At 34.1% G+C, this 60948-nt stretch overlaps 1 protein-coding gene and 1 pseudogene across 1 annotated transcript; both read left to right on the forward strand.

The window, feature by feature from the left end:
* The first annotated feature begins 38321 nt into the window (after window positions 1-38321).
* Window positions 38322-39307, forward strand: LOC149217914 (F-box protein At5g46170 pseudogene; annotated as a pseudogene).
* Window positions 39308-39772: 465 nt separating this feature from the next.
* On the forward strand, window positions 39773-40477 carry LOC149217915 (F-box protein At5g46170-like). Its single transcript, XM_089390406.1, has 2 exons — window positions 39773-40177; window positions 40268-40477. The coding sequence occupies exons 1-2, from the start codon at window positions 39773-39775 to the stop codon at window positions 40475-40477; spliced, it is 615 nt and encodes a 204-aa protein (XP_089246532.1).
* The last annotated feature ends 20471 nt before the right edge of the window (window positions 40478-60948 follow it).

Consider the following 60948-nt stretch of genomic DNA (forward strand, 5'->3'; position numbering starts at 1 on the left):
GCGACTTTGATACTACCAGTCTGTCCTTCGATATGTTTTTCACCTCCACACACTCTGATCTGCTCTGGATTTCGGCTCTCTTGAATGCCATAGTAATGGCGGGTGCAATTCGAGGCAGGGGAGAGGGTAATAAATCTAGCCTCCACCGTGAGATCGTTCTGGAGCCTCTTATGTTGTGTTGGTCGGGTTATGGCCTGGTAAATGCTGGCTCAAGCGGTTTGATAGGAGCGACAAAGCTGGGTTCCTGCTCTGGTAGACCTGCGGAGCTACCTCAGTCAGTTCCCTAGATTCTCTCTAAGGCTTTGGGCTCCCGTCTGGTTGTACGCTTGATCGGCCCGTGTTCTGCTTCTGTGGTTGCTCGGTCTTGTTCCCACAAAGTCGCTGCTGCTTTCGTTATGCCCCGTCTTCGCCATAGGATGAGATGCTGAAGAGGCACCCCTCGGCGGGTGTCCTCTAGCCCGTCCTCCCTCTCCAACAATTTCATCTCTGACCATTACCCTCGCACTCATAATAGGAGAGGGAGTTTTATTTTGCCTAGCCATTACCCTAAGCCCCGTCCTCCAGACTCCTCATCCTCTCCCTCTTTCGGCTCTGCGATTTTCACTTTCAATTGCACCCTGAATCGTCCCAGGATTACTGCTCATGTTTCGGTGCTCTTTCTCGAGGAAGCCCAGGAGGTGGGAGAGTCCAGCTCTCAGCATTAAGGCCTTGGCTTAGTCTCTGTGTCAAATGCTTGCTCTTCGCGGGCTCCGAAGGTTTCTGCGAGCAATGCTATTAACATGGTGATGGAGAGCCAGCGACCCCAGGTTCGTCTGTGAACAATGTTACTCATGCTCAGGATCCATCTGATGTGTGCTAGTGTAGAATCGTGGAAGAGCCTCCAGATGCTTAGCTCATTCTCTGCTGCTTTGTCTCAGGTTATGCGGCCCATAATAGAGGGCATTTTTTTGTTACTGCTGATAATTTTTGTTAATGCTGATAAGCCAGGGTTCAAAATGCTAGTTTTTTGGAATCTCTGTAAGCTCTGTAAGGTCAAGAAGGTTAACACTGGTTCCCCTGCGTGGGATTGCATTACAGGGTCTCGTCTAAATTCTCTGTCTTGGACAATTTTTCTGTTTCTATCTGCCTCTCCTTCTGGGCAGTTGCCTTAGACTTCGGTCATGATGTAATTGTACACCTTTAATGTGAATAGAGTAGTTTTATTTAGAAAAAAAAAAATAATAATATCAGGGTTTATAATATTAATCCTAGGGTTTATATCCTTTGGGCTTATAATATTAATTGGAGGGTTTAATATTATTCCCTTAGCTTTATAACCTCTTGGGTTTATATTATTAATATTAGGGTTTAATATTAATCCATGGGTTTATAATATTAATAGTATCTTTGGTTTATTAATCCCTTGGGTTTATAATATCAACAGTCTCTTTGGTTTATTAATCCTAAGGGTTTATAATATTAATCTTTTGGATTTATAATATTAACAATCCATTCGATTTTCTAATCCCTTGAGTTAATATTGATCCCTTGGGTTTACAATATTAATAATCCCTTTAGTTTATAATATGAATCCATTCCATTTATAATGTTAATTATCCCTTCGATCTGTTGATCCCTTAGGTTTATAATATTAATCCCGAGGGTTTATAATATTAATCCCCTCAGTTTATAATCCCTTGTGTTTATGATATTAATCCCCTAGGTTTATTAATCTCGTAGGTTTATAATATTGATAATCCCTTGGGTTTATATTATCAATATTAGGGTTTATATTCCTAGAGTTTAATATTAATGCTATGGTTTATAATATTAATTTTAAGGTTTAAAATTAATCTCTTGGGTTTATTAATCCCTTGGGTCTATAATATTAATGATATATTTGGCATATAATATTAATCCCTTGGGTTGATAATATTAATAATCTTTTGGTTTATCAAACCCTTATACTTATAATATTAACCCATAACATGTGTAATAATATATTAGGGTTTATAATCCCTTGGACTTATAATATTAATTGTATGGTCTAATATTAATCCTTAGGTTATAATCTCTTAGGCTTATGTTATTAACCTTAGCATTTATATTCCTTCGGTTTAATATTTATCTCTTGGTTTTATAATCCATTGGGTTTATAATATTAATAATCCCTTGGGTTTATTATATTACTAAAAATATCAATAATATTATCATATTATTAAAATATTATAATAATTATTATAAATTATTATTATAATTATTATCATATATATAATATAATTATTATTATTATAGTATTATTATTATAATTATATATTTGTTAATATCAATATTAATGATGATGATGCTTAACGTCCATTAAGACCAATCTAGTCTATCAGACCTTAAGAAAATAAATATCTAATTTTGATTATTCACTATCTTATTTCTACAATAAAAAAGAAGGCAAAGAAGCGCTCTAATATCACTACAGTTGGGTTGACTTAACATGTCAAGAAGATTGGAGGTGTGGAAAATGTTAGGAAAATGAGAGCAAGTGTGAGTAAGGTTCAGACAATCAAAGAGGAAGTGTTTTTCATCTTCCACCCTCTTAGTATCACAAATATGGAAGATTTTTTTGTCTCGTGGAGTTTTGAGAGTAGTCCACCACCCGGCTTCACTTCGAAGCTCATGAGAATTAGTTCTTATCCTAATGATGTTGATTTTTTTCTTAGTGTTGGTCAAAACAGAGAGATAATTATGGTTAGAAAGGGTGGGGTTGATCACCTACATATAGTATCTTAGCTTCCTTTTTCACTCCATCTCCTTTTCAACCCACAATTTATCCTTGAATTTGGAGGTAATAGTATTTTTGACACTATCCTTGTTTCCCATGATGATCACTTCCTTTATCCCCCAATGGTTTAGCCAAGACTAGGCATCCTTATGCCACCCACTTGAGGTAGAGGTGGGGGTTTTGACTTAAGTTAGAAGACATTTTTGGAGAACTCTTGGATTCTATTGACAGGTCTAGAAATCCGTCAACCAAGGGGGACTCCCCAATGTGAAATACCAATCAGACCTCAAACCTTTTGGAATAGGTGTCCCATCTAGAGTATCAGCTTGGCTGCTATGTATTGTTATAGATTTTCCTTGGCTACAAAGTTCAGTAAAAGAGAGTAATGCACAGGTACTTTCATATCATCAAGTGGGTATGCCTTATGAAATGTTCAACTTTGGAAAGTATCAAGGTCCTTCTACCAAAAGGGAAGAGAAAAATGAGCCCTTTAAAGACAAGTAATAGTACTAATCTAGAAGAGGCACACAAGAATATACATATGAGTGAATCGTTGATCAACTAGTGAAAGAGTTCACAAGGAAGAAATGGTTGTTAAAACAAATACAACACACCATTAACAAGATAAGTACCAAAGCCACTGAAATAGTTCAATTTCCTTAGTACAAATGAAAACAACATACATCTCAAACATTTAAAGAATAGTCTTGCAGTATTCATGACATATTCATGAAAGCGTGCTAGCTCAATGAGCTTCTAAAGTAAGTAAAATTTCCAAGATACATAAAGACAGTGAACAAAACGAGCCCTAACAGTGGAGCATTAGAGCAATCACTTGCTCCTCTAAAACAACTATGTTCCTCTCCAATGCTTGGTAGGAGGAGCCAAGGTGAAAATTCCTTTGTTTGTACAATGAGGATGTATATATAACAAATGGAGTGATCATTCACCTCCCTTGTGACTCTTGGACTACCCTCATGGCCATTTGACTTCTCTATGACTTTTCAACTTTTACATGACTCTTCACATTCTGGACATGATTCTTGGACTTCCAATTTACAATACATTTTCCAATATTTAATTTACATCATCCACAAAATGATGTGGCACATGATGACTTGTGACATGACATGACATGAAACTGCTGACATGGACTGCATGATGACATGGCAATGTAAAACCACTCTTTGTTGTTTGTTTCTTTGATAAAATATGTATCCAATACTTCATCTTTGTAAAAAATATACTTTTCTCTTTATATCCACCCTTCAGCTGGTTGTGAATCAATACGGAGTCTTCATGTGATTCTGATCTTTGATCCTCTATTATATTCTTATGTTCCTTCATCTTCTTTCCTGATGATCATCCGGTCTCTTTAGCTCCATAGGTGTCTTCTAGCATGGTATCCTTCTCCCTTTCTTCCATCATCATCCTATTATGATAATATAGAGTACTTGTAGCTAAAAATCATTCATGACAACATGAAATTAGTCTAGAAACCCCTAATATAACATGTTTCAAGAAATAACTTGTTAGGGCTAGAACTGGTGTCTGGTTGAGTGACTAACTCAAGGATTGCACATTTCCATCGGCCATGGTCTAGGACTAGGGCTTGAGACAGTGCAATTCATAGTTCAGGATGTTTAGGGTCAAATTATTGTGCAATTCATGGGTTCAAGAGCTTAAGGTTGGGGCTTGAGGATTGTGGTTTCACAATGCACAGTTCTTGGAGGAGAACAAGTTGGGAGATTGCATATTTGGGGAACTCAAGAGGTCAGACTGAGGGCTTGAGCACTGATATTTCCCACAAGGAAGTTCTGGGAACAAGAGACCAATGATTGTGAAGTTGTGTAGTTCAGGAGTTCAAGGATGATGCTTGAGGACTCAGACTACATAATGTACAGTAGAGGACTAGCTGGAGAGGCAAACTACACAATTTTGGAGCACAGGGGTTGGGCTTGAGCATTAAGATTGCGCAATGTGTAGTTATGGGAGGAATAGACTATGAATTATGTAGTTCCAGGAGGCAAGGTTGTTACTTGAGGGCTGAGAATGCACAATTTGCTGTTCAAGAGGGTTGGATGAGGCTAAGTGGCCTAGTCAAAGATTTTTCCTAGTTTTGACTAAGTGTGGGATCACTAAGATGAAGTTGAACAAGAAAAATAATTGAGCATGATAACACACTTATATCACTTAAATACACAACACAAGACACCCATAACACAAGAAAAACATACTTTCCTCAATGCGACAACATTGCGACAACTCACTCCAACTGTGACACTAAAGATACACTTTTCGACGATAGTGATGACACTTGTGCAATAGTGTTTGAAACTATGGAAATGAGTTTAAAACATGTCTACATGACTTGAAGGATTCATAAACACCAGAATTACCCTTTGAAACAAGCCAAAACGCCACTTTACACAATAGGTGACACTTCCCATGCCAAAAGACGAAATTTTCTATATGAGATAAAATGTATGAATGACACTTATGATATGCAAACGACGGTGAAAGAGACACATTCCATAGTGAATATGACATGAAAATGACACTAATTAAAGTGAAATAAATAAAAAGATATAGTCGAAAACATGAAAATGACACTCATGGAAGCAAATGTGTGCAAAAGCAAAAGTTTGGAAAACTCACCAAAATAGAAGTAAAAATGTAGCCAAAAGTGAGATATTTTCAATGAATATGTGCACTAAATATTGACATGGGTTGAATATCACACAATAACTATCATAATAGATTGTGCTAGGCTTGTTTAGGTTTTCATGAATGAATACGGTGATGAATTCATTATGAATTGAGCATGTGTGAGTAGGTTACTTTGACACTTACAATCCAAGAATGGAGCTCAATGAGTTAAAAAAATATCAACCAACCAGGAATTGGCTATGGAATGACAAATCATAGGATCCATAGTATGCTCCAAAATTCAAGTATAGGCAAAATTTTGGAGGGCGTTTTTCACAGCGAAAACACTTAATGACACACTAGTAGAACTCAAGCTTCTCTACCTTGGTAACATATTTACTACAGGGTCTAGTTCTTCAGGTAGTATTGATTCATCATGCAGATCACGTTGGTTTTCCCACTTAATCTGTGCATAAACATAGTCCCCTTTATCATTTCTCAGTTGAAAGCAAACATAGAGTTGGCCATATCGCAATGTTTCGAATCAGGAGAAGGGTAATGAAGTTCTCATGCTAGAGATATTTAGAGTATAATTTTTCACCTCTACTGTTGCTCCACTTCTAGCAAGCCTAGACAGTACCCTGTTGGAGTCACTTTAGGAACACAAACATCACTCTACTGCCAACAAGCTTGGATAGTACCCCGTAAAAGTTGCTTGCTTCACCTCCTTGCATAGAAATCCTTTCTCTTCTTTAACCGTTTATTTATTTATTTTATATAGGACTCTGCATTACAACTTTTTCATTTCATGGAAGAAGAGGGGTCCCCACTTATTAAGATCAGAAGAGGTTGTCTCTTCAGAGAAGCATATGTAAGACCTCTAATATTGTTTTTCTCATTTTATTTTCCCCTTTTCCTCCTCTATTTGATTGGATAATCATGGATAAAACTAAAACATAAAGAATTGAGTGTAGGCATGAGTTTTCCAAAGTAGACACAGATATCATGGTTTGACATAGATATTTCCTCACGCAAGGATCGTATTTTCCATCATAACATCATCGACCAAAGGATAACCAAGACAAGGGACAAGGATTGATGGTTAGCCAAATTTTGCAGTGTCACAAATCCCTTTTTCTATTTAGACACATTGTCTTCGAGCCAAAGGGAACATCCTTCACACGTTGTCTAATTGAAACAATCACAAAATAAGAGACAAGGCACAACAAGAAAATCAAAAACTAAAGAACAAAATAGCTAGAAGCTAAACTAAAAACAGAATGTGAGAAAAAAGTTAGGAAACAAACGAAATACTAAGGAAAGCGAGTGTAGGATGCATGTGCAAGGGAAACTAATATGCAGCTAGACCTACTCCTAACCTAACTAGTTAGAAGGTTAGGGTCACGTATATTGAAATTTCCAATGTAACCATCGTAGTTGCTCCCGACTTGCATACAAAAATATGTGATCGATTAAAACTTATATAAACCAATGTGCAACAAAATAGATAAGAACTTGAGGAAGTTTCACAACAAATAGAAGGTCTTTCCTTTCGATAGAAATATGTGTCATAAACACTACTTCTAACCAGTTCACATTCTTAACTTTTTCATGAAGACTATTGTTAAACAAACCTCATAATCTTCTTGTGAACATATCTTCATTTGTATTATACTTCCTAGATAGCTTGAGGAAAGATTGAAAATTATTATTTACGATGGAGCGTTCCAAGTACAATTTCTCCAGTCATTCAACAATTGGATCATAAAATTCGAAATAGTCCTCTTGAGAAACCTATAATCTTTGAAAAGATGAATTTTCAATTAAAAGAGCGGGATCTGGATGAGAATCTTGTAATGGAAAATGAATTAGATCATATTCAAAGGGCTTGTTAAGATATTCAGGTCCTAAAGTAACCATCAGCTGAGGCTGAAGTGTCTCAGTTGCTTGACAAGTATCTAAATAGTGAGATAAACCATAAACATTATTTGATGTGAAACAATTGTCATCTGATGTGTCAATGAGAAAATGGTAAGTTGAATGACAGTTATCAGAGCCAAAATCATGATTAGATGGGATGATTAAAGCGTCATATTCCCAATTAGTAGTTAACAAAGATAAATCAATTTGAATAGCTCTATGAATGCTTTGAAGAATAGAACCAACTTCCTCGCATGTAGAATGAGATAAACTATTTTCCTGTAATCGATGACAAATTGTACAAGCATCATAGTCATCGAAACAATTGAAAAGAAATGACAACACCTAAAATATATGAAACCAAATAGGATTTAATGGATGAAAAGGATGAACTTGATTCAAAAATAAGTCAAGCTCTTGCTAACACTCAAGAGGATTTTTGGTTTCATTAATACATTCACAAAAGAGACTAGGAGCTGATTATTGACCATAACACTTAACAAATATGGATTCTTCAGCCAAAATTAATCTTCAAATTGATCATCTTTGCAATTTTGTGCATTCAAAAAAGGTATACACTCCAAACCAAAATTCGATACAAGATATTTTCATGAGGAAGAATTCACTACAACAGTATGATCAGAAACCCAATCTCGAGAAAGACGAAAATTGTAATGAGTAATCCCAAAATCTATCAAGAATGAGTTTTCATCTAGTGAAACAATATGAATGAAATAATTGTGTGAGAAAATCTAGATCCGACATGGTTTATGAATTTTACCAGGATCGCGAGAACCTGACGTAACCATCAGAGAGAGTTGAAGTGCCTCGACTTCCTGACAAGTTTCAGAACTTTGAAAAGACAAACAAGAACATTTTATAAACTTAGTCAGATCACAAATTACATATGGACAGTTGTTATCGATTAAGTTAATAAGATCATTTTTATTTGGATGGTAACTATCTACATCACTGATTTGATCATATTTTTCAACTTCAACAAACAAAGTACTCAAATCATAATATTCCTCTGATCGCAAGTCTGAGGATGTATGAATCGCAAAAATCTTGTGACCACACTGATTCAAAGAGTTTCCCCCATAAAAAACAAGATATTATAAGGGATGTAATGGATCCTCTATAATTTCATTGCTTTCTTCTTCATCCTCAAGAATATCACTATCATGTGTCATTTAAAGATTCAACTCATTAGATAACAAACTTGAACAACATGAAGAATTTCCATCGCAATTTGATGTATTAAATAGTAAATCACAGAGGATAGGGGATGAAGAGGAAGAAGTGTTCATAAGACAATCTTCTTTGACCAAAACAGATTTGAGATATAAATCTTTCAAAACATAATCTTCTTGAGAAACTGAAAGATTAGATGGTGCGCTTGGGCATTCATAATGATATATATCAACAAAATCATCCTCATCAGAATGATTTTTTCCCAACACTTCAGATTGATTAGGAGAATTGATTAAATCTAATTAACGCCCAAGATTACCATATTTATTATCAGCCAAGAATGAAGAAATGCCATCTTCACGCGGAGGACTTTGAAAAACACAATAAGGATTGAAAAAAATTCACCTTCTTGCTCCTGTACTTGTGAAATTTGACTACCTTGAACCTATTCACTGCTTGAGTTTGGAAGAGATTGATTAGGAATATTGAGGGATAAGGGGTCATGAGAAAGAGATGGTAGAGGATGATAGGTATCCAAATCAGGTTCAATACTTAAATTATGAGTAACAATATCATCTTGAGAATGGAGAAATTAGTCTTCACCATAGGCTTCATGAATCATTCTGGGGTTTCCTCCATGGGATCTGACTCATGAAAAGTAGGAGGATGAGAAGATGCATTAGGAATTTGATTTTCATATTTGCCATATTTATTATCATCACAAGGAGGCACCCACAATGGAAATAAAAAAGGAGGAGGACAAGGAAGAAACGAAATAGCAAGTTCCTGCTCTGAAATTAGGGGTGTCTCATGGCTTACAAGAGTTGGGGAAGTAGAAACATCAAGTGGTTTGGGTTCACCATGCAAAGAGATATGAACCATACACTCAAACTTTTGTTTAAAGAAATACCAATTTGTGTCTTCTTCAGGATATTCATAACAGAGGTGAAGGAATCGATTAGAGAAATCCTTAATTGATTCATTAGGCTTTATCGCTAGTTGATTAATCCTATTATAAACATACTGGTAATCATACCAATCAAATTCTAAATGAATATTCTTGACGAGGTGTTCAAGAGAATGAATGGAAGTAGGTGGTAGATTGTGACACCATCGGCTAACTCGACCTTCAAGGGTGAGGTAGAAGAGAATAAAATCCACATATTCACAATCAACTTTTTTTTACTCCAAATACAAATATCAACCAATTAACAATTGTTTCCAAGCTCATAATAATCTTTCCAACCTCCAATAATCCTTTTCCTATAGCTATAGTTCCATTTGAGCTAATGATGAATGTCAACACCTAAATATTTATAAGAAGAAACCTGCTCTAAGTAATTGTTATCATAGATGAAAATACCATGGTTTATATTTTTAGATTTAATGATAACGACCTTAGTCTTATCAGTATTAATTGTTATACCCATCTTCAAGTAGTAATCATGAAGAGTCTTAAGCTACTTGTCTAGTTCATCATTCCTTCTAGCAAGAAGAACGATATCATTGGCATAAAGGATAAGAGTAATGATTACACCAACAAGCTTGGTGCCATTGTACCCTACAGAATCCAAACATTCCTCTATCTTATTAGATTAAATTCCAAAAAGGGTAGGGGATAGGGGACATCCTTACTTAACCTCGATATTGCATTTAATATCTTTAGACCAGCCTTCGTTGGTCTTAGGCTTGGCAACAACATTCTCATAAAGATGAATCATAACAATCCTTAGGTAAAGAGGATCCATTATCTCTTCAAGTCTTTTCCAAATATTATCCTGAGGAATAGTGTTGAAATATTTCCTAAAGTCAACAAAGAAAAAAAATGGATCAATTTTACTATTGCGACATTCCCCAACAATGATCCTAAGAGTGACAAGATGGTCGATAATCGAGTGATGCCTCTTGAAACTAGCTTACCCTTTAGCTCTTTTTCCATGGCTTTCAAGCCAAAGGCCGATCTTCTTTTCCAAAATGAGCCCATATATTTTGGCTAAGATGTGGCTAATCATAATGGTTATGTAGTTAGAGGGAATGTTTTGGTCCCCACTTTTAAAAATAGGCACAATAATGCTTTGCATCCAAGGCTTAGGGAAGCCATGCTTTACCGCTAAATTGAGAAGCTTATGGAGCTGAGGGATGTCGATATACCTTCCCATTTTAAAGTTTTCAACTTGGTATCCTTCAATATCTTTATCTTTCCCATTAGCAAGCTTTTTAATCTCAAACTCTATGTCTTCTAGAGAAAATATACCCTCCTTAATATGAGTGTTTAAGATGATGCCCATGGGGTCAGGGGATTCATACAACTTCTTAAGGTAGATGTCCCAATTCTCTAAGGGGATCAAATTATTATTTTTTGTTGTACAAACAAGTACATTCTGCCAAAACTTTTTGGGCACAACTTTAGAAAGGTGAAGAAGGTGTTCTTGTCTTATAGGATATCTTCTTCCTTTTGGTAATAACTTTGTATATACTTATATTTTATAGCCTTATAGTTTTGTTAGGAGCATCTCTAATTTCTTTCCTGGCTATTTTACTGCCTTTATCATACAAAGGTTGGAAGTTCTGTTATTCTTTTTATGCAATACCTTGGTATATAATTTTTTAATGGTAGTGGAAAGGGTGGTAGTGAAATAGTAATAAATTTGATCAATGTTATTATTACAAGTCTACAATCCTAAATCCCTTTTTAAACCCTTTAAGAATAGGTCTACGTTACTTCTATCAAATCCTTTAAGAATAGGTCTACATTACTTCTATCAAATCCTTTAAGAATAGGTCTACATTACTTCTATTAAAATGAGTGTGTCTTTGACTATCATTGGTCTTCTGCATGTCGCTGGTATGCATAACAAGATTTAGGGTTAAGGACAAAATCCTATGGTCATATTTGGGCTTGTAATAGTTAAGAATCTCAAAGTTACCAATACAATTGAGAACATGGGTGTTAGAAATCACGTAATCCACAACACTACTGCCTAGCCCATGGATACAAGTCATCTGACCGAAGGTAAGCCACTTGTTAATCCCATACAAATAATTAGGTCTTTGGAGCTACAAAGTTTGAGAAGCTTGGTTTCGAATAAGTTCTCAGTTATGTCTTCAAAGTTTCTTTTGAATTTATTAGCTAAGTCACCATGTTCATCAAATCATAAAGGATCAGGGTTAGAGTTGTTACTTAACATAATAGCTTGGTTAGTACTACTTATATCATTGATGTCCCCAAGCTAAATGATATTACCTTCATTCCTTAGGTTGTGGATGTATTTCTATAAGGTATTAAAAGGAAAATTCTTATCTAAGTTGTTTGTATTATAGGAAGTAGAGTTGATAGGAGCGAAATAACATATTGTGAGAAAAATCCTATTGGTGGTAAAATTAGAGATCTCAATCCAAATGTATTGATTGAAGGGGTAGATTTTATAAATTCATATGTGGGAAGAAACAATGTCTTTTATATAATAGGCTATACCACCAAAACCCTTACGAGAGGATTTCTTATTCCAAGTTGACCAAAGAATGAATTTGTCAAGGTGAGGGACCCTAGATTCATCATGCTCCCAAGTTTCAACTAAAAAATAATATCAATAACACTCAGGATCCAACTTCACATAGGATCTTTACACCATGGAAAACAAAGAAAATTATAGAAGAGGTTCTGGAGTGATCGTAGTCCCTATATATCACTCTTATTTTGGACTCTATCTCTAATAATATCTTTGTTATTGCTAATGACCTTTTGGACTTCTTTCCTAAGTTCATCTTGGTCTTCCATAATAAGATCTTCATTTAAGATGCTTGTTCCTTCTAGGGTTGGGGATTTCCTAAGTATATATAATTTATGGTCATTACAACTTACCTTAACACATAATAGTATGTGTTTATGCTCAAGTATCTTTCCCACTCTTATTGCTTATGTGAGATAAGTTGTTTGAATTTGGGATTTTATTTTTAATTGTTCTTTTACTATTTCTAATGTGTCCTCATTGTTTTCCTCTTCTATACCAATGATTATAAGGTTTAAGTATCATTTATGGCACTCATGGTCGAGTTCAATTAGTTTGTTAATTTCCTCTTTTAAGGGTTTGATATCTAATTTATTCTCTGTGCTATTTACGGTTGAGTTACTATTTAGTTGTTCTTTTATATTTTTAATATCGTTTCTTAGGGTGTCATTTTCTTTGACCATTGATTGATTTTTATGTTCTATTACTTGAATCCTATCTTTCATTCCTTAGAGTTCAGTCTCAAGCATTATTGTTTTATTTTCTAACAATTTGTGGTTGTTTTCAAGCATTGTAGATAATTCTAGTTTAAATTAGTTTTCTCTATCTTCTCTTCATTTTTCTAAAGATTCAATGTACTCATAAAAGCTCTCTAGGGTAATTTTACTTTGTCTCCTTTTGCTAGAGGGGGGTCTAGAAATATGAGGAGGAGTACTCATAGTTTAAATCAACAAAACAAAATTTAACAAGAAGAGGGAAAGACCGAACGTATGCACCTGTCAAAGTTGTATTGAGTGTAGCTGAGATTGCAGACTTCGCTAAGACCACAGAAGTGTTATTGCGGACCCAAGAGAAAACAGTGACAGATCCACAGATCCAAATTCAGAAAAAAGTCATAGAATTTACATGCAAGACCGTCATAGTATTTACATTGCATATGTGAGACTTCACCACAGATCTCCTAGAGGTATGAATGATAAATGTTGCATCACAAAGCTATATATATATATATATATATATATATATAAGCGGGTGTAGGCGAGATCACCGCAGAGATGTTTTTATGTCCTTAGCTACAGAGAAAGCCTAATGTTCATAATTGTGAAGCTGAGAGAGAATGAGACACATAAATATACCCATGATTAAATATTATGAGATGCAAAGATCAAATGTACCACAGGGATTAAAAGCTATCATTCATGTGAGCCTCAGAGAAAATGTTCATTCAAGCAATATAGAAATAGATTGATGTGAGCCTTATATATATCTATATATATATATATATATATATATATATATATATATATATATATATATATATATATATATATATATATATATATATATATTCATTTGAGTCTCATTCATGCAAGATGTAAAGAAAATGTTATGTATATTGCTCCCACAAATGTCGCACAAATGTCTTTTTGCCATGAGTGGTAGAGAAAACCTATTGTTCATAATTGTGTTGTCGAGAGAAAATGAGACACATAAATATACCCACGATTAAATATTATGAGTTGCAGAGGTCAAACATATTGCGAGGATCAAAAGTTATAATTCATGTGATCCTCAAAGGAAATTCATGTAGCTCACAGAGAAATAGATTGATGTGAGCTTCAGCAAAAAAAACATGTCTATTGACGTTTATTAACCACATTTATTAGTGTAGTTGTGCTAGTATAAAAGAGATCAAACTTATAAAGTTAAATATATTTTAATTATATAAAATAAATTTATATTAATTATAATTTATTTTAATTTATAAAAAAAATGTTATTATTATTATTAAAATATTTATATTTATATTATAATCATATTTTATTGTACTAGAGAAAGATGTTGTAGTGTCCATAAATAAGTGTAAACATTTAAATATTGATTTAATATAAAGAAATGTTTTAATGTTTGTAATTAAAAAATATAATAATAAAATATAATATGATTTAATTAAAAAAATAATAATAAGACATAAACCATAACAATGTTTATTTTTATTAATAAAATTATAAACAAATTTTCCTTCAAAAATTATAATATAGATATCACATTAAAATAAATTTAAATAATATGTTTCATATTCCTAACCATGATATTTTAAAACATATAATAGTAAACATATAGAAACTTAATAAATCTAATTAATAAATATATAATTAACAATAAAAATATTTATAAATACAAAAATATGAAATATATATAATATAAATAGTAGCTATAAATTATGAACTATATAAATTAAAATAATTATTCATATTTGAAAACTTTATATTTAAACTTAGTTAATAAGTATACAAAAAAGTATTATTTATAGTAAAAAAAAAAATCTAAGATTTATATATGTTTATCTAACTAGCATAGATCCATCTTAATTTGGGATCTATCAAGCATGAAGATGAATCAAATTTCTATAGGTTTAAACATTTATTAAGTTTTACACTCCAAAAAAGGTTTACATATTAAGAGATTTGATCCCTATTTAGGCTAATACTAGTATATAAACATCTCATTTATAATATTATTATTACAAATAAATATAAATCTTTTTTTATTAGCAGTGTGTATAAAATCTATTTTATTTTTATATATAAATATTTCTAGTAATATTCATATTTGTTAAGTTAAAAAATAATTTCTATAATTTAGAATAAAAGAAATGTGTAATTATTTTTCACTCAACATGGAGTTGACACAACCTTTGAATACAAATGAGCCATTGTCACTCCTATGCATCCACTTTGAGGGTGCAATCTAATGATGGTATATGATATCTCATGAAGCATTAGCATTAATGGCTATGTAAACTTGGAAAATAACAATATGTTAATCTGCAAGGATAATTAGATCTGCTTACTCAATGAATTTGAAAATGGTGTAAAAATATGAAATATAGGAAAATGAGTATATATATATATATATATATATATATATATATATATATATATATATATATATATATATATATATATATATAGTGTATGTGTGTGTGTAACTATGTGAATTTAGAGTTTTCCTAACATTGTTATGCTAGGATTTATGCAAAATATAATGCATATGTTATTGTTAGTGCAACCTTTAAGTATCTAAATAATGGAATCTTGCTACAAACAATGGTAGAATTGTAGAGAACATATTGTTCTTGTGCACAACTACTTTTCCAAAAATTACAATATTAATTTTATATTATTTTAAAATTATGAAATTCATTATATCCTTATAATTACAAAAGTGCAACCTAAAAGAGTCTTACCATTATCTGACATTAATCTTTTAGATTGTAGGTCTTAATATAATTTATTGCATCTTATAATTTTTTTTCCAAATAGTTAAGGCCCTAAAAAATTATAGCAAAACTAGACGAGGGGTGTATTATAATTTATTGCATCATATAATTTTTTTTCCAAATAGTTAAGGCCCTAAAAAATTATAGAAAAACTAGACGAAGGGTGTATTTTAAGATTTTGATATATGTCAAGAAAAAATTGTATTAAATTTAGTGTATATATAATATGTAGAGTCAACAATATATGGGTATGTAGTTTTATGTACAACAGATTTGTCTAGCTTATAGAAAAATAATGTCAAAGATAATGATATAAGTATGACATGTGTTTTTTCAAAAATTGATGTTTTCATATATTTGCAACACAAACCACTAGATTTATAATCCTGAAACTATATCCAAAGCAACCAAATCACCAGGCATGTAACATCCTACCTGAAAATTTTAAAATTAAAAAGAAATGATTATTAATTATTTCATATAGAATAGACAAATTCATTTCTTTAATATATTTCATAGTTAACCATTTAAGATGATTCTATTCTCCTGGCTTCTTTTCTCAAATAGAAATCTTTCTTGGGAGGTCTTGCAAAGGAAAGGCTGGCAGGGGCCGAGCCAATGTCAGATGTGCCACAACAGTGCTGAATCCAACATTCATATGTTCTTCCAATGTGGCGCTTCCTCCTCAATCTGGTATGTGCTGTCCTTAATCTATGGTTTTTCTCACAGAGTTTTCCCTTCTGTTCAGGATGCCTTCGACTGGTGGAGTGCGCAACGTCCCTCTTGGCGCTCTCTTTTCATCATTACCTGCTGGTTCCTTTGGAAGTGGAGGAACGAACACATTTTCCAGAATTCCAGTCTGCCTCTTGACTTCATTTTGACAAAAATCTTGGGATATTTGCCTTCTGAGGATTAACTTCGGTCTTGGCATTTTTGTCTTTCTCATTAGGGGCATTTTTGGTTGAATTCAGAATTTTAAAATCCTGGTTTAGATGGTTCCTTCTTTCTGAAGTCTCTGTAGCGCCACGCTCTCATAATTTTTGTTTATCTCTAAGATCTATGCATTGCTGATTCTGGACAGTAACAGATTTGTGTATAATTTGCATCAAGGCCTCATGCCTTCGCTTGTATCTGGACTTTTATATACTCTTAATATAAATCATGAAGCTTTTTCTTTTTGAAAAAAAAAAATTGAAAAACTCATCATTTTTTACTGGAAAAATATTTTAATATGGAATTTTTTTCCCTTTAATGCAAACATTTACGTTTCTTTAGTGTTCAATAAAATAATTTCTCCTTTTCGTTCTGACAGTCATAAAATAAAAATGGATTGACAATCATGGTTTTTACTGTTGGGAAAACGCAAATGCCTTGGAAATCACAAATCCATTTTACAGTGATATCAAACCAATGAAGGCAAGCACTTTGCCTACTAGGCCTCTTCGAAACCCGGTAAAGAAAAATTGGCAAAATACTTGAATATCGGCGAGATTCGGTCAGGATGGTCAATGGCTATGGCAATGCCATAGATTAATGAAAAGGCACGAAAAGCCTTGGGGCAATCAGAATGCGTAATCTGGAAAACTCCATTCAAAACTTAATTTTATCTAAAAGGAAAAGAGAATAATGAAATAAAATGCATTCCTAGGTTTAATATTCAATCCTTATATTATAGGACTTCATATCCATATCCATGTTTGATTTTTATTTTTATTTTTTTTATATAATGGATTTGATGACCGTTGGTTTCTTCTTCATTCTTGAGCCTAGAGAAGCTACAAACCCTAATCAAATCAGAATGAAAGTACAGTACTCATCACTTTAGAATTATAAAATGTTGATAAGGTATACAGAAGAGCATACGGAGTAGCCATCAGCGGCCAAAAAGTCAGTCCATCCACAACGGGCAACTTCAACTGCAGTTATTTGCAGGCTTTAGGCATCTTCAATACCATAGATTCTTCACAAAACATCATTAATTCTACCCACTGAAACGTACTATCTACATTATCTATTTTACTTACAACAGAACAACATACTCCCTCTCCATTCTCCACATGAAGAAACTCGGTCTCCATCATTTAATTTCATTGGTACAAGCTGCCATTAAGGGTGACGGAAAGACAGTTGCCTTGATATTCATGACCAGCTGAAACAACCAGTTTTTCTTTCTCAACGCGATCAGGCTTTGTTCGTTCTTCCATCGACTTCTGAGAAGTAGACTTTCTGTAGATTCGGTATAACACCATATCCACATTCTTCTGCACATGCCAACTTACAATCATTCAGAAACTTTGTACCAAGAAAAGCAATGTGCTTCATTTCTTTGGGTGCTGAGATTTTCGTGTGTATTGTGCCCATCTATAAATAACACATTATTAAAAAAAGTATTAGATCACCTTGGGTGGAGACGAGACCAAATCTAGCATCCTATACTCGTTCATGATCCATTCCGTCCTTTGTCCAAGCGGGGCCCTTCCTTTATAAAATACAAGACTTTTCTTAACGCAGATGCACTGGAGCAGCTCGTTGCGAATCGCTCTGTCTGAACCGGTGGCTTTCCAGTAACCCGACTTCGTCAATCTGCTTGGCCGAGGGAATCTCTGGGTATCTCTTGGAACGAAGAAGAACCATTTGTTGGAATATTAATTCCAACTGCAGGCACCGTGGACGCAGCATGGACAGCGATGGCAGCCGACTCAGCAAGCACGTACAACCCCGAAACCGCTCAGCGAAACCAGCAAACCGCCTGATGCATTTCGGACCGCTTTTGCGGTGAGAGCAGTTTCCGTACACACGAGCCCGATCCAGTTAATTTCAGCCACGTGGTCCTCTATATACATCAGCAGAACTGACATTTCGGACACTAAAATTCAGCGTGAAGTGGGCTCCCGATATTCATTCCAGCCGTCTGATCGCCTTCGTTGTTCTCCGCTGTCGATTGCTTCAAACCTGCATACAAGCCAGCATTTAAAGCTTTGCGTGGAGTAAAGTTGAAGTTTGAGTTGACTGCTGATCTGTCAAGCAAATTAATGAAGTACCTTCACCATGCTGAAAATTAAATGGATTCGTAAGTTGTTGGTAAAACTTTAGGTTTTAATCACACAGAAGCATGGGCACAAAAATATATTGTTTTTATATTTGTTGTGTGCGTTGACCATTTTTATAAAAATGTATTACAATGAAAAGAACGTGTATTGTAGTGTGTAGAAAATAGAACAGGGGGCAGAGTAAAAAAAATAGGGCAATACGCAGACCATTTTTGAGAACACACGCACATGTGAATAAAAAAAAGGGAGAACGAGAACGAAGACTGGTGAACAATGCAGGCAGCATAACGCACAGCAGTGCGAAGTCGAAGAGGAAGAAAAGATTAAGAACAGAGCTCGTGTGTAATTTTTATGCAGTTGACTATTGTAAAAATGAGAGCGTGAGGCAGCGAAAGAAAACAGGGGAGCACACCAGTGAATATGAAATTCATTTTTATGTATGCAATGTAAAAGGATATGAATGCACAGCAGTGTGAATAGAGAAAACTAGGAGGAAGCATGAAAATCGTATGGTGTGAGTAAGGATTTCATTTTGTGAATCTAATGTAAAATTTTACTGCATATGTAAATTTATTTTTACAGCAGTATATGAAAAATTTACAGCAGTTAATGTAAATGAGAATTTTACCCAGCAGTGTAAAATCTCAGTGGGAGACAGTTTTGTTGAATGTATTTTTGGGTGAATCCCTCTCAGTAAAAGAGGATGAATATGTATCAGACATTTTGTTTTAATGAATAGAAATCATTTTCTGGGTGTGTAATACTCTGTTCTCAGACAATTTTTTTTTAAAGCTTCCCTGTGCAAAGGATCCTGTGGAGAGAAGGAAACAGAGCATTGCCTCTGTGTGTTCAGTTTGTTTGTTTTTGGGATTTTATCAGAAAAATCCCCAACAGTGGTATCAGAGTAGGCTTAGGCTCTTTGAAGGTGTTCAAGAAGCTGAAGGGAGGAGTCTTTTGTTGCAGCAGTAAAGCTTCTCCAGCAGTGTGAAGACTCAGCAAAAGAATTCAGGTATTTCTCAGATTAATTTTCTGTGTTGCTGTTGAAGAAACAGTGAGTCATTTTAAAAACACAGTCAGGTAATTTGAAGCATAGTTAAGAATGGCAAGGTCAAAGAAAAAAGCCTCCAATCCTCCTAAGGTTGTGTCTCCCTCTTCTATTAAAATAGAAGACAATCTATTTAAAAGCATTCTATTTGAGGCTCCAAGGTTCGATGGGAACTTTGATATATGGGAAATAAAAATGAGGACTTTCTTAAAGTCTGAAGGGATTGAAATTTGGGAATCAGTGATTGATGATAGCAAGATGGATAGAGAATCCAAGGAGTACAATGCAAAAGCATCAAAGACTATCTTGGATGGACTCCCTAATTCTATAAAGAAGAATCTAGGAAAATATTCATCAGCAAAGGAGATATGGGACAGACTTCATGACCTTCATGCAAAGGGAGCACTGACCATGACCATCAGTGAAGAAGAAAATTCTGAACCCATCATAGAAGCTGAAAATGAGAAGGTTGACCTCATCAAGCTTCAAGTAAAAGAAAGGGATGAAGAGCTCGTCAAGCTTAAGAAGGAGCTTGATCAATGCAAGAGGAAACATCATGAAGAAGTCATATCCATGACAAATCAGTTGAATAAAGCAAAGAAGCAGGAAGATATTTTGTCAAGTCAACTTGAACAAAGGCACAAAAGAGTGAACAAGCTTGTAGAAGAGATTGGACAGTACAAGGTAGAGGTCTCCTCCCTTAAGTCTAAAATACAAGAAGCCAGGAAGCAGGCACAAGAAGCTGAAAAGAAAATGGAGAGTAGTCAAGCAGAAATCTCCAAAATGAAGACAGATATTATCTCCCTTAAAATAGTAGCAGCTGAAGCTACTCGTAGCAAGGAAGAAACTGAGGAACAACTTGCAAAGAAGAATAATGAGTGTGAAAGATTGAAAGAAGAGATTCTCCTCCTCAGAAAAAAGGTTGAAGGGATGAACAAAATCATGAAGAGCTCTCAAGCCTTAGATGACATGCTCAGCTATCACAGATCTCCATATGATAAATCAGGACTCGGGTATGTAGGTGAACCCTCAAACAAGAATGAATATGATTTAAGCAAAGGAGATGTGAAGAAGCCAGAAAGAAATTGTGATGCTCCTAGTTCTAGCAAAGGCAAGGAGAAAGATCAAGGCTACAATAGAAGAAATCCCACTCCAAGTAGAAAACCAGCTCCAAGAAGAAATGTCGCTGATGTCAAAGAGGCAAGATGCAATGGTTATCATCAAAGAATCTCAAGGCAGCAAGGCTTCAGAAGTACATCAAGGAAATTTCCATCTCCAAGGTACCAAAGTTCATTTTTTGGTTATTGTTATTATTGTTCAAACTTTGGTCATATGGCAAAAGACTGTAGAGCGATTCATAGAGATAGATGTTATGGTCTTCAACAACCTCCAAGAAACAATTTTACAAGAAGAAATCATGAATTCTTATTCATGAACAATGTAGAATGTTTCAAGTGTCATAACATTGGGCATATGGCACGTGATTGTAACTTAACATGGGCTCTTACACAAGCTAGACCCATGCAAAAGAAGAAAGTTACACAAGTATGGAGAAAGAAGGAAATACAGCCTGAAAGTCCCTTGAGCTCTCCAGCTGATCTAAGTTTCTTTTGAGAAAACTTTGCTGAAAAAAAAAACAATGCATACAGTTAGGGGGAGCCTGTAATTATTGATCATTATTGCTGAACTGTTTTAACAGTCATTCTTTGATGAAGATCTTGTTATAGGGGAGAGATATGGAATTAAATCTGCCATAAAAGCAGAGAAGAAAAGTCTGCAGGGCATGGAGACTGCGTGGAGGATGTATTGCAGCACAGCAGGGTGCAAATGAAATTTTTTTTGTTGTTGTTAATCCCTCTGAAATGCAATATGCAGCGGTGTTGAAAAATGTAATTTTTTTTTCACATATGCAATGCAATATGCACAGAAGTGCAGAGAAAAAAAAGGGGCAGCGTTGAAATGTGAAGTGCAGCAGCGCGATAAGAAAAATGAGAAGCAGTAGAACGCACAACAGTGTGTGAGTGAAGATGAAGATGAATTCGATGTGAATCATATGCATTGTAATGCAAAGCAAGGAGACCCGCACAGCAGTGCGAAGGAAAAACATAGAACAGGGGCAGCGTGGAAACTTTTGTGTGTGGAGCACATGGATTAGAATGCACAGCAGCATGGAAATTTTTTTGTGGAACACATGGATTGAAATGCATAGCAATGGAATGTAGTTTTCCTTTTATGTAATATGAGAGAATATACTCACAGCAGAGTGAGTGTAATACATAGCAGATGGAAATGTTTTGTATTGGCAATGAAAACGCAAAGCAGTGAGAGGAAAATGAGAAGAGGGCAAAACGCAGCAGAGCGTAAATGCCCAGTGTTTGAGAATGCAATGAAATTTTTCACACAGCAATGAAAAGGGTAATGTAAGTCTTGTTTTTGTTGTTTGCATCTGAAATGCAAGTGAGACACAGCAGCAGTGCGATTGTAATCAATGAAGGGGAGCAGGCAGCAGTGTGAAGTTTTGGTTGTTGTTCATTGTGAAAACAACAGGAAGGGAATGCGCAGTAGCGCAAGTGAAATGTAATGCAAAGAAAACACAACAGCGTGAAATCTTTGCAGTTGTTCTGTTGAGAAAACAAAAGGCAATACGCTGCAGCGCATATGTGCTAAATGAATGTAAGAGACAGATTGAAGTGCCTCTGAAGAAGGCATGTTGGAGAATCCCTCTGTCAAGAGGAAGATGCTTTTCAGCATAGTGTGGTAAATCCCTCTGTCAAGAGGAAGATGCCTTTTAGCATACACTGGTGAATCCCTCTGTCATGAGGAAGGTGCTCTTAAGCACAGTCTCAGGTGAATCCCTCTGTTAAGAGGAAGACTATTTTGATTGGTTGTGGAACTGCATCTGAAGCAGTTGGTGAATCCCTCTATGTGAGGAAGATGTCTTTGTAACAGCAGTGTTCGTGAATCCCTCTATGTGAGGAAGTGTTTGGGTATGATTGAATGCCCAGCAGTTGAAATTAAAGGGGAGTGTTGGAATATTAATTCCAATTGCAGGCACCGTGGACACAGCATGGACAACGATGGCAACCAACTCAGCAAGCACGTACAACCCCGAAACCGCTCAGCGAAACCAGCAAACCGCCTGATGCATTTCGGACCGCTTTTGCGGTGAGAGCAGTTTCCGTACACACGAACCCGATCCAGTTAATTTCAGCCACGTGGTCCTCTATATACGTCAGCAGAACTAACATTTTGGACGCTAAAGTTCAGCGTGAAGTGGGCTCCCGATATTCATTCCAGCCGTCCGATCGCCTTCGTTGTTCTCCGCCGTCGATTGCTTCAAACCTGCATACGAGCCAGCATTTAAAGCTTTGCGTGGAGTAAAGTTAAAGTTTGAGTTGACTGCTGATCTGTCAAGAAAATTAATGAAGTACCTTCACCATGCTGAAAATTAAATGGATTCGTAAGTTGTTGGTAAAACTTTAGGTTTTAATCACACGGAAGCATGGGCACAAAAATATATTGTTTTTATATTTGTTGTGTGTGTTGACCATTTTTATAAAAATGTATTACAATGAAAAGAACGTGTATTGTAGTGCGTAGAAAATAGAACAGGGGGCAGAGTAAAAATAGGGCAATATGCGGACCATTTTCGAGAACACAAGCACATGTGAATAAAAAAAAGGGAGAACGAGAATGAAGACTGGTGAACGATGCAGGCAGCATAACGCATAGCAATGCGAAGTCCAAGAGGAAGAAAAGATTAAGAACAAAGCTCGTGTGTAATTTTTATGTAGTTGACTATTGTAAAAATGAGAGCGTGAGGCAGCGAAAAAAAAAAGGGGAGCACACCAGTGAATATGAAATTCATTTTTATGTATGCAATGTAAAAGGATATGAATGCACAACAGTGCGAATAGAGAAAACTAGGAGGAAGCATGAAAATCCTATGGTGTGAGTAAGGATTTCATTTTGTGAATCTAATGTAAAATTTTACTGCATATGTAAATTTATTTTTACAGCAGTATATGAAAAATTTAGAGCAGTGAATGTAAATGAGAATTTTACCCAGCAGTGTAAAATCTCAGTGGGAGACAGTTTTGTTGAATGTATTTTTGGGTGAATCCCTCTCAGTAAAAGAGGATGAATATGTATCAGACATTTTGTTTTAATGAATAGAAATCATTTTCTGGGTGTGTAATACTCTGTTCTCAGACAAAAAAAATTTAAAGCTTCCCTGTGCAAAGGATCCTGTGGAGAGAAGGAAACAGAGCATTGCCTCTGTCTGTTCAGTTTGTTTGTTTTTGAGATTTTATCAGAAAAATCCCAACACCATTGCCTTTCCCAAGCATCACTAGCCAAACCTGCAACACATTTATACATCTATTTCAAGTGAAAAAACATTTTCAAATTGAAACTGAAGGAATCCACACTGAGTGATCCCCTGGTGACTCCCAGGGATCATATCATATGAAATTCAAACCGGGGAATACGCAGAAAGAAGTTAAATTTACCTTGTAACTCCCATGGATCATATTGATACAAATCCAAGGTTGGAATAATTAAACCGAAATGCTGCTGGTGGCCGCCTTCCACACGTCTCTTGAGATAGAAACCCACCAGTTCCTCCTCCGTGGGATAGAATCTGAAACCTGGAATGACCATCGACTCGCCCTGCACCGCTCCATCGTTGTACATTTCTTCCATATGATCGGCTTGGAAAAACCGCTTATACAAATTGAGAAATCATCGCCTATTCCAGAACTCCAACATGCCTCTGCATTCCATCTTGGTGTCCATTTCGGGATTTATGCCCTTTTCGGCGTAGCTCTTTCTTCTTATCAGGCTGGCACCTTCTACATTTTGCTATACTTACGGCTCATATGTGTTTTCCAAATATGGTTTTCAATTCGGCATATATATCTCTCCTCATTAGATTGATGTTGCTAACTGCAGGCCAAATATATGTTTTTCTCTGTCCAGGATCTTCTCTGTTATGAGGAAAATAGCATACAATCAGTAACATGTCTCCACGGAGACAACTGTAATGACGATCAATTATATCATCTTAATATAATTACATTCTGAATTTTTCTTTGAAAAAAATAAAATTTGCCTCCACATGTTCTCTATATAAATACACACACGCAGATTTCACTGAGGGAAGTTCCTCCGATTGTGCCGGAAAAATGAGTTAACGCAGTGACAAGGACATCGGAATTCGATTTCCACAGAAAATGTAAGCATTTGACATAAATTTCCACGCGCATAGGGAATCGGTGAATGAAATAAAAAAAGTAAAAAATAATTCCTCTGCGTAGTGATAGTGCTGAGCAGTGTAAAGGTTTTCTTAGTCCTAAAGTAAGCGGAATTTCAATGAAGTTTCATAACTTCTGCTAGGTGACATTATTATAATAGACCAATAATGATAATTTAATATTTATTAAGTTAATAATTGGTTTTTTAATTATTATTAATTCAATATTAACTACAACATTGAAGTATAAATGTTTTTATAATTTTCTGATATATATTGACGTTGAAGTGCGAAAATATAGAAATGTTTTACAAATTTAAATTTGATTTATTATGTCACTGCATTTATAGCAATGACATATATATTATGTTCACTCTTAATTTTGTCTTATTTTTAATTTTTGTAAATATTTGATGGAGTTTTCATAGTTAATTTTGTTTTCTCATATTTTAATGTTGACAATATTTAGAGTGGATGGTGTCAAGAGCATTGCGGCATCAGATCCAAGTATGATGTGGCCTCACATTTCCTACTGATGTGTTGCCAGTGATTATTTATTTAGGCATCTGATCCAAAGTATGATGTGGCCTCACATTTCCTACTGATGTAGTGTTAGTGATTATTTTGTTAATAAATATGGTGTTTAATGGTGTGAGTAAGATTTGTAATTGTTTATTTTTTTTGGTGTGTTAGTCATGATGAAAAGCATTTACTTATTATATATCATGTTTAAGGCATAGTTTAACTTATACAAGAAATGGTTTTTTTATCACATTTTTTCTTGTAAACTTTAATTAAAATTCCAAACAGATTTTTAAAAATTTGAGTTTAAGTTGTTTAATTTGTAAAATTAGAGTGCTATAGGGATTCTTCAAGATGTTGAATCAATTTAAACATTCAAAAATATTTTTTTTTTTTCCAGTGGAAAAATCTGTAACGTTTTATTAAAAAATGAAAAGTTACAATTGCAGATGCATGATGCATTCCATAAGCTGCCCAATGGGCTCCAGTGCCATGGCACCCGACGCAACGTTACATGACTAACGTGCAAAAAATGATGAGAAGAAAATAGAGGAAGAGGGAGGGAAAGTAATGAAAGCAAGAAAAACTGAATATACTTATGTGAGTAATGCTCACGCTTCAAGTTTTTCTTCCTTTTTTCTTTTCGACCTTGCGCCACTCTCCTTGGGTGGGCTCGATCGAGGCTATGCCTAACTATGTTTCAGCTTTCTGCAAGCCTGATTCCTTGTCTGAATCTGATGTGTTTGATTGGTGGTGCCGCTTTATCCCTCCCATGTTCTGGTCATCGTTTGTCTTCTCTACCTGATTTGGATGAAACTGTGGGGCCTTGTTGTCTGATATGTTTTCCTTCTGATTCCCTGTTTCAGCTTCCTCTATGATGGTATCATCCTCTTCTGCTTCTGATTCTTCGTCTTCTGATATCGGAGGGGCTTTCTTTTCCGGAACTCTCTTTTTTATGACCTCATCTATATTCTGCCATCCTTTGGACTTCCTTTGTTGTGGCTTGCTCTTGTTGGGGCTTTTGCATGCATTGTACAAGTGGCCTGTTTGTTGACATCTCCTGCATCTGAAAGTTGTATTCTCATAGTCCAAGGATTGTTTCCACTGTGATTTGTTGAAGTTCAGAATGATGCTTTCAGGTAATCCTTGGCTGAGATCTACCTCGACACATATTCTAGCAAAAGTGAAGATTCCCTTTATATGTCTCTCTGCATCAATCTTTAACATTTTCCCAAGGGTATTCCCAATAACTATTAAGGCCTTGGAATGCCAAAAATGTAACGAGAGATTATGCAGCCTCACCCATACTGGCATCCTTGATACCACCATAGTGTTGGCATCAAACTCTGGGAACCATGGGGTAACAAAAAGTCCAGCACTACCCCAGAACCATGGCCCTTGATTGAGGATTTTTTCCTTTTCTTCTTCTAAGTGGAAAATTACTATGAAGAAGCCCTTAGAGCATAGATGTATTTGGCAGTTTTTTGTCCAGACCGTGTGGATCCATTGGTATAGTGCATCAGTTCTAGGCCAAAAGCCGTTAAATCTACAAATAACAGCATTTTTTTGTAGATCTGAGAATATGTAATTTACCTCTGGTAGATCCAGGGAGATAGAGGGACTCTCTGGCGATTGATCCACGATATATTGCCCTGGAGGTTCATTAGCAGCTGTAGGTTCTTTCCCCTTTAGAGGTTCTTTCCCTTTGGCTGCATCGCGATAGGTACCTGTAGGTTTTGAGGAAGCTCCCTTGGATCCACCTCGCAGCTGCAGATTGAGGATGATGGTTGAGTCCTTTGCAACCCTATAGTGCTGGAGTGTGTGTTGATCCTGTAAGTAAAGCCCTGAAGATAATAGATTTTGTAATGCAACTGGAATTCTCAGTTTGTCCTGGATCTCTTTTTTAACCTCCAATACACTCATCCATTCCCAGATCTGCATACAAACGTGTCTGCCTTCTGTTGATCTAATAAAGATTTGCTTCAAATCCGCTGAGTCTACCTTGACCAAATCTAATTTAACGGGTTTGATCTCTGGATTTGACGGATTTTCACCTATCTTCTGCTTGGATCTGGGCAGATCGGATAGGTCCACCCCGTATCTGCAATATTTGGCCCGATCTGATGAGCAGCTTCCCAGATCAGGGCTCCTGCTGGGGCGATCTCCCATTTGCACGACACGGTCTGCGAACCCTCTGTTGAAACGATGCGAATATCCTCCGATCTGCCGCCTGGGTTCTTGGGCAGTTAGATCCGACCTAGATCTGAAACGATTGAGGCTCAGCTCGGGTAGATCCGTCCTGGATCTGCTGAGTTTAAGCCAGGCAGTTTTGTGATGGGTCGGATCTGCATCCCTCAGACCCCCGTCCTTGCATGCAACAGTTGCGAGGAGAGGGACAATGTTAGCATGAGCAATAAAGCCAAACCCGGACCATTGCTCGCCTCCGAGGTGGATTCTGAGCCCTAAAGCCGTTTTTGTGTGCAAATTTCTGATCTCATGCCGCTTTGCGAGCTTCTCTTCCAGATCTGCCTCTGATACATTTGGCCCATCAAGCAGATGATGGTTTGGGCGTGGGTTATCTGCTGTATCAGGGGCTTCAGATGTTTTCCAGGCATTAGGTCGCATAGTCAATCCCGTGCCGGCAGATCGATGACCATCAGAGCGCACGCTCTTGAGGCCGGTCCAGTGGAGGGTAATGGCTGTGGCCAGCCCTGCAGCGCCATCGCCAACGTCCGCAGTGACTGTGGTTTCGTTTCCTGCACAGGAGAAAAACTCGGAGATGGCCATCTCTTTCTCTTCCCCCCTAATGTTCATTCAAAAATATATTTGAATCAACAAAAATTCACATTCTTGCTTGAAATTGTATCATCTGATTCCCATGAAAAAGATTATTTCATCTATATATTTGACTACACCTCATGTTTAATTACTTCTAAAAAAAATTATTTCATCTATAAATTTAATTACACCTCATATTTAATAGCCGGTAAATTTAAGATTTATTGACCCCTGTATTGAGCTCTGTCTCGGTGGTGATTGCATTTATTCACTGCATTTCCCAAAATAGTATAGACAATTCTCTTGTGTTTGCGAGATTGGGAGATTTCTTCATTGTCACTGCTACTTTCTCTATCCTCCTCATCTACTATTTAGTCATTATTACATCCATCCATTGGTATTTGATAAGCCCCTCTGGAAAGAACCCCACCCTGTTAGCTTTGTCCATTATATTTTTCGTCCAGTTATCTTCATGAAATTCACATTTGTCATGAAATTCACATTTGTCATAATGTCTGTTGGACGATGCCATTAACGGTAAGTCTTGATTGTGTGTCTGAACTCTATTTTTCATTTCAGTATTGAAAATTTTTATTTGAAAAAATACTTATATATTCGGCCATCTCCTCAATTTTTGCATATTTTGAATTAGAAGGTGAAGCCTGAGTTTTACAATTCATCCATGGCATTGCTACAAGCTATAAGCAGCTTCGACGCTTCAACAGCGATCAAATCCATATTATTTTTGGTCTACATTTGTCATAACGTTTGCTGGGCAACTCCATTAACTGTAAGTTTACGGTGTGCATATGTACTCCTTTAAATATTGTTTATTCACCCCATCATCGAAATGTTGTTTATTCGCTTGATCATAGAAGATTTTCAATCTTTAGCTCGTAAATTTCTTTTTTGATTATGATGAAACATAGGAGGTTAGAGAATGCCCGCTTATTTTATTCTTTTGTTATGAGTTGTTTCAATGTTGATTGACATTGCTCTAAATGTGATATGTTCCCACCAGGGAGGCACCTTCTTGTCAAAGATATTCTCCGTGTTCAGTTATTTTTCTTCAATCTTGTTCGAATTTCTTATTCATTCTCGCAATCTGTATCCGAAATGGTCGCAGAAATATGTTCGAATATCACGCAATTTTTGGCTCGGCTTCAACTGATTTGCGAGACTCTCGTCTCCTGTGTCTACTGGTAGTTTTTCGCTGTCAGAGATCAGGGGTCTTGGCTGACTGGCACGTACGGTAGCCTTCTGGCCTTTAACAAGTCTCTCTCTTTTATTTCGGTCTCCAGGCTTTGACTTGCTTCAAACCCGATTTCCAGTGCTTAACTCTCCTTGACACATGTTTCTCTATTCGACAGTGAATGTGAGGAAATCTCCACAGACATTACAAAAGACAGCTTTAAACCATTGAAAAGAAAAATTACAAAATACAGCTTTAAACCTTCGAAACCGTACTATTAGTGCGTAAATAAATTTGGTTAGTTCATAGAAAACTAGAAAATTTTAAGTATAAAATTTGATGTTATTGCTGAATTCATTAAGAAGTTGAAACACTTCTAAAAATAACTTCAAATTTAGTATAAAACTATAACGATATAAATATTTTGCAGAATGATATTTATATATTTTATTTTTATTTTTTGTTTGGTGTAGCTCAAGTGGTAATGGCTATGAAAATGAAGTCTTGGGTTCATATCTTGTGCTACCTTTTTCGTAGCTCGCTGAATCATGGACATGTAAAAACACGAAAAGAAAAGTCTTACCAAAATTACAAAAAGAAATATATTTATTATTTTTTAATAAAAATGAGTTATTTGGTTATGAATAAAAATAAAGTGAAATAAATTAAATTTGTAAAAATTGTGATAAAAATTATTTAACTTAATTTTATGATAGTGATTTTTTGTCTTTGTATATGGCCTTTTTTATTGTTATAGGTATTCATTTTTGTTTTTGATTGGCTATTAATTTGTTTCTGACCAAAAATTTATGTGGTTTATCCATAATTTGACATTGGGAATTCAATTTTTGTTATTTTTTTATTATTATATAAATTTATTTATTTGTAAGGTGATTGGTGGAAGTCTTATTATGAGTTGTTTAGTCATTTCTATTAGTTACTCATTTTTTATTTTTATTTTTATTTTTTTTCCTATTGTTTCAATTATGTTGGGAATTTATGATAATTCCAAACAAAACTGAACAAAATAGAACAATACTCTGTTTTAACACAGCGGAAATAAAAATCGTTTGCGGAATACGGTGTTTCAGCAATGCAGTTTCGTCAATTGCTGAATGCAGTGTTTCAGCATCAGTGTTTCAGCAACGCTGAAACTGGCGTTTCAGCAACACTCTGTTTTGACGCCGAGAAACTATTTTCTGCTTACAATGTTTTAGCAACGCAGAAAAACCTTGTATTCATTAACAACAAACCAACTGTTACAACAATGTCTTCCTCACATAGAGGGATTTTCACAAGAGATTATGCTGAAGAGCATCTTCCTCTTGACAGAAGGATTACAACAGGAATGCTTCAGTTCCACAAACCAATTTTTTCACTCTCTCAGAAAATTACAGTTTCAGCACTGCTGTGCGTTACAAAAAAAACTCTCTATCATTCTTATAACATAAAAAAGAACTACTGTTCATTACATTTATATGTTAAAAACATATTTGATTTTAAATAATAAAATAATAAAAATATCTTCTAAAGCTTATCTGCGTATTGAATGCAGCAAGCGGTGATGCCTTTTGAAGAAATGAAGTCGGCTATTGCAGGGGAATTTAATTCTGAAAATTTAATGCACAGTAATGCGCAAAATATCAAGCACGACTTTGAGGCATCCAACAGTCTGGAATATCTACAGCAAATCAAATTTCTGTCTAGCTGTTTATGTTGCAGTTGGAATTAAATTCCAACACTCCCCCTTAATTTCAACTGCTGGGCTTTTCTGCATGCCCAGGCATTTCCTGAAATTATCAAAACTTTTCTTTCCCAATGGTTTTGTCAAGATGTCAGCTAAGTGATCCTCTGTTTTGCAGTGCTGCAAAACAATCTCACCATTGTTAACCAATTCACGTATGAAGTGAAATTTGGTGTCTATGTGCTTTGTCCTTTTATAAAAAACTGAGTTTTTAGACAATGCTATTGCCGAGCTATTGTCACAGTAAATGGTTGTGCCCTTTTCTTGTTCATGACACAAATCTTTGAGAACTCTTCTCAGCCACACTGCTTGGCATGCTGCTGCTGTTGCTGCCACATACTCTGCCTCTGTTGTTGACAAAGACACAACTGGTTGCTTCTTGGAAGCCCATGAGATGGCTCCTGATCCCATATGAAACACATATCCCAATTTGCTTTTCCTATCATCAACACTTCCAGCCCAATCACTGTCAGTGTAACCTGTCAACATGAAACTTTCAGAAGAGGAGTATAAAATACCAAACCCCTTCGTTCCATTCACATACCTTAGAATCCTCTTGGCTGCCTGCCAATGAGTCTCTTTCGGTCTTTCCATAAATCTGGATATTAAACTCACAGCGTGCATAATGTCTGGCCTAGTTGCAGTCAAATACATAAGGCTGCCAACTATGCTCTTGTACAATTTTGGATCAAAATCTTTGTTGCTGTCTTCTTTGGTCAATTTCAACCCCATTACAGATGGAGTCATAGCTGCCTTGTTGTTCTGCATATTAAATCTCTTCAACACTGCTTCTACATATTTAACTTGAGAAATGAAAACACCATTTTCACTTTGGTCTACTTCAATTCCAAGAAAATATCTTAAGAAGCCCAAGTCAGTCATTTCAAATTCACTTTTCATGACTACTTTAAAATCAACAATGAGAAAAACATCATTGCTAGTAAAAATCAAATCATCTACATATAAAACAACAATAAGAATCTTACCGTCATTCTCCTTTATGTAGAGTGTGGGTTCACCATCACACTTATCAAACCCATTCTCAATTAGATAAGCATCTATTCTACTGTACCATGCTCTTGGAGCTTGCTTCAGCCCATAAAGAGCCTTATTCAGTTTGCAGACTTTAAGCTCTTAGCCTTCAACTTCATAGCCTGAAGGTTGTTCAACATAAACCTCTTCTTTTAACACTCCATTCAGAAATGCAGATTTAACATCCATCTGATAAATCTTCCATTTGTGTTGTGCCGCAATAGACAACACTGTTCTGACTGTTTCCATCCTTGCTACTGGTGCAAAGGTTTCATCATAGTCTTTGCCTTGTTGCTGCTTGTAGCCTTTCACAAAAAGTCTTGCTTTGTGCTTGTCAATCTTGCCTTCAGCATTCCTTTTGGTCTTATAGACCCACTTAACTCCAATGGCATCTTTGCCTTCAGGGAGGTCCACTAATTCCCATGTTTTACTCTTCTCAATTGCACCAATTTCTTCATTCATTGCTTCAATCCATTTATCTTCATTTACAGCATCTTCAAAATGAACTGGGTCATCAACATGACAATACAAAGCGAATAATGAATTCAGACCGGTATTGTTACTTACCTCTCCTTGTTCATAAATCTCATTCAGATTTCTGAATCTTGGTCTTCTTGGTGTGCTTGGAGTTCCATCCGAATTTGAGGATATTTCTGATCCCTGTGGTGTGCTTGGAGAAGCACTCCCTTGACTTCTCAAGGCTGTTTGAATTCCAGCTTGTGGTGTGGTTTGTTGTACTCGTTGTGGTGGAGGAGGAGCCACCAAGAAAGGATTATTTGCTGCTGTCCCTTCCTCTTCTTCTTCGTGAGACACAATTGTCTTCACATTCACTGTCTTCTCTAAGCTTCCATCCCAAGCTTCATCTTCAATGAACTGCACATCTCTGCTTACTATTAATTTCTTGGTGGATGGATTATAGAGTTTGTATGCTTTTGACTCATCACAATAACCAATAAAGACACACTTCTCCCCCTTACTGTCAAGCTTCTTCCTTAGCTGATCCGGTACATGTGCATATGCTACACAACCGAATACTCTCATGTGAGTGACAGTTTGCTTTTGACCACTCCATGCTTCTTCTGGTATTTTGTTCATGACAGCTTTAGTTGGGCATCTATTCAAGATGTAAACTGCGCAAATGACAGCTTCTGCCCAATACTCATGCGGCAAGTGTTTTGCCTTCAACATACTTCTGACCATGTCAAGAATGGTCCTATTCTTCCTTTCGGCAACGTCATTTTGCTGAGGTGTATACCTCGCGGTGAACTGCTTTTGTATGCCATTCTCTCTGCAAAAATGCAGAAAGTCTTTGGAGATGTACTCTCCTCCTCTATCTGTTCTGAGCACTTTGATATAATGCCCACACTGCTTCTCAACAAGAGTTTTGAAGTGGCGGAATTTCTCAAACACTTCACTCTTCTGTTTCAGCATATACACCCATGTCTTTCTGGTGTAATCATCAATGAAAGTTAAAACATATTTATTTCCGGCAAATGATGGTATTTGCATCGGTCCACACACATCAGAGTGAACAATTTCCAAGGGTGCTTTTGCCCTTATACTCTTTCCTGCTGGAAATCTTTCTTTGTGTTGCTTGCCCAAGATGCAGCCTTCACAAAGGCTGTCCGATTTCTCGATTAATGGCAATCCCTTTACCATTCTCTTTCTGTGCAACATATTTAAGCCTCTGAAATTGAGATGTCCAAATCTCAAGTGCCACAACCAATTCTCATCTTTCACTTGTTCCTGAAAGACTTCTTGTGTTACAGCTGCAATAGTTCTTCCTTCCTTCAAATCTGCCCTGAGTTTGAGAGGAAACATTCTATTGCTGGTCATCTGCACCTGTGCAATGATCTTCTTACTTGGAGGTATGTCTCTAATTGTACACATATCATCTTTGAAGAACACATTGTAACCTTTGTTAATGAGTTGTTCAATGCTCAAAAGATTACATTTCAGACCAGGTACAGAGTATACCTCTGGCATAATCATCTGTTCTCCATTTCTTGCTCGGATACTGACTCTGCCCTTACCCTTGACAGATATCTTACTATCAATTCCTATTTTTACCTCAGATTTCACATTTTCTTCCAGATTGGAAAACATTGCAATATTTCCAGTCATGTGGTTACTACAACCTAAGTCTAAGAACCAAAAATCTTCTTGTTTGTCTTGTGCAATGTTACATGTTAACAGCACAATCTTTGGATTCTTATCTTCTTCATTTGCAAAATTAGCATTCTGCCTACTATTCATATCATTTTGTTTTTTTCTACATTCATTGGTGTAGTGCCCATATTTCTTACAATAATGACAGTGGACTTGGGATTTGTCATACCTTTGTCCATGAGCTTGCTGTTTGCTTGAACCTTCATCTTGGTTCTGATTGTAGCTCCTTCTGCTTGTGCTTGCAGGATTATTTCTGCCTTTGTTTTGGCTTCTTCCACGACCTCTGTTATTTGCTCTGCCTCGACCTTTTCCTTGACCAAAAGACATTTGAGTCTTGAATGCTTGCTCAAAAGAGGAATCTGTTCCTCTACTCAGTCTGTGTTCATGAGAAATAAGAGAAGCACTTAGTTCATCTGCTGTGAACTGCGAGAGATCCTTTGTTTCTTCTATTGCTACCACAATAGATTTAAACCTTGAGTGTAAAATTCTCAAAATGTTCTTTACAATCCTTCTCTCTTCAAGAATCTCACCATGAGATCTTATCTAGGTTATCAACCCAATAACCTAAGTGAAGAATGAATCTATTGTATCAGATTCTTTCATGCTGAGTGTTTCAAAGTCTCTCCTAAACATCTGCAACTTTGCAGTCTTCACCTTCTCCATGCCTTGATAGGCAGTTTTGAGAATATCCCATGCCTCCTTGGATTTTGTTGTTGCTGCAATCCGTGGAAAAACACTTTCATGTACTGATTGGAAGAGAAAAAAGAGGGCTTTGGCATCCTTCTTCCTGTCGCTCTTCAACTGGTCTCTTTTTGCTACTCTCAAAGCAGCCAATGTTGTTGCATCTGCAGGTTCAGCATAGATAGTTTCAACAAGCTCCCATATGCCTTGAGAAGCAAACAATGCTTTCATTGTTATGGACCAATAATTGTGATTTTTCCCATTAAACTGTGGCAGTTGGGAATTTTTCAAACCAGTTCCAGCATCTGCCATATTAACTTATATAAGTAAAGAAGAGACACTGACTGTATAATTAAAAAACAAGCAAAAAACTTTCTCTGTTGGAGAAAATATGCTCAATAAGCTTCTTACAACTCCTACAGTGAAAAACAAACTCTGTTTTTGACTCACTGAGTGCCTAGACCAGCTCTGATACCATGTTGGGAATTTCTGATAATTCCAAACAAAACTGAACAAAACAGAACAATACTCTTTTTTAACACAACGGAAATAAAAGTTGTTTGCGAAATACGCTGTTTCAGCAACGCAATTTCGTCAATTGCTGAATGCAGTATTTCAGCATTGGTGTTTCAGCAACACTGAAACTGGTGTTTCAGCAACACTCTATTTTGATGCCGAGAAACTATTTTCTGCTTACGGTGTTTCAGCAACGCAAAAAAAACTTGTATTGATTAACAATAAACCAACTGTTACAAAAATGTCTTCCTCACATAGAGGGATTTTCACAAGAGATTATGCTGAAGAGCATCTTCCTCTTGACAGAGGGATTACAACAGGAATGCTTCAGTTCCACAAACCAATTTTTTCACTCTCTCAGAAAATTACAGTTTCAGCACTACTGTGCGTTACAAAAAAAACTCTCTATCATTCTTCTAACATAAAAAATAACTGTTGTTCATTACATTTATATGTTAAAAACATATTTGATTTTAAACAATAAAATAATAAAAATATCTTCTAAAGCTTATTTGCGTATTGAATGCAACAAGCGGTGATGCCTTTTGAGGAAATGAAGTCGGTTGTCGCAGGGGAATTTAATTCTGAAAATTTAATGCACAGTGATGCGCAAAATATCAAGCACAACTTTGAGGCATCCAACAGTCTGGAATATCTACAGTAAATCAGATTTCTGTCCAGCTGTTTATGTTGCAGTTGGAATTAAATTCCAACAAATTATAGTTTGTTATATTAAAAACATATTTTGATAATTTAATTATAAAAAATTATAGGAGTTGTCTTTAGTGCTGATTTTTCTTGTTTAATTTCTCTAAAATCTGGCCACAAGTTTGATGGGTAACCCCTCCACAATAGAAGTGTCCTAAGGGTTTTTCATAGTGATGAATCCATATATACAATCAAAAAACTAGTTTAAATAACACAAATCAAGATTTCATGACAATTTTTTCTATCGGGCACCTGAAACTCTAAAAAGTCTCACTACAATTCCAAAATTATATATATTAATAAAAAATAAAACACACACACATATATATATATATATATATATATATATGTTAATATAAACAATATTAGTTAATCATATTTCTTAATTTTTGGTGATGGCATTCAACAATACAATATTTTATTAGTTGTTTTATTTTTCATGCCTTTATTGTTTTTTTTAGTTTAATTAAGTTATATTTATCTATAATTTATAATTAAAAATTCGTTTTTTTCTATTTTTTATTATTATTTAAATTTATTTATTTGTAAGGTTATTGGTTGAGGTCTTATTATAGGTGTTATTATGGGTGTTGCTTAGTAATTTCCATTTTTCTATTAGTTATTAATTTTTTCTTTTATTTTATTTTATTTTATTTAACCATTTGATTTTTTTTTGCATTTTCATGAATTATAGTTTTTTTCTATAAGATGATAAATTTTAAGGAAAATAGCTTTAAAAAAAACTTTTCCACTATTTTTTTATTTTTATTTTTAATTTTATTATTCTTAATTTCACTAATATTTTTTTTTGACCTTTTCTATAACCCTTTTTTTCCCTCTATTTTCAATTCCAATTCCATTAATCATAATTTTTTTCCAGTTAATTTTTAATTTGCCCTGTTCTTTTCCCTTCACCTTTCTATAATTTTCTTTGGGTCCAAGCAACAACTATACAAGAAAACTTCTATTTCAATTAATATAGTTAAATTAGTCCAAACAATTAGTTTTTAAAATCTTGTGAGCATTTCTTCCAAAATTCTATTAAAAAAGTTTTATTGTTATATAGTTACTAATTTTTAGGATCTAGTGAGCATTTATTTTTTAACTTTGTTGAATTTTTGTTTTATTTACCTATACTTTCTGTAATTTCTTCTCAAGTATATCAAGAATTCAAGAAATTGATCTTAAATAAACATATTTAAAATAAATAATTTTTTACTATCAATTTTAAGAGGTCAAATTTTCTTACGTTTATTTATATAATGTATAAAAAGTTTAAAATTTTCTACATAGGTTTCGTTACTTTTCCTATTTACATCATCACATATTTCCCTCTAAAAATAACTCCCCTCCCACTTGTCCCTTTATGTGATTGAAGTGTTATACGATAGAAATAGCCTCTGCCATCAAATTAAAAACTGGTACTAGTGAGTTATAATTCGTTCTAACGAGATTCGATGTAATAGCGTTATAGACTTAGAGTATTATGATTCATTTCGTCGGGCATCCTAGGATAGCGCTGAGAGAAATCAAGGGTTAATGGCTTCCAAACAATATCTACGAGGGGTCGCGCTCGCCCGTGCTCGCACAGGACTTCACGGGTTTTCACAGGCTTCTGGGTCACGCAGATCCAAGTTCTCAAGTGCCAAAACTTGAATGCGTTGGCAGAATCAGATCTTTTGGCATGTATAAAGTGTGTATCTCGGCCTGCGTCCTCCAAAATCGAGTATCTGGAAAAATATGCGGCGAAAAGTTCGTAAAGTCTGAAGAATAATTACTGCAACAGTCTCTGCAAGCCTTCTTCACGCTGGGCCCCCGGTATCGGAGGAAGAAAGGTGCCAAGAGGCAGATCTATCTGTTCAATAAGATTCGAGGTCTAAACTTTTTCCCAACCGACGAAAAAGGATAAAAAAGAAATAAAAATCGTTGCATTTATCTTCTTTTAATTTGTGAGCCTGTGGACTGTATCTTACAGGTGAATCTTTCAAATAATCTTCAAGATGTAAAGGTGAAAAGCAAAGAATATTTATGTTTCCGCGGGGTTTTAACCTTCAAAATCGAAGCTAGGTTTCCTTTTTTCCATTTAAGGGTGTGAGGAAGCATGTATTTGGAGTTCGGGTGCAAGCAAAATAATAACGCGAGCTCGGAGGTTCAAATTCCTATAACGGATCAATTTGATCGTCTTCCCAATTCGTTAGTTATGGTGATCTTTTACAAGTTAGGCGACATCAAAGCCCTAGGGCGGTGCTTGGATGTTTCGAAACATTTTAACGGTTTGGTGTCGAAGGTGGAGGATGTCTTGGTGAAGGTGGATTGCGTGATCTCTGGTGAGGACAGTGGGAGTTTGAGCGATAGGAGCAGGGGCTTTATAGGTCTTTTTGGTAAACTTGTGATCAGGAGTATAGTTAAGCCCTTACAGGCATTGCAACAGATCCTCGAGGCGAAGAAGGCTGTTCTTGCCGAGGTTTCACGTCATTCCCCTGGCGAGGTGCTGAAAAACTTCAAGGAGATTCAAAATCTTCGCATTGAGCTTCCCGATGGAGAGCTTGGCATTGAGGATGGCGTGTTGTTGAGGTGGAGAGCCAAATTTGGTAGTACGCTTGAGAGATGCGTGATATTGGGATCCACATCGTATTTCTGTGAGAATAATTTGAGGAAAAATCCTCGTTCTGCTATTCGAACAATGGATGAATCTAATGAGAGTTTGGATGATAATGGCAGTATACCAGAATCATTGTACACAGATGGCGGGTTGAAGCTGAGAGTATTTTGGACCATAAGCTCCTGAATTGCAGCTTATCCAAGGCATTATTTGTTACAACAGATAATTTCTGATCATCCAAAGCTTCAGAACCTCATTCTCACCGATGCATATGGATAGGGGATGCTCTGTATGGGGAAGAACAATTGCGGGAGTTTAGGGACAAGCCACTAGCATCCTCGGCTTCTGCGAATCGGACACAAGTTCCAGCCTTGAATATGAATCTCTGGTATGCCCCATCTCTTAAGCTTCCAAAAGGTGGTGAAATGGAGGGAGCAACCCGTGTTTCCATTAGGCCTAGCGATCGACGATTAAGAACGATGTAGTTAGAAGTCAAAAAGTATAAAATACCATATTTGATGGCTTTTTGCATTTAAAATCCTTCAAATGTTCTTACACACTTCAGCTTTGGAAATATTGAAATGTTTAATCATTTATCCAATTTACTTTCCTTTCTTTTGGTGTAATATAAGTGCTTTTGTTTTAATTTTATAATACTCTATCCTACGCAGAGAGATATCGTATTGTAAATGTGTTCCCTAGCACGTGATTTCATCCTTGCTCTCGCCAATAATATAATTTTTAAGATCCCACCAAGAAACTTGGTCGGATTGTGCTCGTTGGTATGAGGTTAGGTTGAGATTTGAAGATATGATATCTGGTATCTGATGGAAATTGTTTGCATTTAAGGTTTCATTGTTCAAATATAGCAAGTGCTTGAAGTCTGGTGTTTTTTAACATAATTATGTTCCAAGTAGATTACTTTCCATCTTCAATGATTATGCTGTGTAATGGATCAATTTGATCATCTTCCCAATTCATTAGTTTTGGTGATCTTTAACAAGCTAGGTGACACCAAAGCCCTAGGGAGGTGCTCGGTTGTTTCGAAATGTTTTAACGGTTTGGTGTCGCAGGTGGAGGATGTCGTGGTGAAGGTGGACTGCGTGATCTCTGGTGAGGAGAGCGGGAGTTTGAGCGGTAGGAGCGGGGACTTTATAGGTCTTTGTGTTAAACTTGTGATCGGTAGTATAGTTAAGCCCTTACAGACATTGCAACAGATCCTCGGGATGAAGAAGGTAGTTCTTGTCGAGGTTTCACATCATTCCCTCAGTGAGGTGCTGAAAAACTTCAAGGAGATCCATAATCTTCGCATTGAGCTTCCCGGTGGAGAGTTGTGTAATATTAGGATCCACATCGTATTTCTGTGAGAAGAATTCAAGGGAAAATCTATGTTGTGCTATTCGAAGAACGAGGGAATCTAACAATATTTTGGATGATAACGACAGTATACCAAAATCATTCTACACGAATGGTGGGTTGAAGTTGAGAGTAGTTTGGACCATAAGCTCGTGAATTGCAGCTTCTGCAAGCATTTTCTGTCAAAACAGATAATTTATGATCATCCAACACTTCAGAATCGGACAAGGGATGCTTTGTATGGGGAAAGAACAGTTGTGAGAGTTCAGGGACAAGCCGCTAATGGCCTCAGCTTCTAGGAATCCGACATAGATTCCAGCCTTGAATATGAAGCTCCGGTATGCCCCATATCTTGAGCTTATAGAAGGTGGTGGGATGGAGAGAGCAACCCTTATTTCCATTAGGCCTAGTGATCAACCAATTAACAAGGATACATAAGCTTTTCTAGTAGGGGAATTTGATGAGCCATTTGTGCAGCTACGAAGGAAATGATGAAGAAGAGGACTTACCTTTTGGAAATGAATTCTTTCTAGCTGATACAGAACATAAGGTTGACTGGGCTGCTCACACGTAAGTTTGTTTCTTCAGCACAAATTTCTTTTGAAAAATTGATCTTCAAGCTAGGCATGCAATTGAATTCCTTGTCATATTACAACCTTTAACGATTAGGCTTTTGGGAGCTTCTTATACCGAGTATGACCAGACCTCAACTTCTTTGATGCATAGATAATAGATCTTCGACACAAGAAAGTCCAAGCTTGTGTTCTGGGGACAATACTATGAGATTATGTTTTTCATATAAGGAAATTTTCTTCTTGTATTTGTGGTTTCCGGCTGGTCTAGTAACCTTTGCACATGATCCTTTAAAGACAATCTGAAATTTGGCATGCACGGCTAGATTCATTCTCCGGTGATAAGGATTATGTTGTAAGTGCTCAGGTCTCCCATTGTAAATTGTTAAGTTTGAAGCTTCATAATATTATCACTATAACCCAAAATTGATTTTAATTTAGCCACCCACCTATGTAGTTAGAAGTCAAAAAGTATAAAATACCATCTTTGATGGATTCTTTTTGCATTTAAACTCCTTCAAATGTTCTTACACACTTCAATATTTGGTAGTATTGAAATGGTTAATAATTTATCCAATCTACTTTCCTTGCTTTTGGTATAATTGAAGTGCCTTTGTTTGAATTTTATAATACTCTATCCTGCACAGAGAGCTATGGTATTGTAATTTTGTTCCCTCGCACTTGATTTCATCCTCTCTCTCGCCAATACTAACATTTTTAAGATCCCAACAAGAAACTTGATCTGATTGTGCTCGTTGGTATGAGGTTAGGTTGAGATTTGAAGAGCTGATATCTCGTCTTTGATGGAAATCGTTTTCATTTAAGGTTTCATTGTTCATATATAGCAAGTGCTTGAAGTATGATATTGTTTGACATAATTATGTGCTACGTATATTACTCTCCGTCTTCAATGCTTATGGTTTGTCAAAAATATAATTATGGTATCCCTTCTGTTTTATTTTTCTGGGTAATTTTAACGAGCAGCATTAGAATTTCTTTTGTAAAATTTTCTTCTTAAAAATTAAAATCAAATATGCTTCTTAAAACTTAAAAGTGTGGTTTCATCTTCCAGTAGATGTCAATTATATTTGTGGACGTGGATTTGAAGACTATCATAGGATGAAATCATATTATCTAAAGTGAAGTTCCATGCTAAGGAAAAACAGTTGTGGAAGAAGGGTATAAATGTAAAATTATATGACGGAATTATAATTTCCATATTGGTTGTAACTATCTCTTGATTGATTGGCATTTATAATGAAATTCAGAAAATGTACAACAATCACTATATATAGTAAATGATTTTCACTGTCATCATAGAAGAGTCACAATTTAATGCTACTCTTTCTTACGCTTCCTAAGCTACTTCCTTACAAAGTTTCCTTTGCACTACTCTTTCTTACGCTTCCTAAGCTATTTCCTTACAAAGTTTCCTTTGCAACATCTAGTGCAATTCCTAGTTACGTACAATTAAAGAATTTGTCCATAATCTTTATTATTTGTAAATTTCTTTTTCTAAAAAAAAATGAAAGTTGTTTATTATGTAAATTTTCTCCATTCTTAACCGAAATTTCTTTTTTAAAAGAGAGTGAAAGTTTTTATGTTCATAATGTATGTTGGATAGAATATTTAAAATTTTCACATAACATATTTTATATATATATATATATATATTAATTATCCATTTATAATATATGATGAATGAAATATATAAAATTTCTTATTATGGAGGGGGCGTTTTTGTTGTTTGTTTACGATGCGAGAAACTTTTGAAATTTTTCATTTATATATTTTTATTTGATATTTATCTAAATTTTAAAATTTTGCCTAATATTCTATATGATTATTTTTTATTTTTTATATAGAAAATATTCTTATATTTTAGATTTACATTTTACTAAAATTATTTATTTTCTTAAACTAGTTACATCAAACCTTAATATCTTACTCGAGCGAATTTTTGCCGAATATTATATATGATTATTTTTTATTTTTTATATAGAAAATATTCTTATATTTTAGATTTACATTTTACTAAAATTATTTATTTTCTTAAACTTGTTACATCAAACCTTAGTATCTTACTCGAGCGAATTTAATTTCAGTAGAAAGTATCCCAATCATCTCTCTCAACCATGCACAGTAAACCCAAATAAAATTTCACATTATTTTTATATAGAGATCATTTTATTTTAATATATAATTTGATTGAATTGCAAAATTTTAGGAAATAATATTATATTAAACACTTTTATCAATCTAATTTTCATATGGCAATTAGAAATCTTCATCATCCTTAATAATAAATTTTAAGGTTATGGTTAAATTATGTATCAAATTGATGTATGATATTTTCTTATATGTAAGATAAGGGACTCAGTCAATTTGACTATTAAATATATGGAAATGTATATAGAGTACTTTAGCATTTTCTTGATAGGTTATTTCATATATTGTGTAATTTATTATGGTGCTACATATATTGTAATGCCTTAAGTCAATTTTTTTTTTTTATGCTTGATGAAACAATATAGAACACTTTATCTAGGGTCTTTGACCAATAGTCTAGGCCTCTTGGACTCTTGTCCAATTAGCGTAGTGCTCAAAATATGACAAATATATATGTTTTCCTCAATAATTGAAAAGCTTTTGAATCTAATTTAGGAACTCATGCAAACTTGTCATTTGGTTACGATGTATTTTAATTGTGTTTTATACTACTTTGTGGATTTACTATTGCTTTCTTAATATGCAATGTTTGCTTATAATCAATTTTTTCTATTTAATTATGTCGTTATATTTTGTCTCTCTTTGATCACATGTAAACAATGCCATTTTCAAATTTCCTTACAACTTCTTCATTTCCTTTGTCCCAATGTCAGATGCTCATGTTTGGCTAAATGGTGAGCAAGAATAGAATAGAAAGGAGACTACACCCTATATAGAAAATTGCATAATCTTCTTCCATGATACTTGGTAGTTACTATTCAACATATTTCAGGTGTTTTCCATTGTAAACAAATCTTGCATTTGACAACTTTCCATATTCACTCTTCGGACCATATAGAAATGAAAAATGCTTTTGCACTAAATGAGTCAAACATGCAAGAAATCAATCACAAGTTATCTAGATTCAATTTATATAGGCTACAACATTTCTTATATTATCTAGGGGATTGTCTATTTGACTCTTTTGTTGTCCTTATTCACTTTCTCTATACCTTAGTTGAAATACAAGAAGGGATTCTTAATCACTTCTGCCACTGCTTGAGTTGTCAGCATGATGTCGTTTTGCAATCACTACATTATGAACTTGCTCCTAAGTATCTTGAAGACCTTCATCATGTTAATGATGTTCAAATATACTTGCAAAGATTGTCTACACCTTCTTCTCTTTGTGCTTCTTCTACAATTATCTTATGGGGAGATGTTTTTTGCATCAAATGGTTCTCTAATTGGTTGTTTGTTCTAGTCAATGTTTGGCTATTCACAAATGGTCAACCATATCTTCGCTTCACTCAAGACATTGATGGTTATCAATATAATATTATATTACATAACAAGAACCCTATGTGTTTCCATTTTGAACCACTCTTGTTGTACAAAAAATACACATCCTAACTTTGACTCCTAGATCAATTGCTCCATTCATTTGTCCATGCCAATATCCCTCCAAAAAAATTGACATGTTGTCAGTTAAACAAATCCTATTGGAGCAAGGGTTTTTGATCTATGGTCATATTGTCAATGACTATCATGACTCATTGTTTGAATATTTTTGTGTACTTTCAACATGGTTTGACATAGTTGTTACGATAAAATCAATTGCACAAAATTTTTACAATTGCTTAATTTAAAATGACATTAGACCTATTGAATGCTTAGAAGAACACCTCCATGCAAAAATCATTAAACAAGAAAAATATGTTAAAGATTGGTAAGGTTATATTATTAACTTGTTAATGCCATATGCAAATGGACATATAGAGGGAAAGGCTTTTACGATCCAATGGAGATGTGAAATACTTGATGCTAACATATACATTTGTAGTGATTAGGTTGGTGATATTATGGTTGAGTTTCTTTCCTTTCTATGTTGTTTATATGTTGGTTATATGATATGTACCATATATGGCTCTTGTCATGAATTATTTAGCTATTGATTGGTTGATGAATGTATGAAATGATAAGCATTGTTGCAGCTACGTGGAGAGGGTATAAATCCTTCTTGGTGATTCTCAGATGAATCTCAAACTGTTATGATCAAATATGAATTCATGACCTGTAGCTTACATGTTTCCATGTGTTTGACAAAATGTTTGCTATAGACTAAGCATGTCCTAAGTCAGTTCTTGTTCAAGTTTTGTATGAAAATGTTTTTCATTATGATTTGTCATTATGAGAAGTTACAGGCAGTTCTCGGCAGTGGTCTAGAGGTTGGCCTAGAAAGGTAGCTCATATCATGAGACCACACCCTCTAAACTCGAGATTTTGGGCTATAACTGCATGGAGGTAGTGTTGTGAATGTGTTTGGAGGCCTATAACAACACCGAGGCCTTGTCATGCATGCGGTTGTGGACCTATGATGGAGAAAAACGGTTCCAACTTAGGGTTGGGTCACTTGGGGTGGCTTTTTAGCCTCTAAGTGGCCCATAGGCCCTATAGGATGTCAATATGTGGTCAGTTTATAGGACCCATTTCCTTAACTGGAACTAGCAGGTCAAGTCAAGCCATAGTGACATTCATCTCATGTTTACCCTGGAAGGCTTGAGACATGGGGTAAATGTGGGAGGAGGAATCACAGGGTTGTATCAAAGTGGGTTCCATTCTCTTTGGGTGATATCTGATACCACAGGGTGGTATCAGAGTTTTCAGGTTCAACCACTTAGACTTTATGGGTGGGTTGTGCTTGTTACGCATGGATGTCGGTGATTTCTTGTGATGGTCATTGTCGTGATCACGTCGTCATGTTGACTTTAGTGATATTTTTATGTTTAGGTGATTGATATGTTGATTTTATATAGATTACGCTAATTTAGATTGATTTGTGCAGATGAGATAGTCTCCCCTCAACCTCACTGAGGTTATGTTTGATCGTGTTTATATTTGGTTTATTTGAAATGGTATGTATGCAGGAAGTAGAAAATCATAGAGGACAAGAAACGTAATGGACTACAGTTCATGTGACTATCCTTATAAATCATATGAGAAAAATATAGATGAGTACTCCCCTGGCATAGCAGATACCTTAAGAAGTTTGAAGGCATAAATAAGGAGTTGCAAAGAATACAATGATAGGATAATTTAGTCACAAGAAAGTATTTTCAAGGCACGGGAAAAGAAAGAAAAGGTCAATGCAGTGTTCCTTCATAGCTTATCAAATTTGCAAAGATAGGGACAACCATGGATCAATTATGTACAAGAGGAAAGGAATAATGGGGCATATGGTAGCAAGTCTCATGGAGGACACAATTCAGATAGGGATGACATAGTTAGGGATGGTAGATGGATGGAAACACTTGATAGGAGAGGTAGTGGTTATGGGGTCTATTCTAGGTCAGGATCAGAGAGAAAACATGGTCATCATTTCTATCATCCTTACAAGAAGAGTGAGAAGCAGTACTTGTCGAATGAGATCAGGATAGCCAAACTTCCTACCTTTGATGGAGAGCTGAAGAAATTAGAATATGTAGAAGCATGGTTTCCTGGGATGAAGAAGTTCTTCGAGATGCATGATTATTTAGAGAATGTTAAATCCAGGAGAGCCATTTTTAGTCTCAAAGGGAAAGTGGAAATTTGGTGGGAAGATGTGAAGCATGTCAAAGGCATCAAGACATACGAGTTGAGTTGGCATGAATTCAAAAGACTCTTCAAAAAGAAGTACTTATCAGAGAGATACTATGATGGTAATGCTAAGGAGTTATATGAGTTGAAGATGGAATATACAATAGATGAAGAGTATACAACTAAGTTCTTGAAGTTGTCGAGGTATTTACCATATCTTAAGGATGAGAAAATGAAGGTTCAAATATTTGTTAGTGGATTTCTATTAGAATTTATGTATTGGATTGAGTATGATGAGTCTCGGACATTGGCGGAAGTAATTGGGAAGTTGAAACATTGTTATGAGCAGTCTAAGTGTATGTATGAGCCTAAGTAATGTTGGAAAGGTGATGACAAGACTAAGGGAAAGTGGGATAAGAAGCCAGTAAGACCTCAGGATGCAGGTAACAAAGAGAATGTAGTGTAATGCAAGGAATTTAATGTAGTTGAAAAGGGATAGGGATTTCAGTCTGAGGAATAAAACAGGGGTAATGGAAGGAAGCCTTTGCAGTGTTAGCATGATACCCAATTTTACAAATCAACCAATGTGTGATACCCAATTTTACAAATTAACCAGAAATGTACAATTTGTGCCCTAAATTTATAAAGTAAATCAAACCATTCCAAAAAGTATACCCAAACTTTCAATTTAATCATACATTCAATTAAACATGAATTTAATAATTTGGATGCAGAAGAATACCTGGTTATCTTTTGTAAGATTCTTATGGTCTGTTGTTGCTCCTGCTCTTGCTACCAAACCAAACCTTTTCCTCACGGCCTATCTGGGATCAACCTATTCAGTTCCTAAATCTAGAAGAGTTCATATTTGAGGTCTTCTCGCCCCCGTGCCCAAAACTCCAACAAAAATGGCTCAATTATAAAATTTATCTCAATATATTCACTTTCACTATTGCTTCTTTGTGTATTTCACTTTTGTCTTTGATTTCCCCATAAGGCATCTATTATCAAGATGAAAGGTAAGATTTATGATGAAGTTGTTTCTATTTTGATTGACCTTGGATCTAACTATAGTTATATCAGTCCTGACCTGGTGGATAAGTGTTGCTTGAATAAATAAGAACATGTAGAGTCTTGGTTGGTGTAGTTAGTTACAGGTACCAGGAAAAGTGTTCATCATTGTGTGAGATTTTGTGCATTTGAACTCAATGGTATGTCTACATCAGTGCACCTAAATTTGCTTCCATTGGGATCATATAGTATGTTGTTGGGTATGGATTGGTTTTACATTCATAGGAATAAGGTAAATTTCTATGATAAGGCTATTAAGTGCCTAGATGACAATGGAGATAGGAAAATCTTGCAGGGTAGTAAGAAGCCTACATCAGTGAGAATGGTTATAGCTATGCAACAAAAGAAAAGTTGTAGGATTAAAAGTGTGTGTGTTGTTTGTAGTCAATATTTCCAGTGAAAAAGGGAAGGATGTTAAGGTTGTTGAAGTCTTGAAGAGGTATACAATATTGTAGTAGTTTTAGTATGTATTTCCAACAAATATTTTTAGATTTGTCACCTCATAGGGAAGGGAACTTTCTATTCAGTTGATGTTGGGAGTAGCATCAACATCAAAGGCACCATACAGGATGAGCACTCCATATTTGGTGGAGTTGAAGTTGTAGCTTAAGGAAATTCTTGATAAGGGATACATTAGGCCAAGTGTGTCACCTTGGGGTGCACCAGTGCTATTTGTAAAGAAGAAAGATGGTACTCTCAAGTTGTGTATTGCTTACAGGAAATTGAACAAGGTGACTATCAAGAACAACTTCCTCTTTCGTGGATTGAAGATTTGTTTGATCAGTTGAAGGGAGAAACAATGTTCTCGAAGATTTTTTTGAGATCACAATATCATTAGGCACACATCAAATAAGAGGACACTTACAAAACTGCATTTCATGCTAGGTATGGGTATTATGAGTTTGTAGTAGTTCCTTTTGTTCTTACTAATGTTCTATTTTCTTTCATGTGTTTGATGAAGAGAGTTTTGTGTCATTATCTGGACAAGTTTGCAATAGTATTCATCAAGGACATATTGATATATTCTAAGAATGAGGAAGACCATGCTGAACATCTAGCAGCAGTGTTAGAATTCTTAAGAGAGCGTTAGTTGTATGCCAAGCTTAGTAAGTGCATTTTATTTTAGACAGAAGTTCATTACTTAAGTCATATTGTTTCCAAAGAAGGTATAGTAGTGGACACAGAAGCACAGTTGTAGGATAAAGGGTGTGTGTTGTTTTAGTCCATATTTCTAGTGACAAAGGGAAGGATTTTTATTTTTTATTTTTTATTTTTTATTTTTATTTTTATTTTTATTTTTTTATTTTATTTTATTTTTATTTTTTTTTTTTTTTTTTATTTTATTTTATTTTATTTATTTATTTATTTTTTATTTATTTATTTATTTATTTATTTTTTTTAGGCTTTTGTGATTGATAATGAATTAAGAAAAGTCTTTCATTAGAAATTACACAAGAGAAATTTTTGGCTGACACGTTTTGAACAAACAAGTGTGGTTCATCATTAGGACCAAATGAAGAGGCACCCCATGGCAAAGGCTTAAATAGAGAGCAATGTAGAGACATAATTTCAAGTAACGACTACATTTGAACAATAGTATTTAAATTATGATATTAATGTATTAATATATTAAAAACAAATATTATTAAGTAACGCCTATAATGAACGACTAGTTTTTGAAAACTAATATTTAAATAATGATATTAGTTTATTAATTTATTAAAAACAAATATTAATAAGTAACAACTATATTAAATGGCTAGTTTTTGAAAAATAATATTTAAATTATGATATGAGTTTATTAAAAAAAATATTAATAAGTAACGACTATATTAAGCTAGTTTTTGAAAAATAATATTTAAATTAATTTATTAAAATCAAATACTAAAAAAAAATAAGAAGAATAAAAATATCAAAATCAAACTCTAAACAAGGAGGGAAGTCTAAAATTATAAAAATGAGTCAAGGCCCTAATCAAGACAAGATCATTTAATAAATAAAAATAAGTAATGGAAATAAAATAAACTAAATTAAAAATAAATAAAATAAAACAAAAATATACACAAGTCAAAAGAAATATATATATATATATATATATATATATATATATATATATATATATATATATATATATATATATATATATATATAAACAAATAAATAAAAGATAAAATTAAAAGTAAAATAAAAATAGATAAATCTATATATATAGTCAAAGAAAAGTAATCAATAAATAAAACAAGGTCAATAATAAAATATGGGGCTGAGGCCCATTAAACAAATAACAAAAATAATAAAAGGAGTAAAGAACAAATAGGATGATAAAATACTAAAGAAAAAATGAAGGATCAAGAAAATAAACTCTAATGAAGAATAAATAACAAATACTATAAAAAGGATGCCAATACCTACATAGATAAACAAACATACAAAATAAATCCCCCCAAAAAACCTAAAAATCTAGGAGGACAGGAGAGGGAACCAACTTCTACTAAGATTCCAACCATCATCTCTATTCAAATTATTGGGTCTTTCTTCAATTTCTAGGGCATCCCTCAATTTACAATGATGGAAATGACTAACCCTAGCAGCGACTTATGCCTCCTCAATGCAGGTGTGATGCTTAGATTTATTTGCATACTCTGCCAAAGCAGAGGAGCGGGTCCTTCCATGCTTGATGTCAACGACATACTCACGAATCCTTTGATTAATCGAGCGACCAGTCTCACCAATATAGGGAGTCCCACAAGAGCATGGGATAACATAAACACCCTTCATATTATTGGGGTCCACTAGGTCTTTTATAGATCTAAGGGAGCTCCATATGGTATTTAAAGGCCTGAAGGTTGAAACCACCTTATGCTTCCTTAGGATCCTCGTGTCAATGGTCCCTTGGATAAAAGGAATATTAACACTAGAAAATCGATCCTTGGTATCTTTCTTAGCATTAGGACCTTTTTCAGCTCTAAGGAAAGCCTTAGTGCATTGGTGTCTACTATACTCATTATTAAAGAAAATACTTAGGAGATGTGCTTTCTCTTCATTGAGATGATTGTCATCAGAAACTCTTAAAGCTCTAGTCGCTAAGGTGTTGAAAACAACAAGCTTTTGAACTAGAAAATGATGAGAATTAGCATGAAGATATTGTTCTATATGAGTTTTCTTATGAAATACCTGATGAGAAAATGAGCCATCATCATTCCTTTAGAGGAGGACATCAAGGAAGGGCAGACTACCATTACATTCAAATTCCATGTTGAGTTTTATGGAACTAGATTGATTCTTAAGATGGAGGGAAAAAAATTCCAACTCTTCTTTACCATGGGACCAGATGACACAAGTGTCAGCCACAAACCTCTTCCACATCTTAGACAGAAGACGAGAAGAAGCTAAGGCCATTGATTCAAAATCGTGAATAGATTAGCTACCACATGGGAGAGGGGGGAACTCATGGCGACACCGCAAGTTTGCTCATAGAATTCCCCATTTAATGAAAAGAAAGTAGAAGTAAGACAAATACCAAATAAATTAGTCATATCATGATCCATGATGCACTTGATGATGTTGAGGTCATTGAAGTCTTGAAGAGGTATAAAATATATCTATGCAAAAAAAGCGCAGTTGTAGGATTCAAAGGATGTGTGTTGTTTGTTGTCCATATTTCCAATGACAAAGGGAAGGATGTTGAGGTTTTTGAACTCTTGAAGAGGTATATAGTATTACAATAGTTTTAGGATGTATGGTTATAGCTATGCGAAAAAAGCACAATTGTAGGATTCAAACGGTGTATGTTGTTTGTAGTCCATATTTTCCAGTGACAAAGGGAAGGATGTTGAAGTTGTTGAAGTAATGTTAACCTTATATCTAAAAATAATTTATTTTATTGAATTATTTTAAATTTATTTTTTTAAATGGTGATTGGTTGTGTCACGGTTTCTCTTATTAATTCATGATGACATGCATTCATAACTGGTACTATTATTTTGTTATTTTATTCTTTCAAAGAGTGGAGCATTCATAACTGATACGTCTACCAGTTAAATAATCTTACATGGTAATTACTATGGCAATTAGAGATTTTTTAAATGCTTTATTATTGAAGTAATTTTTGTTAGATTTCAAGCTTCTGTGGAAGTTTTTTGTGTCATGATCCGGATTAATTTTATATTTAATTGAATTTCATTATAATTCAATATTGGGAAACAAGAAAAGAGAAAAAGGCCATCCCTAGAGTCATTATTATTATTATTCACATGCTCTGCATGACCTTCTTATGTTCGAATTCAAGTCTTGAAAACTAAATACAAAAGTGTTTACAATTAATGCTTATTCATCCATTAATGACCATCATAGCCACTTTGTTAACTTTTTATGTTATCGAATTCTTATATATTTTTCCTTGACTAAGATGAATTTTCGTAATTTTTTCTCAAATTCAACTACAGTAAAAGAGAATAGTTATACTTGCTAATATAGTTGGTTGAATAGAACAAATTAGATTTTAAATAAATAAATTTATATATAATAAAATTTAATAGAATTTAATTACTAATGTTAAACTATAAAAGAGTAGCAATATTTTTTTTGGTCAAAGACAACTAATAGTCAACCAAAAAAATTCAAATGCTAGACAGATATAATAAGTTTTTTCAATTATTACAAGCAAAGTAACCCTTGTTCAAATGTAGTAATTCGTTCATACATTTCGAAATTCAATAATTAAACTAAGCTAGAAAAAACTCTAGCTATAAGACCTTATTTATTTTATAAAAAATTTATAAATCTTACTTAATTAAAATTTATTGAAATTTCACATTCACAATGGGATAAACTGCATTTAATCCTGACATAACTTCTATTATATGGTTGCTGCATTTAACACTCGCATAATTTCTATCATATGGTTGAGCACATATTCTCAAACATAATGTCATGGTTGCTGCATTTAACACTCGCATAATTTCTATCATATGGTTGAGCACATATTCTCAAACATAATGTCAAGGTATTTTTATAGATTTAAAAGAGATCACAGCAAGATTTAGACAAAAGACAAAAAGCATAAACGTTTACGTAGGCTAATCAGTTTTATGTATTCTGGGTAGTTTTATGTTGATTTGATACATTTCGATTTAATTATGTTTATTAAATTCTGAAATATTTAAAAAAATTAAAAAAAAAATTAAAGTAATGTAAAAATAAAAATTATAATTGGATTAGAAGAACTTTTTATACAAATTGTCTTTATATATTTTTTCTCCACATATATACTAAAAATAATCCCTCCGGATATGTATGTTAAAAAATGCGTTAAAGCAGTGACAACGACGTTGGAATGAGATTTCAACGGAAAATGTAAGCATTTGACATAAATTTCCACGCGCATAGGGAACCCGTGAATCCAATAAATAAATAATTCCTCATTTTAAAGTACTTTGTTTCCGAACTTTTCCACCGCGTAGTTCTAGTGCTGGGCGGTGTAAAATTATTTAATCATAAGGTCAGGGAATGACATTATTATGATAACAGATGGACAACGATAATAATTCAATATTTATTAATTTATAATAGTTTTTATTATTATTAATTCAACCATAACTATAGCATTTAAGTATGAATATCCCTGTAATTATCTGATGTATTTTGACGTTTTAAGTGTGCGAGAATATCGAAACTTGTAATTATCTCATATATTTTGACGATTCAAGTGTGCAAGCATATAGAAACGTTTAACATTTCAAATATACATTTATTAGCAAGGGAATCTATAAAATGATGATAAAAAGAGAGTGAGCCTTCTACATAGGAAGCAATCGAATTAGTTACTAGAAAATCATATTAAATTTAGCTAGTTATCATAACATCATATTAAATTTAACTAAGTAAAAAATTACTACATTTTATTGATTTAATTTTTTTTGTGGGAATTTCTTTAATAGCGAGTAAATTTTTATATTTTAAATTCTCATAAAATTCAACTCAAAAATATTTAATATGATAAATTGTTTATCATATTAATTATTTGGAAATAAATTTAAAAATAATTAATAATAAATTTAATAATTTTCAAATTAATGTAAATGGTTTAATGGAGATTTGGTCGGTTTAATTAATATAATTTTAAGTAATATATTTTTATTATAAATATAAATTTATATAAACTTACTGTGGTCTATATTAAAATTGGATTTGAGGAATTTTAAATTTTTAAATTATGAATCGTTTAGATTTGATAATCTAGGGACATTCTTCATCTTGCACATAATTCAATAACTAATAAGAAAAGTATGTGAATTTTTTTTTTTAATTTCTTTAATATGCTCCCATCTTTAATTTATCAAAAGATAATTCATGAAAAGTCGTTGGCTATATAATTTATTACAAAAATATTTGTAATAGGTTGTGTTGACACTTCATTTGGTGTCGCTCCCTAACGTGGAGATCGAGTGCACGTCCACTTAACGTGGAGATCGAGTGCACGTCCACACCACATCCACGCAACATCAATTAGGTTTCTGCTGCATCGATTAGGTTTAAGGAATAGTGCTTACACTCGCTCCGCTCCTAATAGTGCACAAAAGTAATATTTGTCTAAAGTATTATGTAGCCATTACTTTTCCTATAACCAATTACTTGTTTTTCCAAGCCATATCGAAAGCGTATCCACTATGTTTCATTAGGGGTTTAAATTTTAATTTAATTAATTAATTTTAATTCACAGTTTACTATATTAAATTTAGGGTTTATAATATTATGGTTTATAATAATAATTTTATTATTTATGATATTGGATTTTATAACTTTAAATTTTTGTATTAAGGCTTAATGTTGTTACATTGGAATGGTTCAAAAATAAATGACAAATGGGACAATTAATTTGACAATCATTGTCACAATGTTACATTAGATTGCAATTTATTCAACGCTGCACTACAACATTACAAAATGGGGGTCTAATATTAGTTTTTATAATATTAGAGATTGTAATAATTGGTTTATAATATTAGGGTTTGATATTGAGATTATAATTTATAATACTCGGGTTTAATATTATGGTTTATAATGTTAATCTCAAGGTTTATTATATTGGGTTTTATAATGTTAGGGTTTTATATTAGGGTTTAACACTACGACATTGGAATGGTACAAAAATCTATCCACATTGATGATAGATTGATAATATATTAATTTTCACATTAATATAGTATTAATGACACATTGATAATATATTAGCCTACACATTTCTAAAGTTTTAACTATAAATTAATCTATAAATTAACAAATCTTAAGTATGGTTGACTATTGTTGAGATGGTGAACGATAATCAATATGACCATCATAATCAACATGACTACCATGGTGAACCATAGAATGTAAAGGTTGAGTTTTTAGGACATTATTTTTTGAAAGTTTATCCGCTATTTTTACTGATTTAATTACAATTTTAAAGTTTAATTTAATTAATAAAAAATAAAATTACCTATTAAAATTAAATTAATAAAATGATTAAAATATTTAAATAACATTAATAAGATTTTAATATAATTAATGGCACATTAATAATATATTAATCTACATGTTTATAATGTTTTGACTATAAATTAATCTATACATTAACACATGTTAACTATGGTTGATTATTGTTGACATGGTCAACTATATTCAACATGACTACCATGGTAAGCCATACTTACCTCGATAATCATGACCTATTTGTAAGTGACCTATAATGAAATATAGTGGATGGCCATGATTGACCATGGAGGCTTATATTGGATGGCTAAGGTTAACAATATTAATACTTGAGTTTAGAATGTTACTCCTAGGATTTGTAATCATGGGGTTTAATGTATTAAATTTAGGATTTATAATCATAAGGTTTATAATAATAATACTAGAGTTTATTATATTGGATTCTATAATGTTAGGGTTTTTTATTAAGTTTTAATGTTGTGACATTGGAATGGTACAAAAATTATTCAACGTCGCATTGCGATAAATATTGCCCCAATGTGACAATCATTGTTGCAATGTTGCATCACATTGAAATTTATTCAATGTCACATTTTGGCATTACAAAATTGGGGTTTACTATAAGGATTTATAATTTTAGGGCTTTTAATATTGGGCTAATAATATTAGGGTTTGATATTGGGTGTATAATTTATAATATTGCAGTTTAATATTAGGGTTTATAATATTAATCTTAAGATTTATTAAATTGGATTTTATAATTTTGGGGTTTTTTATTAGATTTTTATTTTGTGACAATGGAATGGCACAAAAAATTATCCAATGTCGCATTGTGGCAAATATTGTCTCAATACAACAATCAATTTAACAATCATTGTCGCAATGTTACATTACATCATCTTATTCAATGATGTATTGTTATATTACAAAATTAGCGTCTAATATTAGGTTTATAATATTAGAGATTTTTTAATTTAAGGTTTAATATTGGGTTTTTAATTTATAATATTACGGTTTATAATACTAATCTTAGGGTTTATAATATTAATCCTAGTGCTCCCTGATCAGGTTGTAAGCCAACAAATGGATCTCATCACGATCCGATCCATGCGTAAGTTGAATGATGTAAGGGTGAGAGGGCAGATTATCCATAACCCTCGCATGTTTGGTATTGAAGGGAGGGTGGTAGCACACATGCCATCAAATAATTAAGATGACATATGCCAAAGTGATACCTCCTTATAAGTTTTAAGGGTTGGCTGCTGCTCATTCTCAAATGTTTGGCTTCTTGTTTCAATATTTGGCGTTGGTATAGTGCTTCTGGTTGGCTCATGGTCGTTTGAGAGGAAGGCTTTGCAGGTTGGTTATGCTAGTGTAGTTGGTTTCCCCAGTCTCATGTCCACATCCACCGAGTATGTTATTTATCTTAACCCTCCCCATCACCCTCTCTCTGCAAGTTATTATATTGTTCCACAGATCTTATGGGGAAATATTTATAATATGGTCCCTGCAAGAAATTGGAATCTATGTCACGAAATATGGAAAGATCCCATTGTGTTTTACTCTATATTATATGCTTTCTATATGATTGTCTCTGTTCTCTTTGGTATTTAATTATCTTGCATGGATATTTACTACATTTCTCTAGCATGGAGTTATGTGGATGTTGCATGCATGTTCATCTATACTAGATTCTTACTTCATTCGATGTATCTGATAGTGTGGAGGATTCAGAATTTTCCTGTGTTGGGCTCCTCTTGTCTTATTTTTATGTCTAGTGAGAAACAAGCTTGGGCAGCTGGAGCATGTTGTTTTCTGCCTTGGTTGGTAGACCCATCTTGTTTCACCTATGTGTTCGGTCTTAAATGGGCTTAGCGAGCATGGGTATGTTGTTCCATGTTGTGGGTGGCAAGCCCATCACACTCTCAGGTTAATTATCAATTTTAGACCTAATGTTAGTTATTGAATGTGTCTATGTTGTTATAATTTATGAGGTACTCACGGTCACTATAATTTTCGAGACCCCACGTTGTTAGGTTGCTCCAAGTTCATTTTTTATGTATCTTGTTTCAGGTTTTTCTTCGTATCCACTATTTTTTCGAGAAGCATCATGGTTTTCCCTTCCTCCGATTCAAGCTATTCAGGAAGTGGTGGTTGGGGTTAGAGATGGCACGTGAGGAAGCGAGGAGATAATGGACAAGTTCAGACTCACCATATGTGGGGATGAGGTCATAAATTAGTTGCACAACTAATCCAAGGTGCAACCCTCTCCTATCATATAGTTTCCCCAACTCAGGCTCGAAAATTAATTTCAAATTGGGAAACAAACTTGAATCAGTTTGCAAAAGTAAAGTTTCAATTGGAATATTGGAGAGGCTTGGTCCCTGACCATTTTCATTCTAGAGGTCACATTTCTCAATACAAGTAGACCATTCACCTCTATTGGTTGATGAAGAACATTGTGTCTAAGGCTATATAGGACCCTCTAGTTGCCTCTATGAAGTCTAATCCTAGATTTCAAGAAATCCATAAGGAATTTCAACTTATCTAGTTCCAAATTCAGCAGCAGAACGTCTGTCTTAGCCACATTGAGAAACACATTCTGTGTCTTCCTCGGTCTAAATTACCGGGTTCAAGTGCGAAGGATCTAGCTCTAGTGGATTCCTCTGATGAATAGAAATATGCTTGACTCTATTTGGTTTTAATTTTGTTTAATTTTTTATGGTAAATATGTTTTTTAGACTCTTATGTTACAATTATTTAGCTTGTAGATGGTTTCAAGACATTCAATCTTATAAGGCATTGTTAGACAGACTCAAACTTTATTGTTTCTGGATGGCTTATAATGTTGTTCGGTGGCCAACAGACCTGGTTTCCCAATGGGCAGGTTGAGGCCACTGAACTCCTTGAATATGGTTGTAACCTGCTTTTGCTAAAAATGAATGAAAATGCCCTACCAAGATTACAAAAAAAAAATATTAATCCTAGTGTTTTTAATATTAATCATAGGATTTATAATATTAATCAATCTTACCATCATTATCAAAATATTTCTAATCCCTTGGGTTTATAATATTAATTATAGGATTTAATATAAATTCTTGGGTTTATAATATTAATATCAAGGTTTATGATCCCTTGGGTTTATAATATCAATAATCCCTTGAGTTTATAATATTATTATTCCCTTAGTCTTATAATATTAATCTCTTAGGTTTATATTTTTTTTTTTGGTATCTCGAAGGAACTTAATAGCCCACATGACACATAACTATTAATAAACCTCTTGGGGTCTACGACCTATCCTCCTCTCCATAAATTGGGTCGGAAATAGAGGGATTTGAAACTTGGATCTCTCAATTTTCATATAATACACATTAATTTGATCACCAATTTACTTGCCCCCCTCCCCGTGGACACTTGGGTTTATAATATTAATAATCTCTTGAGTTTATTAATCCTTAGGTTTATAATATTTATATTAGGGTTGATAATATTAACATTTATAATCATAGGGTTCACAATATTAATCATGTAGTTTATAATCCCTTGGATTTATTAATCCCTTGAGTCTATAATATTATTAATGTGTTTCATATATAATATTAATAATCTTTTAATATTATTAATTGCTTGGGTTTATAATATTAATCCCTAACATGTATAATAATATATTAGCGTTTATAATTTTAGGCTTTCTAATATTAATCTTAGGTTTGATGTAATAATATTAGGGTTTATAATATTAATCCTAGGGTTTATATCCCTTCGGCTTATAATATTAATTGTAGGGTTTAATATTAATCCATGGGTTTATAATCCCTTAGGTTTATAATATTAATAGTCTCTTTGGTTTATTAATCCCTTGGTTTATAATAATAACATCTCTTTGGTTTATTAATCCCTTGGGTTTATAATATTAATCTTTTGGATTTATAATATTAACAATCCATTCGGTTTTCTAATCCCTTCAGTTTATAATATTTATCCCTTGGGTTTATAATATTAATAATCCCTTTAGTTTATAATATGAATCCCTTCCATTTATAGTGTTAATAATCCCTTCGATTTGTTGATCGCTTAGGTTTATAATATTAATCCCCTAGGTTTATTAATCCCGTAGGTTTATAATATTGATAATCCCTTGGGTTTATATTATCAATATTAGGGTTTATATTCCTAGAGTTTAATATTAATCCTATGGTTTATAATATTGATTTTAAGGTTTAATATGAATCTCTTGGGTTTATTAATCCCTTGGGTCTATGATATTAATAATATCTTTGGCGTATAATATTAATCCCTTTGGGTTGATAATATTAATAATCCTTTGGTTTATCAATCCTTTATATTATAATATTAACCCATAACAAGTGTAATAATATATTATGTTTTATAATCCCTTGACTTATAATATTAATTGTATTGTCTAATATTAATCCTTTAGGTTATAATACCTTGGGTTTATTATATTACTAAAAGTATCAATAATATTATCATGTTATTAAAATATTATAATAATTATTATAAATTATTATTATAATTATTTAAATTATTATTATAATTATTATCATAATTATAATATAATAATAATTATTATAATTATATTTATTAATATCAATATTAATGATGATGATGCTTAACATCCATTAAGACCAATGTAGTCTATCAGACCTGAAGAAATAAAAATCTAATTGTGATTCTTCACTATCTTATTTCTACAATAAAAAAGAAGGCAAAGAAGCGCTCCAATATCACTACAGTTGGGTTGACTTAACATGTCAAGAAGATTGGAGGTGTGGAAAATGTTAGGAAAATGAGAGCAGGTGTGAGTAAGGGTTAGACAATCTAAGAGGAAGTGTTTTTCATTTTCCACCCTCTTAGTATCACAAAGATGGAAGATTCTTTTTTCCCGTGGAGTTTCGAGAGTAGTCCACCACCCGGCTTCACTTCAAAGCTCATGAGAATTAGTTCTTATCCTAGTGATGTTCATTTTCTTCTTAGTGTTGGTCAAAACAGAGAGATAATTATGGTTAGAAAGGGTGGGGTTGATCACCTACATATAATATCTTAGCTTCCTTTTTCCCTCCATCTCCTTCTAAACCCACAATTTATCCTTGAATTTGGAGGTAATAGTATTTTTGAAACTATCCTTGTTTCCCATAATGATCACCTCATTTATCCCCCAGTGGTTTAGCGAAGACTAGGCATCCTTATGCCACCTACACTTGAGGCAGAGGTGGGGGTTTTGACTAAATTTAGAAGCAATTATGGGAGACCTCTTGGATTCTGTTGATGGGGCTAGAAATCTATCAACCAAGGGGGAATCCCCAATGTGAAATCCCAATCAGACCTCAAACTTTTTCAAATAGGAGTCCCATCTAGAGTATCAGCTTGGCTGTTATGTATTCTTATAGATTTTCCTTGGCTACAAAGTTCAGTATAAGAGAGTAATGCACAAGTACTTTCATATCATCAAGTGGGTATGCCTTATGAAATGTTCAACTGTGGAAAGTATCAAGGTCCTTCTACCAAAAGGGAAGAGAAAAATGAACCCTTTAAAGATAAGTAATAGTACTAATCTAGAAAAGGCACACAAGAATATACATATGAGTGAATCGTTGATCAACCAGTGAAAGAGTTTACATGGAAGCAATGATTGTTAAAGAAAATACAACACACCGTCAACAGGATAAGTACCAAAGCCACTGAAATAGTTCAATTTCCTTAGTACAAATAAAAACAACATACATCTCAAACATTCAATGAATAGTCTTATAATATTCATGACATATTCATGAAATAATGCTAACTCAATGAGCTTCTAAATTAAGTAATATTTCCAAGATACATAAAGACAGTGAACAACA

Source organism: Pinus tabuliformis, chromosome 1_1 (genome assembly GCF_031772625.1).
Source record: "Pinus tabuliformis cultivar Carrire ecotype Pingquan chromosome 1_1, CPIR1, whole genome shotgun sequence".
In the NCBI taxonomy this organism is placed as follows: Eukaryota; Viridiplantae; Streptophyta; class Pinopsida; order Pinales; family Pinaceae; genus Pinus; species Pinus tabuliformis.

What these genes read in the sequence shown, in the direction of transcription:
- LOC149217915 (XM_089390406.1), top strand. Translation starts at nt 39,773, where the DNA reads ATGGATCAATTTGATCATCTTCCCAATTCATTAGTTTTGGTGATCTTT. An exon ending in GTAATATTAGGATCCACATC is followed by an intron (nt 40,178 to 40,267) that starts GTATTTCTGTGA and finishes TGATAACGACAG; the next exon opens with TATACCAAAATCATTCTACA.